This window comes from Patiria miniata, unplaced genomic scaffold, assembly GCF_015706575.1.
Source record: "Patiria miniata isolate m_02_andy unplaced genomic scaffold, ASM1570657v1 HiC_scaffold_10, whole genome shotgun sequence".
Lineage (NCBI taxonomy): Eukaryota > Metazoa > Echinodermata > Asteroidea > Valvatida > Asterinidae > Patiria > Patiria miniata.
In genome coordinates, this window is record NW_024037048.1 from 9,691,595 (window position 1) to 9,763,683 (window position 72,089).

The window sequence follows — 72,089 nt, forward strand, 5'->3', positions numbered from 1 at the left end:
CTATCCAACAAGCTATAGTTTGTCAAAATCCATCCATGTTAAGGTACCTTTAGACCCAGACACATGAGAGCCATGTCGGCTGGCGCTGACAGCCCTTGCTATGGGACTTACTGCACAAAAACGAAAACTGGGGCATCATGTACCTACTCTGGGGCTCACTCCAAAAGTTTCAAGTCTGAAGCCTTGCCGATTTGTCAGCTTGTTGGCCTTCATTCATCCGCTATCCAACAAGCTAATTTTGTCAAAATCCATCCATGTTAAGGTACCTTTAGACCCAGACACATGAGAGCCATGTCGGCTGGCGCTGACAGCCCTTGCTATGGGACTTACTGCACAAAAACGAAACTGGGGCATCATGTACCTACTTCTGGGGCTCACTCCAAAAGTTTCAAGTCTGAAGCCTTGCCGATTTGTCAGCTTGTTGGCCTATTCATCCGCTATCCAACAAGCTAAAGTTTGTCAAAATCCATCCATGTTAAGGTACCTTTAGACCGCGACACATGAGAGCCATGTCGGCTGGCGCTGACAGCCCTTGCTATGGGACTTACTGCACAAAAACGAAACTGGGGGCATCATGTACCTACTTCTGGAGCTCACTCCAAAAGTTTCAAGTCTGAAGCCTTGCCGATTTGTCAGCTTGTTGGCCTATTCATCCGCTATCCAACAAGCTAAAGTTTGTCAAAATCCATCCATGTTAAGGTACCTTTAGACCCAGACACATGAAGCCATGTCGGCTGGCGCTGACAGCCCTTGCTATGGGACTTACTGCACAAAAACGAAACTGGGGGCATCATGTACCTACTTCTGGGGCTCACTCCAAAGTTTCAAGTCTGAAGCCTTGCCGATTTTGTCAGCTTGTTGGCCTATTCATCCGCTATCCAACAAGCTAAGTTTGTCAAAATCCATCCATGTTAAGGTACCTTTAGACCCAGACACATGAGAGCCATGTCGGCTGGCGCTGACAGCCCTTGCTATGGGACTTACTGCACAAAAACGAAACTGGGGGCATCATGTACCTACTTCTGGGCTCACTCCAAAAGTTTCAAGTCTGAAGCCTTGCCGATTTGTCAGCTTGTTGGCCTATTCATCCGCTATCCAACAAGCTAAAGTTTGTCAAAATCCATCCATGTTAAGGTACCTTTAGACCCAGACACATGAGAGCCATGTCGGCTGGCGCTGACAGCCCTTGCTATGGGACTTACTGCACAAAAACGAAACTGGGGGCATCATGTACCTACTTCTGGGGCTCACTCCAAAAGTTTCAAGTCTGAAGCCTTGCCGATTTGTCAGCTTGTTGGCCTATTCATCCGCTATCCAACAAGCTAAAGTTTGTCAAAATCCATCCATGTTAAGGTACCTTTAGACCCAGACACATGAGAGCCATGTCGGCTGGCGCTGACAGCCCTTGCTATGGGACTTACTGCACAAAAACGAAACTGGGGGCATCATGTACCTACTTCTGGGCTCACTCCAAAAGTTTCAAGTCTGAAGCCTTGCCGATTTGTCAGCTTGTTGGCCTATTCATCCGCTATCCAACAAGCTAAAGTTTGTCAAAATCCATCCATGTTAAGGTACCTTTAGACCCAGACACATGAGAGCCATGTCGGCTGGCGCTGACAGCCCTTGCTATGGGACTTACTGCACAAAAACGAAACTGGGGGCATCATGTACCTACTTCTGGGCTCACTCCAAAGCAAGTCTGAAGCCTTGCCGATTTGTCAGCTTGTTGGCCTATTCATCCGCTATCCAACAAGCTAAGTTTGTCAAAATCCATCCATGTTAAGGTACCTTTAGACCCAGACACATGAGAGCCATGTCGGCTGGCGCTGACAGCCCTTGCTATGGGACTTACTGCACAAAAACGAAACTGGGGGCATCATGTACCTACTTCTGGAGCTCACTCCAAAAGTTTCAAGTCTGAAGCCTTGCCGATTTGTCAGCTTGTTGGCCTATTCATCCGCTATCCAACAAGCTAAAGTTTGTCAAAATCCATCCATGTTAAGGTACCTTTAGACCCAGACACATGAGAGCCATGTCGGCTGGCGCTGACAGCCCTTGCTATGGGACTTACTGCACAAAAACGAAACTGGGGGCATCATGTACCTACTTCTGGGGCTCACTCCAAAAGTTTCAAGTCTGAAGCCTTGCCGATTTGTCAGCTTGTTGGCCTATTCATCCGCTATCCAACAAGCTAAAGTTTGTCAAAATCCATCCATGTTAAGGTACCTTTAGACCCAGACACATGAGAGCCATGTCGGCTGGCGCTGACAGCCCTTGCTATGGGACTTACTGCACAAAACGAAACTGGGGGCATCATGTACCTACTTCTGGGGCTCACTCCAAAAGTTTCAAGTCTGAAGCCTTGCCGATTTGTCAGCTTGTTGGCCTATTCATCCGCTATCCAACAAGCTAAGTTTGTCAAAATCCATCCATGTTAAGGTACCTTTAGACCCAGACACATGAGAGCCATGTCGGCTGGCGCTGACAGCCCTTGCTATGGGACTTACTGCACAAAAACGAAACTGGGGGCATCATGTACCTACTTCTGGGGCTCACTCCAAAAGTTTCAAGTCTGAAGCCTTGCCGATTTGTCAGCTTGTTGGCCTATTCATCCGCTATCCAACAAGCTAAAGTTTGTCAAAATCCATCCATGTTAAGGTACCTTTAGACCCAGACACATGAGAGCCATGTCGGCTGGCGCTGACAGCCCTTGCTATGGGACTTACTGCACAAAAACGAAACTGGGGGCATCATGTACCTACTTCTGGAGCTCACTCCAAAAGTTTCAAGTCTGAAGCCTTGCCGATTTGTCAGCTTGTTGGCCTATTCATCCGCTATCCAACAAGCTAAGTTTGTCAAAATCCATCCATGTTAAGGTACCTTTAGACCCAGACACATGAGAGCCATGTCGGCTGGCGCTGACAGCCCTTGCTATGGGACTTACTGCACAAAAACGAAACTGGGGGCATCATGTACCTACTTCTGGGGCTCACTCCAAAAGTTTCAAGTCTGAAGCCTTGCCGATTTGTCAGCTTGTTGGCCTATTCATCCGCTATCCAACAAGCTAAAGTTTGTCAAAATCCATCCATGTTAAGGTACCTTTAGACCACACATGAGAGCCATGTCGGCTGGCGCTGACAGCCCTTGCTATGGGACTTACTGCACAAAAACGAAACTGGGGGCATCATGTACCTACTTCTGGGCTCACTCCAAAAGTTTCAAGTCTGAAGCCTTGCCGATTTTCAGCTTGTTGGCCTATTCATCCGCTATCCAACAAGCTAAAGTTTGTCAAAATCCATCCATGTTAAGGTACCTTTAGACCCAGACACATGAGAGCCATGTCGGCTGGCGCTGACAGCCCTTGCTATGGGACTTACTGCACAAAAACGAAACTGGGGCATCATGTACCTACTTCTGGGCTCACTCCAAAAGTTTCAAGTCTGAAGCCTTGCCGATTTGTCAGCTTGTTGGCCTATTCATCCGCTATCCAACAAGCTAAAGTTTGTCAAAATCCATCCATGTTAAGGTACCTTTAGACCGACACATGAGAGCCATGTCGGCTGGCGCTGACAGCCCTTGCTATGGACTTACTGCACAAAAACGAAACTGGGGGCATCATGTACCTACTTCTGGGGCTCACTCCAAAAGTTTCAAGTCTGAAGCCTTGCCGATTTGTCAGCTTGTTGGCCTATTCATCCGCTATCCAACAAGCTAAAGTTTGTCAAAATCCATCCATGTTAAGGTACCTTTAGACCCAGACACATGAGAGCCATGTCGGCTGGCGCTGACAGCCCTTGCTATGGGACTTACTGCACAAAAACGAAACTGGGGGCATCATGTACCTACTTCTGGGGCTCACTCCAAAAGTTTCAAGTCTGAAGCCTTGCCGATTTGTCAGCTTGTTGGCCTATTCATCCGCTATCCAACAAGCTATAGTTTGTCAAAATCCATCCATGTTAAGGTACCTTTAGACCCGACACATGAGAGCCATGTCGGCTGGCGCTGACAGCCCTTGCTATGGGACTTACTGCACAAAAACGAAACTGGGGGCATCATGTACCTACTTCTGGGGCTCACTCCAAAAGTTTCAAGTCTGAAGCCTTGCCGATTTGTCAGCTTGTTGGCCTATTCATCCGCTATCCAACAAGCTATAGTTTGTCAAAATCCATCCATGTTAAGGTACCTTTAGACCCACACATGAGAGCCATGTCGGCTGGCGCTGACAGCCCTTGCTATGGGACTTACTGCACAAAAACGAAACTGGGGGCATCATGTACCTACTTCTGGGGCTCACTCCAAAAGTTTCAAGTCTGAAGCCTTGCCGATTTGTCAGCTTGTTGGCCTATTCATCATCCGCTATCCAACAAGCTAAAGTTTGTCAAAATCCATCCATGTTAAGGTACCTTTAGACCCGACACATGAGAGCCATGTCGGCTGGCGCTGACAGCCCTTGCTATGGGACTTACTGCACAAAAACGAAACTGGGGGCATCATGTACCTACTTCTGGGGCTCACTCCAAAAGTTTCAAGTCTGAAGCCTTGCCGATTTGTCAGCTTGTTGGCCTATTCATCCGCTATCCAACAAGCTAAGTTTGTCAAAATCCATCCATGTTAAGGTACCTTTAGACCCGACACATGAGAGCCATGTCGGCTGGCGCTGACAGCCCTTGCTATGGGACTTACTGCACAAAAACGAAACTGGGGGCATCATGTACCTACTTCTGGGGCTCACTCCAAAAGTTTCAAGTCTGAAGCCTTGCCGATTTGTCAGCTTGTTGGCCTATTCATCCGCTATCCAACAAGCTAAAGTTTGTCAAAATCCATCCATGTTAAGGTACCTTTAGACCCGACACATGAGAGCCATGTCGGCTGGCGCTGACAGCCCTTGCTATGGGACTTACTGCACAAAAACGAAACTGGGGCATCATGTACCTACTTCTGGGGCTCACTCCAAAAGTTTCAAGTCTGAAGCCTTGCCGATTTGTCAGCTTGTTGGCCTATTCATCCGCTATCCAACAAGCTAAGTTTTGTCAAAATCCATCCATGTTAAGGTACCTTTAGACCCAGACACATGAGAGCCATGTCGGCTGGCGCTGACAGCCCTTGCTATGGGACTTACTGCACAAAAACGAAACTGGGGGCATCATGTACCTACTTCTGGGGCTCACTCCAAAAGTTTCAAGTCTGAAGCCTTGCCGATTTGTCAGCTTGTTGGCCTATTCATCCGCTATCCAACAAGCTAAAGTTTGTCAAAATCCATCCATGTTAAGGTACCTTTAGACCCAGACACATGAGAGCCATGTCGGCTGGCGCTGACAGCCCTTGCTATGGGACTTACTGCACAAAAACGAAACTGGGGGCATCATGTACCTACTTCTGGGGCTCACTCCAAAAGTTTCAAGTCTGAAGCCTTGCCGATTTGTCAGCTTGTTGGCCTATTCATCCGCTATCCAACAAGCTTAAGTTTGTCAAAATCCATCCATGTTAAGGTACCTTTAGACCCAGACACATGAGAGCCATGTCGGCTGGCGCTGACAGCCCTTGCTATGGGACTTACTTGCACAAAAACGAAACTGGGGGCATCATGTACCTACTCTGGGGCTCACTCCAAAAGTTTCAAGTCTGAAGCCTTGCCGATTTGTCAGCTTGTTGGCCTATTCATCCGCTATCCAACAAGCTTAAGTTTGTCAAAATCCATCCATGTTAAGGTACCTTTAGACCCAGACACATGAGAGCCATGTCGGCTGGCGCTGACAGCCCTTGCTATGGGACTTACTGCACAAAAACGAAACTGGGGCATCATGTACCTACTTCTGAGGCTCACTCCAAAAGTTTCAAGTCTGAAGCCTTGCCGATTTGTCAGCTTGTTGGCCTATTCATCCGCTATCCAACAAGCTAAAGTTTGTCAAAATCCATCCATGTTAAGGTACCTTTAGACCCGACACATGAGAGCCATGTCGGCTGGCGCTGACAGCCCTTGCTATGGGACTTACTGCACAAAAACGAAACTGGGGCATCATGTACCTACTTCTGGGGCTCACTCCAAAAGTTTCAAGTCTGAAGCCTTGCCGATTTGTCAGCTTGTTGGCCTATTCATCCGCTATCCAACAAGCTAAAGTTTGTCAAAATCCATCCATGTTAAGGTACCTTTAGACCCAGACACATGAGAGCCATGTCGGCTGGCGCTGACAGCCCTTGCTATGGGACTTACTGCACAAAAACGAAACTGGGGCATCATGTACCTACTTCTGGAGCTCACTCCAAAAGTTTCAAGTCTGAAGCCTTGCCGATTTGTCAGCTTGTTGGCCTATTCATCCGCTATCCAACAAGCTAAGTTTGTCAAAATCCATCCATGTTAAGGTACCTTTAGACCCACACATGAGAGCCATGTCGGCTGGCGCTGACAGCCCTTGCTATGGGACTTACTGCACAAAAACGAAACTGGGGGCATCATGTACCTACTTCTGGGGCTCACTCCAAAAGTTTCAAGTCTGAAGCCTTGCCGATTTGTCAGCTTGTTGGCCTATTCATCCGCTATCCAACAAGCTAAAGTTTGTCAAAATCCATCCATGTTAAGGTACCTTTAGACCCAGACACATGAGAGCCATGTCGGCTGGCGCTGACAGCCCTTGCTATGGGACTTACTGCACAAAAACGAAACTGGGGGCATCATGTACCTACTTCTGGGCTCACTCCAAAAGTTTCAAGTCTGAAGCCTTGCCGATTTGTCAGCTTGTTGGCCTATTCATCCGCTATCCAACAAGCTTAAGTTTGTCAAAATCCATCCATGTTAAGGTACCTTTAGACCCAGACACATGAGAGCCATGTCGGCTGGCGCTGACAGCCCTTGCTATGGGACTTACTGCACAAAAACGAATCTGGGGCATCATGTACCTACGTCTGGGGCTCACTCCAAAAGTTTCAAGTCTGAAGCCTTGCCGATTTGTCAGCTTGTTGGCCTATTCATCTGCTATCCAACAAGCTAAGTTTGTCAAAATCCATCAATGTTAAGGTACCTTTAGACCGCGACACATGAGAGCCATGTCGGCTGGCGCTGACAGCCCTTGCTATGGGACTTACTGCACAAAAACGAAACTGGGGGCATCATGTACCTACTTCTGGAGCTCACTCCAAAAGTTTCAAGTCTGAAGCCTTGCGATTTGTCAGCTTGTTGGCCTATTCATCCGCTATCCAACAAGCTAAAGTTTGTCAAAATCCATCCATGTTAAGGTACCTTTAGACCAGACACATGAGAGCCATGTCGGCTGGCGCTGACAGCCCTTGCTATGGGACTTACTGCACAAAAACGAAACTGGGGGCATCATGTACCTACTTCTGGGGCTCACTCCAAAAGTTTCAAGTCTGAAGCCTTGCCGATTTGTCAGCTTGTTGGCCTATTCATCCGCTATCCAACAAGCTAAAGTTTGTCAAAATCCATCCATGTTAAGGTACCTTTAGACCCAGACACATGAGAGCCATGTCGGCTGGCGCTGACAGCCCTTGCTATGGGACTTACTGCACAAAACGAAACTGGGGGCATCATGTACCTACTTCTGGGCTCACTCCAAAAGTTTCAAGTCTGAAGCCTTGCCGATTTGTCAGCTTGTTGGCCTATTCATCCGCTATCCAACAAGCTAAAGTTTGTCAAAATCCATCCATGTTAAGGTACCTTTAGACCCAGACACATGAGAGCCATGTCGGCTGGCGCTGACAGCCCTTGCTATGGGACTTACTGCACAAAAACGAAACTGGGGGCATCATGTACCTACTTCTGGGCTCACTCCAAAAGTTTCAAGTCTGAAGCCTTGCCGATTTGTCAGCTTGTTGGCCTATTCATCCGCTATCCAACAAGCTAAAGTTTGTCAAAATCCATCCATGTTAAGGTACCTTTAGACCCAGACACATGAGAGCCATGTCGGCTGGCGCTGACAGCCCTTGCTATGGGACTTACTGCACAAAAACGAAACTGGGGGCATCATGTACCTACTTCTGGGGCTCACTCCAAAAGTTTCAAGTCTGAAGCCTTGCCGATTTGTCAGCTTGTTGGCCTATTCATCCGCTATCCAACAAGCTTAAGTTTGTCAAAATCCATCCATGTTAAGGTACCTTTAGACCCAGACACATGAGAGCCATGTCGGCTGGCGCTGACAGCCCTTGCTATGGGACTTACTGCACAAAAACGAAACTGGGGGCATCATGTACCTACGTCTGGGGCTCACTCCAAAAGTTTCAAGTCTGAAGCCTTGCCGATTTGTCAGCTTGTTGGCCTATTCATCTGCTATCCAACAAGCTAAAGTTTGTCAAAATCCATCCATGTTAAGGTACCTTTAGACCGCGACACATGAGAGCCATGTCGGCTGGCGCTGACAGCCCTTGCTATGGGACTTACTGCACAAAAACGAATCTGGGGGCATCATGTACCTACTTCTGGGGCTCACTCCAAAAGTTTCAAGTCTGAAGCCTTGCCGATTTGTCAGCTTGTTGGCCAATTCATCCGCTATCCAACAAGCTAAGTTTTGTCAAAATCCATCCATGTTAAGGTACCTTTAGACCCAGACACATGAGAGCCATGTCGGCTGGCGCTGACAGCCCTTGCTATGGGACTTACTGCACAAAAACGAAACTGGGGGCATCATGTACCTACTTCTGGGGCTCACTCCAAAAGTTTCAAGTCTGAAGCCTTGCCGATTTGTCAGCTTGTTGGCCTATTCATCCGCTATCCAACAAGCTAAAGTTTGTCAAAATCCATCCATGTTAAGGTACCTTTAGACCCAGACACATGAGAGCCATGTCGGCTGGCGCTGACAGCCCTTGCTATGGGACTTACTGCACAAAAACGAAACTGGGGGCATCATGTACCTACTTCTGGAGCTCACTCCAAAAGTTTCAAGTCTGAAGCCTTGCCGATTTGTCAGCTTGTTGGCCTATTCATCCGCTATCCAACAAGCTAAGTTTGTCAAAATCCATCCATGTTAAGGTACCTTTAGACCCAGACACATGAGAGCCATGTCGGCTGGCGCTGACAGCCCTTGCTATGGGACTTACTGCACAAAAACGAAACTGGGGGCATCATGTACCTACTTCTGGGGCTCACTCCAAAAGTTTCAAGTCTGAAGCCTTGCCGATTTGTCAGCTTGTTGGCCTATTCATCCGCTATCCAACAAGCTTAAGTTTGTCAAAATCCATCCATGTTAAGGTACCTTTAGACCCAGACACATGAGAGCCATGTCGGCTGGCGCTGACAGCCCTTGCTATGGGACTTACTGCACAAAAACGAAACTGGGGGCATCATGTACCTACTTCTGAGGCTCACTCCAAAAGTTTCAAGTCTGAAGCCTTGCCGATTTGTCAGCTTGTTGGCCTATTCATCCGCTATCCAACAAGCTAAAGTTTGTCAAAATCCATCCATGTTAAGGTACCTTTAGACCCAGACACATGAGAGCCATGTCGGCTGGCGCTGACAGCCCTTGCTATGGGACTTACTGCACAAAAACGAAACTGGGGGCATCATGTACCTACTTCTGGAGCTCACTCCAAAGCAAGTCTGAAGCCTTGCCGATTTGTCAGCTTGTTGGCCTATTCATCCGCTATCCAACAAGCTAAAGTTTGTCAAAATCCATCCATGTTAAGGTACCTTTACTCCCAGACACATGAGAGCCATGTCGGCTGGCGCTGACAGCCCTTGCTATGGGACTTACTGCACAAAAACGAAACTGGGGGCATCATGTACCTACTTCTGGAGCTCACTCCAAAAGTTTCAAGTCTGAAGCCTTGCCGATTTGTCAGCTTGTTGGCCTATTCATCCGCTATCCAACAAGCTAAAGTTTGTCAAAATCCATCCATGTTAAGGTACCTTTAGACCCAGACACATGAGAGCCATGTCGGCTGGCGCTGACAGCCCTTGCTATGGGACTTACTGCACAAAAACGAAACTGGGGGCATCATGTACCTACTTCTGGGGCTCACTCCAAAAGTTTCAAGTCTGAAGCCTTGCCGATTTGTCAGCTTGTTGGCCTATTCATCCGCTATCCAACAAGCTAAGTTTGTCAAAATCCATCCATGTTAAGGTACCTTTAGACCCAGACACATGAGAGCCATGTCGGCTGGCGCTGACAGCCCTTGCTATGGGACTTACTGCACAAAAACGAAACTGGGGCATCATGTACCTACTTCTGGGGCTCACTCCAAAAGTTTCAAGTCTGAAGCCTTGCCGATTTGTCAGCTTGTTGGCCTATTCATCCGCTATCCAACAAGCTTAAGTTTGTCAAAATCCATCCATGTTAAGGTACCTTTAGACCCAGACACATGAGAGCCATGTCGGCTGGCGCTGACAGCCCTTGCTATGGGACTTACTGCACAAAAACGAAACTGGGGGCATCATGTACCTACGTCTGGGGCTCACTCCAAAAGTTTCAAGTCTGAAGCCTTGCCGATTTGTCAGCTTGTTGGCCTATTCATCCGCTATCCAACAAGCTAAAGTTTGTCAAAATCCATCAATGTTAAGGTACCTTTAGACCGCGACACATGAGAGCCATGTCGGCTGGCGCTGACAGCCCTTGCTATGGGACTTACTGCACAAAAACGAATCTGGGGGCATCATGTACCTACTTCTGGGGCTCACTCCAAAAGTTTCAAGTCTGAAGCCTTGCCGATTTGTCAGCTTGTTGGCCTATTCATCCGCTATCCAACAAGCTAAAGTTTGTCAAAATCCATCCATGTTAAGGTACCTTTAGACCCAGACACATGAGAGCCATGTCGGCTGGCGCTGACAGCCCTTGCTATGGGACTTACTGCACAAAAACGAAACTGGGGGCATCATGTACCTACTTCTGGGGCTCACTCCAAAAGTTTCAAGTCTGAAGCCTTGCCGATTTGTCAGCTTGTTGGCCTATTCATCCGCTATCCAACAAGCTAAAGTTTGTCAAAATCCATCCATGTTAAGGTACCTTTAGACCCAGACACATGAGAGCCATGTCGGCTGGCGCTGACAGCCCTTGCTATGGGACTTACTGCACAAAAACGAAACTGGGGGCATCATGTACCTACTTCTGGAGCTCACTCCAAAAGTTTCAAGTCTGAAGCCTTGCCGATTTGTCAGCTTGTTGGCCTATTCATCCGCTATCCAACAAGCTAAAGTTTGTCAAAATCCATCCATGTTAAGGTACCTTTAGACCCAGACACATGAGAGCCATGTCGGCTGGCGCTGACAGCCCTTGCTATGGGACTTACTGCACAAAAACGAAACTGGGGGCATCATGTACCTACTTCTGGGGCTCACTCCAAAAGTTTCAAGTCTGAAGCCTTGCCGATTTGTCAGCTTGTTGGCCTATTCATCCGCTATCCAACAAGCTAAAGTTTGTCAAAATCCATCCATGTTAAGGTACCTTTAGACCCAGACACATGAGAGCCATGTCGGCTGGCGCTGACAGCCCTTGCTATGGGACTTACTGCACAAAAACGAAACTGGGGGCATCATGTACCTACTTCTGGGCTCACTCCAAAAGTTTCAAGTCTGAAGCCTTGCCGATTTGTCAGCTTGTTGGCCTATTCATCCGCTATCCAACAAGCTTAAGTTTGTCAAAATCCATCCATGTTAAGGTACCTTTAGACCCAGACACATGAGAGCCATGTCGGCTGGCGCTGACAGCCCTTGCTATGGGACTTACTGCACAAAAACGAATCTGGGGGCATCATGTACCTACGTCTGGGGCTCACTCCAAAAGTTTCAAGTCTGAAGCCTTGCCGATTTGTCAGCTTGTTGGCCTATTCATCTGCTATCCAACAAGCTAAAGTTTGTCAAAATCCATCCATGTTAAGGTACCTTTAGACCGCGACACATGAGAGCCATGTCGGCTGGCGCTGACAGCCCTTGCTATGGGACTTACTGCACAAAAACGAAACTGGGGGCATCATGTACCTACTTCTGGAGCTCACTCCAAAAGTTTCAAGTCTGAAGCCTTGCCGATTTGTCAGCTTGTTGGCCTATTCATCCGCTATCCAACAAGCTAATTTTGTCAAAATCCATCCATGTTAAGGTACCTTTAGACCCAGACACATGAGAGCCATGTCGGCTGGCGCTGACAGCCCTTGCTATGGGACTTACTGCACAAAAACGAAACTGGGGGCATCATGTACCTACTTCTGGGGCTCACTCCAAAAGTTTCAAGTCTGAAGCCTTGCCGATTTGTCAGCTTGTTGGCCTATTCATCCGCTATCCAACAAGCTAAAGTTTGTCAAAATCCATCCATGTTAAGGTACCTTTAGACCCAGACACATGAGAGCCATGTCGGCTGGCGCTGACAGCCCTTGCTATGGGACTTACTGCACAAAAACGAAACTGGGGGCATCATGTACCTACGTCTGGGGCTCACTCCAAAAGTTTCAAGTCTGAAGCCTTGCCGATTTGTCAGCTTGTTGGCCTATTCATCCGCTATCCAACAAGCTAAAGTTTGTCAAAATCCATCCATGTTAAGGTACCTTTAGACCGCGACACATGAGAGCCATGTCGGCTGGCGCTGACAGCCCTTGCTATGGGACTTACTGCACAAAAACGAAACTGGGGGCATCATGTACCTACTTCTGGAGCTCACTCCAAAAGTTTCAAGTCTGAAGCCTTGCCGATTTGTCAGCTTGTTGGCCTATTCATCCGCTATCCAACAAGCTAAAGTTTGTCAAAATCCATCCATGTTAAGGTACCTTTAGACCCAGACACATGAGAGCCATGTCGGCTGGCGCTGACAGCCCTTGCTATGGGACTTACTGCACAAAAACGAAACTGGGGGCATCATGTACCTACTTCTGGGGCTCACTCCAAAAGTTTCAAGTCTGAAGCCTTGCCGATTTGTCAGCTTGTTGGCCTATTCATCCGCTATCCAACAAGCTAAAGTTTGTCAAAATCCATCCATGTTAAGGTACCTTTAGATCCAGACACATGAGAGCCATGTCGGCTGGCGCTGACAGCCCTTGCTATGGGACTTACTGCACAAAAACGAAACTGGGGGCATCATGTACCTACTTCTGGAGCTCACTCCAAAAGTTTCAAGTCTGAAGCCTTGCCGATTTGTCAGCTTGTTGGCCTATTCATCCGCTATCCAACAAGCTTAAGTTTGTCAAAATCCATCCATGTTAAGGTACCTTTAGACCCAGACACATGAGAGCCATGTCGGCTGGCGCTGACAGCCCTTGCTATGGGACTTACTGCACAAAAACGAAACTGGGGGCATCATGTACCTACTTCTGGGGCTCACTCCAAAAGTTTCAAGTCTGAAGCCTTGCCGATTTGTCAGCTTGTTGGCCTATTCATCCGCTATCCAACAAGCTAAGTTTGTCAAAATCCATCCATGTTAAGGTACCTTTAGACCCAGACACATGAGAGCCATGTCGGCTGGCGCTGACAGCCCTTGCTATGGGACTTACTGCACAAAAACGAAACTGGGGGCATCATGTACCTACTTCTGAGGCTCACTCCAAAAGTTTCAAGTCTGAAGCCTTGCCGATTTGTCAGCTTGTTGGCCTATTCATCCGCTATCCAACAAGCTAAAGTTTGTCAAAATCCATCCATGTTAAGGTACCTTTAGACCCAGACACATGAGAGCCATGTCGGCTGGCGCTGACAGCCCTTGCTATGGGACTTACTGCACAAAAACGAAACTGGGGGCATCATGTACCTACTTCTGGGGCTCACTCCAAAGTTTCAAGTCTGAAGCCTTGCCGATTTGTCAGCTTGTTGGCCTATTCATCCGCTATCCAACAAGCTAAAGTTTGTCAAAATCCATCCATGTTAAGGTACCTTTAGACCCAGACACATGAGAGCCATGTCGGCTGGCGCTGACAGCCCTTGCTATGGGACTTACTGCACAAAAACGAAACTGGGGGCATCATGTACCTACTTCTGGGGCTCACTCCAAAAGTTTCAAGTCTGAAGCCTTGCCGATTTGTCAGCTTGTTGGCCTATTCATCCGCTATCCAACAAGCTAAAGTTTGTCAAAATCCATCCATGTTAAGGTACCTTTAGACCCAGACACATGAGAGCCATGTCGGCTGGCGCTGACAGCCCTTGCTATGGGACTTACTGCACAAAAACGAAACTGGGGGCATCATGTACCTACTTCTGGGGCTCACTCCAAAAGTTTCAAGTCTGAAGCCTTGCCGATTTGTCAGCTTGTTGGCCTATTCATCCGCTATCCAACAAGCTAAAGTTTGTCAAAATCCATCCATGTTAAGGTACCTTTAGACCCAGACACATGAGAGCCATGTCGGCTGGCGCTGACAGCCCTTGCTATGGGACTTACTGCACAAAAACGAAACTGGGGGCATCATGTACCTACTTCTGGGGCTCACTCCAAAAGTTTCAAGTCTGAAGCCTTGCCAATTTGTCAGCTTGTTGGCCTATTCATCCGCTATCCAACAAGCTTAAGTTTGTCAAAATCCATCCATGTTAAGGTACCTTTAGACCCAGACACATGAGAGCCATGTCGGCTGGCGCTGACAGCCCTTGCTATGGGACTTACTGCACAAAAACGAAACTGGGGGCATCATGTACCTACGTCTGGGGCTCACTCCAAAAGTTTCAAGTCTGAAGCCTTGCCGATTTGTCAGCTTGTTGGCCTATTCATCCGCTATCCAACAAGCTAAAGTTTGTCAAAATCCATCCATGTTAAGGTACCTTTAGACCGCGACATATGAGAGCCATGTCGGCTGGCGCTGACAGCCCTTGCTATGGGACTTACTGCACAAAAACGAATCTGGGGGCATCATGTACCTACTTCTGGAGCTCACTCCAAAAGTTTCAAGTCTGAAGCCTTGCCGATCTGTCAGCTTGTTGGCCTATTCATCCGCTATCCAACAAGCTAAATTTTGTCAAAATCCATCCATGTTAAGGTACCTTTAGACCCAGACACATGAGAGCCATGTCGGCTGGCGCTGACAGCCCTTGCTATGGGACTTACTGCACAACAACGAAACTGGGGGCATCATGTACCTACTTCAGGGGCTCACTCCAAAAGTTTCAGGTCTGAAGCCTTGCCGATTTGTCAGCTTGTTGGCCTATTCATCCGCTATCCAACAAGCTAAAGTTTGTCAAAATCCATCCATGTTAAGGTACCTTTACTCCCAGACACATGAGAGCCATGTCGGCTGGCGCTGACAGCCCTTGCTATGGGACTTACTGCACAAAAACGAAACTGGGGGCATCATGTACCTACTTCTGGAGCTCACTCCAAAAGTTTCAAGTCTGAAGCCTTGCCGATTTGTCAGCTTGTTGGCCTATTCATCCGCTATCCAACAAGCTAAAGTTTGTCAAAATCCATCCATGTTAAGGTACCTTTAGACCCAGACACATGAGAGCCATGTCGGCTGGCGCTGACAGCCCTTGCTGTGGGACTTACTGCACAAAAACGAAACTGGGGGCATCATGTACCTACTTCTGGGGCTCACTCCAAAAGTTTCAAGTCTGAAGCCTTGCCGATTTGTCAGCTTGTTGGGCTATTCATCCGCTATCCAACAAGCTAAAGTTTGTCAAAATCCATCCATGTTAAGGTACCTTTAGACCCAGACACATGAGAGCCATGTCGGCTGGCGCTGACAGCCCTTGCTATGGGACTTACGGCACAGAAACGAAACTGGGGGCATCATGTACCTACTTCTGGGGCTCACTCCAAAAGTTTCAAGTCTGAAGCCTTGCCAATTTGTCAGCTTGTTGGCCTATTCATCTGCTATCCAACAAGCTTAAGTTTGTCAAAATCCATCCATGTTAAGGTACCTTTAGACCCAGACACATGAGAGCCATGTCGGCTGGCGCTTACAGCCCTTGCTATGGGACTTACTGCACAAAAACGAATCTGGGGGCATCATGTACCTACGTCTGGGGCTCACTCCAAAAGTTTCAAGTCTGAAGCCTTGCCGATTTGTCAGCTTGTTGGCCTATTCATCTGCTATCCAACAAGCTAAAGTTTGTCAAAATCCATCAATGTTAAGGTACCTTTAGACCGCGACATATGAGAGCCATGTCGGCTGGCGCTGACAGCCCTTGCTATGGGACTTACTGCACAAAAACGAATCTGGGGGCATCATGTACCTACTTCAGGAGCTCACTCCAAAAGTTTCAAGTCTGAAGCCTTGCTGATCTGTCAGCTTGTTGGCCAATTCATCCGCTATCCAACAAGCTAAATTTTGTCAAAATCCATCCATGTTAAGGTACCTTTAGACCCAGACACATGAGAGCCATGTCGGCTGGCGCTGACAGCCCTTGCTATGGTACTTACTGCACAACAACGAAACTGGGGGCATCATGTACCTACTTCAGGGGCTCACTCCAAAAGTTTCAGGTCTGAAGCCTTGCCGATTTGTCAGCTTGTTGGCCTATTCATCCGCTATCCAACAAGCTAAAGTTTGTCAAAATCCATCCATGTTAAGGTACCTTTACTCCCAGACACATGAGAGCCATGTCGGCTGGCGCTGACAGCCCTTGCTATGGGACTTACTGCACAAAAACGAAACTGGGGGCATCATGTACCTAATTCTGGGGCTCACTCCAAAAGTTTCAAGTCTGAAGCCTTGCCGATTTATCAGCTTGTTGGCCTATTCATCCGCTATCCAACAAGCTAAAGTTTGTCAAAATCCATCCATGTTAAGGTACCTTTAGACCCAGACACATGAGAGCCATGTCGGCTGGCGCTGACAGCCCTTGCTGTGGGACTTACTGCACAAAAACGAAACTGGGGGCATCATGTACCTACTTCTGGGGCTCACTCCAAAAGTTTCAAGTCTGAAGCCTTGCCGATTTGTCAGCTTGTTGGGCTATTCATCCGCTATCCAACAAGCTAAAGTTTGTCAAAATCCATCCATGTTAAGGTACCTTTAGACCCAGACACATGAGAGCCATGTCGGCTGGCGCTGACAGCCCTTGCTATGGGACTTACGGCACAGAAACGAAACTGGGGGCATCATGTACCTACTTCTGGGGCTCACTCCAAAAGTTTCAAGTCTGAAGCCTTGCCAATTTGTCAGCTTGTTGGCCTATTCATCTGCTATCCAACAAGCTTAAGTTTGTCAAAATCCATCCATGTTAAGGTACCTTTAGACCCAGACACATGAGAGCCATGTCGGCTGGCGCTTACAGCCCTTGCTATGGGACTTACTGCACAAAAACGAATCTGGGGGCATCATGTACCTACGTCTGGGGCTCACTCCAAAAGTTTCAAGTCTGAAGCCTTGCCGATTTGTCAGCTTGTTGGCCTATTCATCTGCTATCCAACAAGCTAAAGTTTGTCAAAATCCATCAATGTTAAGGTACCTTTAGACCGCGACATATGAGAGCCATGTCGGCTGGCGCTGACAGCCCTTGCTATGGGACTTACTGCACAAAAACGAATCTGGGGGCATCATGTACCTACTTCAGGAGCTCACTCCAAAAGTTTCAAGTCTGAAGCCTTGCTGATCTGTCAGCTTGTTGGCCAATTCATCCGCTATCCAACAAGCTAAATTTTGTCAAAATCCATCCATGTTAAGGTACCTTTAGACCCAGACACATGAGAGCCATGTCGGCTGGCGCTGACAGCCCTTGCTATGGTACTTACTGCACAACAACGAAACTGGGGGCATCATGTACCTACTTCAGGGGCTCACTCCAAAAGTTTCAGGTCTGAAGCCTTGCCGATTTGTCAGCTTGTTGGCCTATTCATCCGCTATCCAACAAGCTAAAGTTTGTCAAAATTCATCCATGTTAAGGTACCTTTAGATCCAGACACATGAGAGACATGTCGGCTGGCGCTGACAGCCCTTAGTATGGGACTTACTGCACAAAAACGAAACTGGGGGTATCATGTACCTACTTCTGGGGCTCACTCCAAAAGTTTCAAGTCTGAAGCCTTGCCGATCTGTCAGCTTGTTGGCCTATTCATCCGCTATCCAACAAGCTTAAGTTTGTCAAAATCCATCCATGTTAAGGTACCTTTAGACCCAGACACATGAGAGCCATGTCGGCTGGCGCTGACAGCCCTTGCTATGGGACTTACTGCACAACAACGAAACTGGGGGCATCATGTACCTACTTCAGAAGCTCACTCCAAAAGTTTCAAGTCTGAAGCCTTGCCGATTTGTCAGCTTGTTGGCCTATTCATCCGCTATCCAACAAGCTAAAGTTTGTCAAAATTCATCCATGTTAAGGTACCTTTAGATCCAGACACATGAGAGCCATGTCGGCTGGCGGTGACAGCCCTTGCTATGGGACTTACTGCACAAAAACGAAACTGGGGGCATCATGTACCTACTTCTGGGGCTCACTCCAAAAGTTTCAAGTCTGAAGCCTTGCCGATTTGTCAGCTTGTTGGCCTATTCATCCGCTATCCAACAAGCTAAAGTTTGTCAAAATCCATCCATGTTAAGGTACCTTTAGTCCCAGACACAGGAGAGCCATGTCAGCTGGCGCTAACAGCCCTTAGTATGGGACTTACTGCACAAAAACGAAACTGGGGGCATCATGTACCTACTTCTGGAGCTCACTCCAAAAGCTTCAGGTCTGAAGCCTTGCCGATTTGTCAGCTTGTTGGCCTATTCATCCGCTATCCAAAAAGCTATAGTATGTCAAAATCCATCTATGTTAAGGTACCTTTAGACTCTACACATGAGAGCCATGTCGGCTTGCGCTGACAGCCCTTGCTATGGGACTTACTGCACAAAAACGAAACTGGGGGCATCATGTACCTACGTCTGGGGCTCACTCCAAAAGTTTCAAGTCTGAATCCTTGCCGATTTGTCAGCTTGTTGGCCTATTCATCCGCTATCCAACAAGCTATAGTTTGTCAAAATCCATCCATGTTAAGGTACCTTTAGTCCGTGACACATGAGAGCCATGTCGGCTGGCGCTGACAGCCCTTGCTATGGGACTTACTGCACAAAAACGAATCTGGGGGCATCATGTACATACGTCTGGGGCTCACTCCAAATTTTTCAAGTCTGAAGCCTTGCCGATTTGTCAGCTTGTTGGCCTATTCATCCGCTATCCATCAAGCTATAGTTTGTTAAAATCCATTCATGTTAAGGTACCTTTAGACCGCGTCACATGAGAGCCATGTCGGCTGGCGCTGACAGCCCTTGCTATGGGACTTACTGCACAAAAACGAATCTGTGGGCATTATGTACCTACGTCTGGGGCTCACTCCAAAAGTTTCAAGTCTGAAGCCTTGCCGATTCGTTAGCTTGTCGGCCTATTCATCCGCTATCCAAAAAGCTATAGTATCTCAAAATCCATCCATGTTAAGGTGCCTTTAGACCGCAACACATGAGAGCCATGTCGGCTGGCGCTGACAGCCCTTGCTGTGGCACTTACTGCACAAAATCGAATCTGGGGGCATCATGTACCTACGTCTGGGGCTCACTCCAAAAGTTTCAAGTCTGAAGCCTTGCCGATTTGTCAGCTTGTGTGCCTATTCATCCGCTATCCAACAAGTTATAGTTTGTCAAAATCCATCCATGTTAAGGTACCTTTAGACCGCGGCACATGAGAGCCATGTCGGCTGGCGCTGACAGCCCTTGCTATGGGACTTACTGCACAAAAACGAAACTGGGGGCATCATGTACCTACATCTGACGCTTACTCCAAAAGTTTCAAGTCTGAAGCCTTGCCGATTTGTCAGATTGTTGGCCTATTCATCCGCTATCCAACAAGCTATAGTTTGTTCAAATCCATCCATGTCAAGGATACATGAGAGCCATGTCGGCTGGCACTGACAGGCCCCGCTATGGGACTTACTGCACAAAAACGAAACTGACCACTGCTGACTCCAAACTTATAAGAGAATGTAGCCATCCGTGTCAAAATAGTTGGATGATGAAGTTTTTGATGAAGAGGGCACTTAAAGTCGAGATATAGTAAGTCACGTCATTGCTGTTTGAGCGCCAAAGTTAGGCAGTCAAATGGAAAACCGCAAAGAAATAAACTTGGCCAAAACATAGTTGCGTCAACTCCAAACTTGTGGAAGAATGTAGCCACTCTTACTAGCTCCATATTCAAATTTCAAAATATTCTGAGATTTCTGAAGAAGGGTACTAAATGTCGAGATATTGCAAGTCATGTCATAGCTGATGGAGCACCAACTAATAGGCAGTCAAAATGCAAAACCGCACAGAAATAACCTCAGCCAAAACATAGTTGCATATCCCTAATTTTCTCCAGTTATATTTGGTCAGCCATACTTGTGGGAGAATGTAGCCACATTACCTAGCTCCACATCCATGTCAAAATATTTCGAGATTTCTGATGACAACGCCACTGCCATATTCATGTCATAGCTGGCAGAGGGCCAACAGACTGATCGGCAGGCAAATGGAGAATACTGCACAGAAATATAGTCGGCCGAAACATCGATACGTATCTTTAATTGTCTACAGGTATCTGCTGAATTCAAACGTGTTGTATAATGTAGTCACACTAGCAAGGTCCCTATCCATGTCAAAATATTCCAGAATTACTGATGGCAAGGGCACTAAAAAATGAGATATTGCTAGTCACATCTTAGCTGGCAGAGCACCAACTGATAGGCAGTCAAATGGAATATATTGTACATATATAACCTTGGCCAAAATATGGATGCGCATGTCAAATTATCTTCAACTTTGTATTTGATCTGCGGACTTTAAATTTGTTGGGAACTGTAGCCACAATATCCAGCTCCCTATCCATGTCAAAAATCCGAGAATTTCTTTCTAAAAAGGGACTCATACTCGAGATTTAGCATAAGTCATATCATAGCTGGCCCAGGGTTCGCTGACAGGCAGTCAAATAGTGCACAGAATGTCTCAAACTAAACGCATATGGATATGTCAAATTATCTCAACAAAAGCAAATCATCCTATTGCCATTATTGTCGTATGGCTTGGAATATACATTGAGGTAAGAGCCGTTATACAGGGTGAGTCAGAAAAAGCGGAACCCAAATCCCATAAAATATATTTCATATTTAAAAGAATAATTAGCACCGACAACAATAATGACTGAAAAGCCAATTTGATAAGCTACTTTTTTATTTTAAAAAAATATACAAATTGCTCAATCCGATCAAAGAACATCACCATTTAAACACAATGACCCTAAAACCCGTCTCGTCCAAAAAAGCCATTCATTGTGTGTTTTGACTGTTTGAACAACAAAGAAAATGACACAGAATACATATATCAACAATTGCTACCAACTGTAGCATATCTTTATTAACAAACCTGGCAAACAATTTAATTAATAAAATATACTTTTTTAAAGGACGGGCCTTCGAAGGGATTCTGTTGAATATGTTTATTGTTTATACTGAGATTTAATCGCTGGTGATGTTTGAAGAAAGATGCGACGACGATTCTTGAAATCGCATTGGGGGGGGGGGGACGAGACAGGTTTTAGGGTTATTGTGTGTAAATGATGATATTTTCTAAACGGATTGACTAATTTCAGTAAATTTTTTTCATCAAACAGTACCTTGTAAAATTGGCTTTCCAGTCATTGTTATTTTGGGTGCTGCATATTTGTTCAAAATATGACATATAATGTTTTGGGGTTTGGTTCCGCATTTTTTTTACTCACCCTGTAACATTATTAAAAACAATAATTCAGTAACATAAGAAGTGCAAACACTTACCAGACTCAGCAGTGTTGAAGAATTCCTTGAGTAGCTGCGACGTTGAACCACATCAGCTTTATCAGCCTGCCATGCATGATAGCGTCCGAGGGTTACAGGAAAATTGATGAACGGATGCCCGTGAAAACCCTATAGCTAGCAAAAGGCAAAACGATCAAACGGTCTTTTTAAAAGGTGTTGTTTAAACAATTTTTAACAATGTTCATTGCTTCCTTATTCAAGGCCACTATCCTATATCACTTCTCCAATAAAGGGCCATACAGAAGGTTAACACCTTGAGGCCATTTCTTTTTACAATTAGCATGTTGTTTACAAGGAAGAAAGTGAGCATTATCATGTCTAAAACAACATCGGAAAGTCGAAAGACGCCAGTATACAAATATAACAATTAACATGTTTAATTTGAGGATGGACAGTCGATATTAGCTCCAACAAGTTTTGGAAGATGATAAAATAGTTCCTAAGGCGAAATTAAAGGGGCACTGCGTCCTGAAAACCACGAAATGTGCATGTTTCTGGTTTTGGTTGAGTCAGTAAAATTCACTCAGGAATATCACACTAACTTCTGACCTTATGTGTAGATGACCTTAGTAAATAGCCTTACATGTAGTTGTCCATGTAGTGCTTGGATGCCCTTTCCTTGAATGCAAGTAGTGTCCTAGAGTTGACGACGTTTGCTGGTGTGGCAGGGCCAAATTGAACTTGTAGTTTTTACTGTATTGCTTTTAGTGTTTAAGTATAGGTGTAGCTCCCCTGCATAAATCACCCCTTTTTATTAGATGTCCCCTACCCTTTCATAGAAGTGTGTACCCCTGATTAACTTTTCCCTTTTCCCCAGTAACATGACCCCTTAGAACAATAGCCCCTTTAATAAGACCATGTGCTCTGCCACCCTGTAAGTCCACAGCCCCTCACTTAGCAGACCGGCGGCACAGAAGAGAGTTGTGTTTTATTGGCGAGTTATTTCCTCTCTTTCCCCTTTTCTTGGGAGCGCCTGCCCTGTGTGTTTTGGAGCTGCTATAGTCACCTGGTTTCGGTCAAATTGCATTTAAGGTCCATTACTTTGACGCTCTGTGTTGGTTTTTTAAGTTGTTTTTTAAGTTGGTTTTACTGTTAATTTTGGTTTTGGTTGTAGTTTTTATCATTGTTTTTTTTTTTGGTTTTAAAGGGTTTTTTCTGCTTTGGTCTCAAGTTTGTTTCATTTTAAAATCCTTTTCTTAATAGAATAGTTCGCGACTTGTTCTTAGATCCTATGGTCTTGTATTAAATTATTTGTGTCGAGTTGAATCCCCATGTCAAGAGTGTCAATTTTCCAGGTTACACTGGCAACTTCTTCCATCCTGTAATTGTTCTCGGGAAGAAAGAGTTCCAGTAGGCTTCCTTAGTTGCATGTCGTTTGTAGGATTTGTGTTGGTGCCCCCTGGTATTTCTTGTGTTGCAGTTGAGGTGATCTGCTCGTGAGATGTAAACCAGCTCATGATTGATTTTGTAGAGCACTGATAGCCTTTGTATCTTCCTTTGCTCTTCCATGTCTCCCCACTTGATGTGCTCCAGGATTCCAGTGACTGTTCCCTCTTCCTATACTATAATTTTTGTGTGCAGAATCTTGTTGCATAATTTTGGACTATGTCTAGTGTTACGGTATATTACACTCAGTGTGTGTCCCACACAGTCACTGCATACTCCAAAGATAGGGTGTGCCATGCATTTCACTTCTTCTGGGCAGCTCCACATATTCCGCCTGATGACTCCGAGAAATGTCGGGGTTTTGGCTGCAGCAAGCTGTGTTCGATGTGAGTTGCTCCCCACAAAAGGTGTAGGATCTCTTTGGAGGATTCCGGTAAGCAAATGTGATAGTACAGCACTTCGATGAATTAAAGTTCATGAGCCATTCATTCTGCCATGATTCGAGCAACTTGAAATTGTTTTGTAGAGTTGAGGTGTCCTTGTCAGGTGATATTTGTTGGTATACTAGGCAATCGTCAGCAAATAGTCTCACTTGTGAAGTCAACTTGCTCGGCAGGTAAAGTCAGCAGTATAGTGGTCCGAGCACTGCTCCTTGCGGAACTCTTGATTTTTAAAGAAGTCCGATAGCCCATTGAGGTTTAATTAGAATATCGCGCACAAAAGGTTTGATGGTGGCAGCGAGTAGGTGGGGGTGTCCAACCGTCAAAACCGTCACTCTTAAGTGACACACCCCGTGCGTTTCGGAGGGGGCACCACCTAAAGACACCCCCCCCCCCCCCCCCCAGTGACTTTTAATTAGAATATCGCGCACAAGCACGGTGAAAAGCGAAAAGATAGTTTTCGAAAAATTTATCAATAACCAATAACTTAAGGATGAGAAATCCCGTGTGCATGAATGTTTAAGAACGGCCTAATTAGCACTAATTATTTACTGTTAATTGAACTTTTGAGCACAAGAGCGAAACCTTCACTATAAGCTGCTTGTGACTATAATGCAAGATCCACAACTTAAGAATAGCTTTTCCCGTTCATTTTGTGTTTAAGAACGAGTTAAAGTTCAATAATTAGCCGCCTTCTAAGGTGCTTTTTGTTTTATGTGTTTAAACATTGAGCACAACGATCATTCCAACACCAAACGGTAGTGTACGAGTCAGCGTTTGCAGAATGTCAAGTTAAGAATAAAAAACTCGTGCAAAATCTGCGAACGGCTTTATTTACCGCGAAATAACGCAAAACCGTAAAGCCCGGTTCATACTTCATGCGAAAGCGAATGCGAAGCGAATTTGACGTCATAAAACATTCGCTGCGAAATTCGCCCGAGTTGAAATATGTTCATCTTTTACGAATTCGCAGCGCGAATACTTGCCACGACGTCACAAGTCGCGTTCGCTCTCGCTTTCGCGCAGAGTATGAACCGGGCTTAACTCTTTTTTGTGTGAAATGACGTAATAGCATTGAGGCATACGTATCAGTTTGCAAAACAGCCCCCAAGAATCGCGAAATACCATGACAGTAATTTTAAAAATGAACACGTACCGTACACATGTACTGTAAAATAACAGAGTGTTACACAGTCTTGGAATTACAACGCATTATTTGTGAATTATTCATTCTTTTTCAAAAACTTTTAAACCCCCAGAAACACTCCCACTTCCTGATCTCACGGTATTGTAGAGGTTCCGATTTATGCATAATTATGTATAGGCCTCATTAGTACTTTTTTGGTATCAATCATTTAATTCATAAACAAATAATTATACATATATAGGTTTTCCCCTTCCTCCACTTAAAAGTACACATTCATAACAGTCCCATGGTCTATTTCGATCAAAATCAAAGAATGTCTTGAATCAAGAATCACTCTATAGGCCCTATATGAACCATTATACACATGAATGTATTGATCTGATAATATATGAAATATTGCGGTGGGTTTTTTTCTTTCTTTTTTTAAGAAACTGTGCGCCTTTGGTGGAAAAGTTTAACACTCCATAAACAGCTGTAAAAATTGTGTTACTTTAATTAACCATGCGTATGACTTCCGTTAGTTGGGATCTATGTTTGTGTTGGGATCTATGTTGGGATCTATGTTTGTGTGCATTGCGTAATACTTTTTAAGCCGTGCAGAAATCGGCAATTAACTTGCCGCTCTTAAGTGAATTTTGCACGGGATTTTTTATTCGTAAGTTGAAATTCTGCAAAAGCAGACTCATTCATGACTGTTTGGTGTTGGAATGATCGTTCTAATGAACTTAGACATAAAAAAAATTTAGGCGGTGTCCCCTCCCAGACGCACGGGTATGACACTTAAGAATTGCGGTTTTGAAGCTTGGACACCCCACCTACTCGCTGCCGCCATTAAACCTTTTGTGAGAGACCTCAATGGGCTCTCGGATTATATGGGTAAAATACGAACAAGGAAATATTTGAGAGGATTTCCGACCAAGAGGATAACACAGAAACGGCCACCATTAAGAGCAGGAATTTGAAATCCCCTAACAGACGCAAAATGCTTTGAATGTTGTAATTCCAGGCCATTATAGCAAAAGGGATTTGATTTCGCATCAACGCTGTTTCTTTCAACGGCCTCATAATGTACAATCTCCGTAAAAGTGGGATGCAGAACAATGACTGAAGTGTATAATGCCAACTTTTGGAAATTGCCCAACTATAGGCCTATTGGATTAAAAAAAAATATTGCCTGTTGCAGCCGATTTTTTGTTTGTTTACGCCATTTGCCCCTTACTGTTTAAAAATATGGCCAACTCCCAGCAATGGCGAAATTCTTGAATTATTTTTATTTTCACTTGGGTGAGCAGCTCTATGGGTGAGCTGGCCAAATGCAGAAAAGAAAAGAAAAGGTGAAATTATCGGAATCGTTCTTTTGCCGGCGCAGCCCCCCACTTTTTAGCGTCATGACCCGCCCCTAAAAGGGTCAGACAAAATGGCATTAAATGGTTTTGAACTTGTTGAAGTACCGCCTAGGCTATATGTGTTGGGAGAGAGTGTACCCAAAAATGCATATAGAGTCCGCCCCACTAGAGCACATAGGAAAGGGCGCGCAGTGACGGTTGTTGCAACTATAGGCTTAGTACTAGTACCTTTTTTTCCCGGTCGTCAGAGAGCATTGCCATAAAAAAAATGATAATATTTACCCAACTGCATGAAGACCATGATTTTGGAAATTTCGGAGTTGTGAAGTGAAGCTTGAGGAAACTAAAGATCGGAGGCCTGCGTCTCCATCTTGTCTCTCAACATTTCTGACATCTTCATGATTTCCTTCCAACGCGGATACAGCCAAAGGTGTTGTATTTACACCGAAGCGGCGGGTAAGAAATTTGAGAGCGTCTGCCACGTGCTTCTGGAAAAGATGTAAACGAGCCGACCGTCGCATCAGCAGGGCTGCACCACCATTCCTTGCAATTGGCATAAAATAATCATATGGCCATTGCAAATTGACATGAATTGGATATTTGTACATTCCACACGCACAAAGATGGAAATGTGGTCCACATTGTAATGTTTTGTAAAAGTGGATACACACAACAAAACGTATGAACCGCGGCCCGCTGGTCTCGTCAAAAGCGCCTTTGAACTGAAACTTAAATAATTTGGGGCGCCTCACGCGGATAGAACGCCCCCAAGAGTCTACCAACATGCAAGAGTTTTTGTGTAAAGACCGAAGACCGCGTCGTACCTTGTTCTTCTAGTTGCTATAAACATTCAAGATGGCGGAGGGCGGCGGAGCTGCCGCCGCTACCCCGAAGTTCAACAAGAAATCCTTCGAATTCAAGATGTGCAAGAAGGTGGCAGAACTCACTCAAGTAGTCCACATGCTCTTCGTGAAGAACCATGAGAAGGAAGTCGAGCTGGAGGCCGTCAGGGTCGCTTATGAGGAGGAAATTTCCAATGTTATTGCAGACGCACGGAGCAAAATCAAAAAGTTGCAACACTGCTTGGCCGCGGAACAGAGGAGGGGCGAGGAGGCAAAGAAAGGTTTCGAGCAAGATTTTGAAGAGAGGGAGAAGCTGCTAACGCAGAAGCTCGCTGAGAACGAAGTCAGAGTGATTGAACTTAGGAAGGACAATGATTTCATGAAAGACCAAGTTGTCAGACTTCAGAGAATCGTGGACGACTCAAAGTCAAAGGAGCTTGTGACAGGCTTGGGCGAAGATGAAGTCAAGCAATTCCAAAAGCAACTCGATCTTGCCCAAGCCGAGCTGGAAGCGAAGACCGTGGAATTTGAGAGACTCCGGGAAACAATCAGCAAAGAAAACGACAAGCGGAGAGAAAATGACGCAGTCGTCCACCGGCTCCGATCTGAAATGGAACAAGTGCAATCAGAGTTGAGCTTACAAATGGAAGACTTGAAAAACGAACTACTGGAGACCAGTAATGGAAAGGAAAGACTCCAGCAGAGGAATAAGAATCTGGAGTCGGACCTCCGGAATCTTAAGAAAGAGTTGGAGAGTCGTCGACAGTCTGAGTTTACCGTGCAACCTGCGCCAAGGTCTTCAAAATCACCAGGAGAAGGCATGGTTAGAAAGTTGTGCAGAAAAAAATGTAGAGCCACTAGCCCTAGAACTATGGGTATTACACGTGTAATACCCATAGTTCTAGGGGTATAGTGCCACTTGGTGGTTAAGGCATAGACCTGCGAACGTGGCATGTAAATAACGCCACGTTCCGGTGTCACTTTGAAACTAGTGAAATCGTCCCTCCATGACACAAACTATTCATACCATGTTTGTGATAGGCCTAAGTAACATGAAACAGCACTGAAATTGATTAAGGCAAGGAACTTGGTCACAGTATTCAAAAGTGTCGTTGTGATCAATTGACAATTGTGCAGTGATGCCTGACTGAAATTAAATGAAACTCATCGGGGTTGAGGCCAAGGCTTAGGAGCATCTACACAACCAAAACAATTTCAAAATTGACCTCATTGTTTTGTAATGATTTTAAAAACAGTCCGTCAGGCACATTTTTGGGACATACTGTAGAGCATTTTGAGATGCATGTTGTGTGGGAGTATAAGTTAGCCAAATGGTGAGTAAAAAACCCTCAGTACCGTAGTTAGTATGCAGTTACAGTCCCAGTTAGAACTTGACCCTGGGTTCGCCATTTTGACATCTGCAGGAATTCAGCGAAGAATTGGAACGCCTTCGCCGTGAGGTCCGCATGTACCGCATGGAGCTCAGCAACCGGGAAGGCAACTTCAATCGCATGTTTACCGACAGCTCACCAGTACGCGTTGACCACCGGGCCGGGGGCCTGGCCGTAACGCGAACGACAGGCCGACCGCAGATGGTTAGTATATTCGGAAAGATTTCCATATAAGAAGTTCACTCAACACCCTGTGTACAAACCCTATAGATGAGAGTGGACTGAAAAATTCTAAGTGTTTTCTAAGAAAATGCTTGTTTTTTCTCACTGCTCAAATTGACTTTGATGACATGAAATTGCTATCTGGGGGCTTGTTAGTCAATACAGAGGAAAATTAGCGAACTTCTTATATGTAATATTCAATTGGACTCTGTTAACAAACACTAGAGGGCGCTTTTCTCACCATTTTTGTTGCCCACACGCAGTATCCCAGAGAAACAGGCAAAACCAAATCGGCAAACTTTGCTCACCTCTTTCGCAGAAAAAATTCACAAAAAGTGTCGAGGCACAGACAGGGTCCTCAGTATTTCATGAGCCGAGTCTCAATTCAGTTTTTAAAGGAGACTTTGTTTCAATTTTTGTTTTCACCTGAGAGTGAAGCCAAGTGATTTCATTTAAAAAGCTCGATATTTAGGAGGCAAAGCCACTGTGTATATCAAATACATGGAGAAAAATCAATAATTGAATTGTAGGCCTATCGTTGAATGTATTTTTTGGGTGCCTATTACAATCGAATCTCGTTAGTACAAACTCTGTTAATACAAAATTCTGGTTATAACAAACTTAAAGCCTTAGTCCCGACTGTGTATTTATGTGCACAATGAATGGGACTGATGTTCCTCTTAATACAAAATTCTGATATAACAAACAATTTGGCTAGGTCCGAACGAGTTTGTATTAACGAGACTCGACTATTTATTTTTGGATTGGTTTTCATTTTGTCTCCTTGAAATGCATGCATTCCTAAAGGATTCTGCCTTAACAGTAAGTTGATCTATAATTTCAATTAACCCTAACTCCCTAGGCCTTTTTGCTAGGATGTAGCCTCAATCCTGCAAAATCCTCCAATTGGCCTCATGGAAAAATAGCATATAGCCTCAATCCTGCAAATTCCTCCGTTGTTTCTTGAATATGGTCCATGGAGGGGTGACCACTGCCTGAATCCTGCAAAATCCTCCGGCTATGACTGTCAATAGGCAGAGGCAGAGGCAGTGACATCCTGGAGCAGTGCGGAGGTTGTCAAGTATAATCAAGGACTAAATTTATGCACGGCTGAGCATAAACAACACAAGGTCCGGCCCAAGACCTTGACACAGTGCGTACTCCGAAATCAGCAACGCACTTTGGCCATGTAACCTCAATCCTGCAAATTCCTCCAATTTGCAAAAAGGATTTTTGGAGGATTCAGGGTGGTTAGGGATTAAAGTCATTACTTTGAATTGAAAGCAAGCCCCCCCCCCCCTTCTCCGGATGCGCCCCATTTGAAATCTTGAATTGCACACAAACAATGTATATTTTACTGGATTCAGTGCCCCCCTTGAAAAATTGGTGCACCCCCATGTGCTCTCTAGAACCTAAACCATTTTTACGCCGCTGCATTGAGCGCACTAGATTGAGCTATGTCATTTAAATAATTGCATTACATTCATAAATACCTAAGACAGTTTACCCATTCCGATTGGTCGAGAGCCCACATGGCCGGTCTTAAACAGATGATAAAGACATGGCTGGCTGGTATTAAACATTTTTCAAGTGTCGCATGAAATGTGGACTCCTACGAAATCCATTATATAGCTAGAGGGGTGTTTCGAGAAACAGAAAGTAAAATTGTTGAACAAAGTCGTTGGAAATGTTCAATTTTTGACTGGTTTTGACTTTTTTTTTTGACTGAAAAGGTATTTATGAATGGGAATAAATATGTGCTTGGTCGGTATTAAACACTGAGTTTAAGACTGGTTGGAGTCTGGAATGCTGATAATTACCCTCGGCTTCGCCTAGTTATCAGCATTCCAGACTCCAACCAGTCTTAACCATAAGGTTCACTATCTTCCAAGCACACATTTATTCCCTTAATAATGTCACAGTCGTGTTTCTTCACTTGGTAGAGCACCGGAACGGCAATCTGGAGGTCCCAGGTTCGAGCCCTGCTTTAGTCAATTTCTTTGTTCAGCTTTCAAGAATTGTTGACATCTTTTTAAATTTTGTTCAAGGTGGGTAACCGCACTCCGCGGGACACAAACGACAACCTGCAGCCACAGTACCGCCCGGGGTTGAACCGGCTCCCGACCCTGTCCATGGACAGCCGTCAGAGGGCGACAAACAGCCACAGCAGCGGGAGAACCCACCGACTGGTCGGAACGCCAAGAGAGCGGCAGACAGCTGGCTATCCAATGCCTGGATTTCACTGACGAGAATTTAGGAATTCGGACATCACTGGTCTCTTTGACGAACAAGACAAGGCGCATACCTAATAATGAAGAGAGCGGGGCAGTGCTATCATATAGGATTACCCATATAACGCCGATGAATGGACGAAATCCAGCACCCAGCGAATAGGCATTCTGAATCAAAACAGGCAGTTCCCAATACAGTCAGCCACCTGGGGTGCATTCGAGCGTGCTACTCGTGCTAACATGAGTATACTCCTGAGCGCCCGAACGGCAGGAGTACGACCCGCGGGTGAGCAAGAGTATACTCTCCGTCATACCCGGAGTATACTCCTGCACCGGGAGTAATGCGCACGCAACATTTTCCTGCACTCGGGAGTAGCAAGAGTAACACGCTTGAACGCACCCCTGAGGTCACTACGGAGAGTCAATGTTTAGCAATGCAGTGTGCAAGACGGTCAACAAATTTACCATGGCACGGTACACTTAAAATTGTTAGTTTGTCCGATCAGTAGGTTCGTAAGCGTATACATGAATCAAGTGAGTATCTTTTTACGTTTTATTTCCACGGCGGTGTGAAACACGCCATTGGCTTGAGCTGCTTATGTTGGTTGGTTGGTGAGTTGGCTGGTGGGTAATTGGTTGGTGGACACTTTACTCGGCCCATTATACTGTTTCCATGCATGCCACGCATGTATCACAGCTTTGGCAGTGAGTTTCTGTGGAATACCTGCAGTTTTGTGACACTGATACGCGCGCATGCATCTGATTTGCATATTAGATCACGCCCCATTGCAAAGCCAAATTCGCGGTTTAAAGTTTGTGGAACCGCCGTGGGTTGTACCACTTGGTACTTGTTTATCTAGATATGGTGTTTTGTGCTAGGCCAAAGAATGCTTTGCCTTGATCTATCAACAATTCCTGAGGTTGTCTACTGACATTCGTTTATATCGCGGCATGTCGGCCATGCTTTTGTCGACCGAAAAATTAACTCTCTGTGGAACCTCTTGGTGGCTCACTGGATTGGGAATCACTGGTATTGATTCAGAAATGGCTATTCACTGGAAGTCTTATCATGCATCTGGTCTACACAATGGGCCGGATTTCGCCCATTCGTTGGCGTTATATGGTGTATCCTATATGATCAATCAATCAAGTCGAGGCGCTTTGGCAGCTCGAGCCCTCCCATTGATCTGGGTCCAGATGTTGGTTCAGCATGCAGGAGCGCAGCTCCTCGGCAGTGGTCAAGCCGGTGTCCTGTTTCAGCATGTCCACGAGGGAGAGACTTCAGAGAGGCAGTGGCAGAGAGGCAGAGGGAGAGGCAGTGCCCTTGTGGGCTCCCAGAGAATGATCGGGCTAGCGGCCAGCTCCAGGTGACAGACGCAATGCCCTGCAAGCTTGAGACAACGTTCCCGGATCTTTTTCGTCACCTTCGGCATGCCAGCGTAGAGGCCTACATTCCTTATGTGATCCTGCCACTCTGTAATAGCACTGCCCCACTCTCTTCGTTAGTCAGCAACCAGGGCAAAAGTGACAGTCGGGGAGTCGGTCAGTCAGATAGGTACTTAAAGGACACTAGGTATTTTCTCCAAGCAAACTTGTATCCTTGATCCTGATTGGTGGTATCCATGGCAACAATGGTGATATGAGGCTGTATTGCATGGTCCATATCGCACCCTGCGTGTTGCGCTCTTCCAAGATGCGAGCGACATTCCAGCTGCATGCGCTAAATCACTAAAAGTTCATGTAGAGCATACTAGTTCCACCTTTACTGCGCGTCAAGATTGCTTAAAGATAAATTCGTTAAATTTCCCTAAACTTTATTTCACCAGCTTTTAGATTCCAAGCACAAGAAATTCCTAATTGGCGAACAAATCTAAATATTTCTCTTGATTTTAGAGTGCTAATTTACATAATGTCAGAGTATTGGAGTAAACAGATTCAGCTTTAGCACTTTTACTAGAAAGTATCCCGAATCCGCCAAAATCCACCAATTTTGTCACGCAAACCATGTTGGTGTCCCGAGTCCATCAGAATCCACCAGTGTAAATACTGAAGGCACCCTGAATCGGTCAAAGAAGAAATAAAATCTGGGGTAAATTTAGTGCTTCTGTTGCTCAATTCTAGTTTTTGTGTCGCTTAAACGAAGGTTTGGGAGAAACTAACCAATCCTAAATTCTGTATTACTTGCACTTGCACTACAAATGATTTCATGGATTTTGATGAAACTTTGATGCAGCGATGGGAAGACCCAATTCTTCATCAGATCACTGAGGTCAAAGGTCATGCAGCGGTCATTAGAGGTCACTGTTCAAATATGCTTCAAATGTTTCTTTGTCTGCAGAATTGGATGGATTTTAATGTAACTTGGATGAAGTGATCCTTGGGTGGGGGTTCATCACAAGTCTTCCAAAATTGGAGGTCAAAGGTCATCTAGGGGTTGTTTGACTTTTTTAAAGAACACATAGAGATCAGCTGCGCTGCAGGAAAAAGGCGTCGCATGCGGTCCGCAGACAACTTGTCTGTGATATTTGTTTGATGGCTTGGAAAAATCCATTCAGTGACATTTTTGTTGTAAGAGTATTGGCTCAATGCCCCAACACAAGATGGCGCTTTTTACCACGTTTGAGGGCCCTCGGGATGGGACGGGATGCGTATTTTTTATTCCTAGGAGGGTTAGGGGCAATGTCATGAATAATTCATGTTTATCCATGAGAACGGACAATGACATCAACAGCATTGTTGTTAGTTACCCAACTAGTTACAATACATTAAAGCATTTTAAAGAACGGTTGTCGTCGAGCTACCACACAGTAGCCTAGTGGATAGCGAGATGAGCTATGGATACAAAGATCCCTGGTTCGAATCCACGTCGTCGCTGCTCATTTTCATTAGCTATTTTCTTCTCCACATTTATCACTGAGATAATTTAAATTAAGGGGAAAATAGAACGAGAACCTAAGTCTTGCAATGATTCAAAGGAAAAACTGAATTATTCATGACATTGCCCCTAACCCTCCTAGGAAAAAAAATTACGCGGACGGGACACACCACATGCATGCTCTGGATCGCGTGCATTAATTTTTTTCTGCAGGTTTTTCTGTAAATGTCGCAGTGGATAGTTGTAACTGCTTTAGGTGCAGTGTATATTTGTTAGAAACGTTTGCAGCGCTGTACAATGTTCAATGACTGTAGCAAACATTTCACAAAGTAATTACATTCCATTTTAAATTGATGTACATGCATTTTTCAAAGATAATGGATTTTAATATGATAATAACCTTAAAAAGTATATATTTTTTGGTATGATGAATGGAAATAAATTCCACGGGACGCACATTTACAAAAAAGTTCTAATATGACTGTTTTGAAGTGTGTAATATTGGTGTTAAACCCCTCCCGCCCCAAAAATAAATAAGTAAATAAAATATAACATAAATAAAATCGAAATCTTTGTACTAACTTATATTAATAACTTTAATAAGGCAATGTAATTTGTAGATTTAATTAAATCCCTAAAACATATCTGAGTCTTTTTGCATATTCGTTACCAGTCAGTTTATGCTCATTTTAATTTCCATATTCATGAGCAAAACTGACGTCACCAAGGCAGAAGCTCCAGTCATAACGTTTTGCCGCGCCCTTCAGGTACGTCACTGCCTGAGAACAACCAATCAGGACTGGCTGTGGAAGATAGAATGTACCAAGACTGAAATGGGCGGAACAGGAGTGGATAAAAAAAACCACAAAAAAAGACTATCGTAGACTAGCGGCCAGCTTCATCTCACAAACGAAGTTTACGCATTATTAAAGTTGGTATATGACGTGCTTTTTCAAAATATTGATTTTCTTTTCCGAACGAATCGAAATTTAAAGGGAAATAATGTCTAACAACAAAATACAGTTTCTTGTTTGTTTTTGCAGGTCTTTATACAGTTTTAACAAGTGGTTTGAAATGGCGCGCTCCAGTTCAGAAATTGCGCACACTATTCAGAACGAATTCGAAATCAGTTGAAATAAGTTAATCGATTACTTGTCCTCGGCCGATTTTTTTCGTGCAATGTCTCATTGAAAAGCTCTTAGCTAAGGTAATGCTAGTAAATCATCCATTCAGTCAATTTGAAAATCTATTTTGCAAGGTGCTACCCCTAAAAACGCATATACACCAACTGTAATTTGCATTAATCAATAACCCATAAAGTAACCTACCGAATAGTGTACGCTTATACTTGGATTAGAGATCGTACTGGTACTAAACACCACGTGAAATTAAAACTCAAGAAATTTTAGACCTTGGTGATTTCTTTCCAACGATCAGTCACCAATCGATTTTTGGAAATAAAGAATTATATATGAAGTCCAAATCGTTCGTAATAAAAAAAGTTTTTTAAGTTTTCAATGTGTACTCAACAATTTTAATATCGACTCGGCCGACATTTCAACACGTCGGGCATTGATCATTCTCGTTGGATTTTGGGTGGTAATATAATCAGGAAAGGAATGAAAATGAGAAAAAAGCAACTGATCCTCCAGCTTTAAATACGCTCTAAAAATGTGCCAAACGACCACAACGTCTTGATTGCAGTCCCCGAACCCCTAGCTTTAAACGTCGAACTCAAGTTTCAGGGCTCATGAAAGGCATTTTTTCTTAGGAACATATTTTTGTGCAACTTTGTGCTCCTCTCGCGACCCGAGCTGTTCTGACTTTTTAGCCTCTAGCCTTGCGCATCCGTTTTGACACCAAAAACATAAAACATTCGTACCACTGGTTTCCGCGCAGCGAAACATTAGCCCCCCCCCCCCCCCCCCCCGCACCGGCTGAGAGATGGTCAAAATACCCCGGCCCTTTTAGGATTAAGTAAAAACTATTTGATATCCCTTTTTGGGTTTATTTGTTGTTGAAAAGTGCACTTCTTCAATTAATAATTTTAACATTTGCCATGCTCTTCCGGACAACTGAGGGCGCTGTTGCTGTGATGTCATTTCAAGAAGACACTGTTTTGTTTTCAAATTGTGAACCCAAAAATTTGCTCATTGAAAAAAGCTGAGGAAACAACGAATCACCAAAGAAAAGAAAGTTACGACAGCAAAATATCCAAAGTTTGGGCAATTTTGGTGCTGAATTAAATTGTAACATTCAAGGTTCGCATGCCTAAAATGACATCACAGATTTGCTTTTGAATATGGAAATTTAAATTAGCATAAAAACCAAAACGGCACCAAAATACTCTTGAAACTGCACAAACAAAATATTAAAAATAAGGTTAAATGGGACAGGAAGGTCATTTTCAAGGATTGCATTAAAACAATTATGCATGAGCTCATGAAGTTATCCAGTTCATTCAATCTTGGGAACAATTCGACTCTGCTACACGACACCCGTATTAGTTAACATAACCAATCATTGGTTGAAGTAACCAACTATAGCGGTTAATATTATGTGTCCAACCAATCGCTTGGCTATATGAGACACATATTAACCACTTATTGTTAGTTATTTCAACTAAAGATTGGTTATGTAAACCAATATTTAGAGTGTAAAAACGGAAGGAACAGTCTAGGCACTTATACCAGGAAAATGTTTTCCATTCAATTGATTCAGTCAATCTAGCAACCAATATTTAACGTAAATTTGTTGAAAAACAATTCGTTTAAAGTTGGCATATTCGTGCTTTTTCGATTTTCTTTTCCGAACAAAATTTAAAGGAATAAAATGTCCTGTAATAAATACATTTGCCTTTATACAGTTTGAAAAAGCGGTTTTAAATGGCGCGCTCCAGTTCAGAAATTGCACACAATTCATTTGCACACACAACGAATAGGAGCGTCCCTCTCAAAAGTTGAGATATTAAAGGGAATATACATCATTTGCTTTTGCTATAATTTTCAGAAATGGATGGAATTGGGGGGTTGGAAATATATAGCAAATATAGTTAAACTGACTTTTTTGAGGTTTTGGTTTCGAAAATGCTATAGAAACCAAGAAAAACAATCATTTTCCTGTAGTCTGGTTCCCTGACTCCATTTAAGAAGAAACAAAGCAGTTTATACACATTGGGGAATTGTAAGGTCAGGGAACCAGTCTAGCTGGCTTGTACCCGTTCATAGGTGTGTAATCGATTGCAAACAAATGCGATGATTTTGGGGCCAGTATTTGAAAAAAAGCCAGTTTTTTCCAACGCTGGTCGGCCGATCAGTGTTGGAAATTGATACAAAAATACCACTTTTCTTGAAAATGACAGTATACCAGGTGTGATGATTTTACAGGATGCTTTACACTGTCATTCACTAACAGTCCAGCAAGGTATTTCAAAATGATTTGGTAGTTTTATTTTTTGATGTTTGCAAATGTTGTATTTTCCCTTTAACTTGTCGTGCGCCGATTCTTTCGTGCGACGTCTTCAATGATCTGATACACCGTACCCTCTGGAGACGTGTGTTCAATAGGGAACAAAAGATTGTATACGTCTCCACAGGGCAATTTCTATAGATGAATACGTCTCCACAAGGTTTTCACGAAAAATATATATGGATTTTACTCAAAAACTAGTAATTTCCAAGCTATGTTGATTGGTCGCAAATGGAAGAGTTTTAGAAAAGGGATATTAAGTCCAAGTTTCAGCCAAGAAAATTAATTCTGGTTAAAACAAGAGTATTTTTAAGCTACACTTTCAAACTCGTAACTTTAGTGGCGAGAACAAAGGAATGTTTCCACAATGATACAAATTCCAGTATGTATGTATTGCTAGAAAAAATATCAATTAAATTTGAAAATCTATTTTTCAAGTTGCCCAACACCCGAAAAGTACGTTTACACCAACTTTAACATCAAACTTTTTTTCTCTTGAGTTTATGAAAAACTCTTTTATTCAATGTCAAATTCAATAATTCCAAAGAACACAAATGCAATATCTCATAAGGAAACTAACTAATTCCACAAATTGACTTGCAGAATTACACATTTGGCCTCATTTCAAAGGTTTTTTTTTTTGCCACAACTAAATTAAAGAACCCACCCGTGAAATCACTAAGAACAACAGCATTGAAATCGGGTGAGCAAGTTGTTTCGGAAAAGCAATGCCAAGTAGAATTCTTTTATTTGACATGAATAAATCCTCACGTTATCACAAGAGATATATTTTTACTGAGATATATTTTTTTTACAAAGTGACCAATATTCTTTTGTCCGTTGCAGCCTAGCATGCGTGTTCTGTCCGCCGACTGCCAAAAACTGTATAAAAACGGATATGAACAAAGATTTGCACGTACACGGAAGCGCGGTTTTCTGTCAGTGACCGACAATAAAAGAATTTGTCAACAAGAAGAAAAAAGGAACTATTTTGACCTCAGAGGTCGCGCAGTGCAGCTGAGTCAGTGAAATGAACCCGCGAAGTTTTGTCGATCGAGCAACAAAACTAAAACGTGGGCCTCATGAAACTGGTTCGCGAAATCACGGCTTCGTCGCAGCATAAGGCTACGTTCATGTTACTTTTATGTTTAACCCTAACAAAAATACACCAATCGTTAGCCTTGAGTGGAATATTTTGGCATCTCCTAATCAGAAACTGGACTAATATTGCATTGGAGTCTGGCAAGTGAGGGGATGATAATCATGAAGCTGGCATCTGATCCGAAACATAATCGAAGTCACAATATCGTAAACCTGTTAGATCAAAGGTTACGATTAGCATATTGATCAGCGGACCAATCAGAACCGCGCTGACGATGGTTATTTACAGCACCCCGCCCCCACCACACACACACACGAGGTTAGATACGTCACACGTATACGACGTACATGCAGAAGGGTCGTTTCTTTGTGCCTTCGTAACAATAGAAACCGCGGGAGAAAACACATAGCACACACCTCCCCCCATGCATCGTCAACATAACCATTCGAGGCAGCAAACCATGAGGAAAGTCCCCTCAAATGGTCCCAGCTTTGATCACAATTTCAACGGAGATTTCACCACCGATTGGAGATAAATCCTGCTTTTTTCCTTCACTCTGTGCTACTTCGTGAGTGTATTTACGTGTACGCGGGTTTATTTCTAACTGCGCCACACCGCCTCTACGCATTATAATTTGACAGCTGGACGAGTTGAATTGTACATGCACTCGCAATGGATACTACGACCATCCTGCCGAACCAACAGACAAGTTTCGACTACGGACAGACAGACATGGACGTCACCTCAGCTGCTGAGTGTCTCCTAGCGATTGCTAAGTCCAGGCCCCCTTGGAAATCACCGGTGATCGCCCCAACACCCTTACCGGCGGAGCTGGGCTACACCACCCCACCGTACGACGATGGTATGACGCAGGACTCTGAACTGGCCGCGCTGCCTAATCCTTTGTTCATGGTGGCACGGATCCTGGCCGACTTGGAGACGTACAAGAACAGAGATCTTGCCCCCTCCCCCATCAGTGACTGCTCCAGTTCCCTGGAGCTCAGCCAGGACCCTTTTGCCAGTATTCCCCCTCCCGGGGTGAAATCGAAAGGGGGCAAGAAACGACGGGCCAGGAAGTCAAGCACGTGCGATGGGACACTCGCAACGGGACAAAGAAGCAAACGCGGGGGTAGCAAGAGGTCTGATCGCGGGCCGGACGGCCAGCCAGTCAAAAAGCACAAGTGTCACTACATCGGCTGCGACAAAATGTACGGGAAATCATCACATCTGAAGGCCCATCTAAGAACACACACAGGTAAGACCACGTGCGGGGACATTTTCTTTGTTAGGAGTTTCACAGATACGTGGTTTGTGCATACGTACATGTACATGCCCACTTCACAACAATGTACATGTACATGTACATGTACACAAACACAACACGTGCACGCATAACACCTGTGTTCAAACTATTTCGCAATGCTTCGTATTAACAAAGACCACATGTCCATATGCGATCTCTTCACTACAGAGCATGTGTATTTTCGTGTATTTTTTTTCTCCATGTAGGTGTATTAGTGTCGCGAATTTCCCTATAGAAGGTTGTACTTGTTGCTTTTTTGAGGTGGGGGGTGGGGAGAGGGGGACAATTAAACCGTCTAACTCTCTCGAGTCTTTCAGAACTCTCTTAATACCTCGTGTCAAAGCAACAGCTGGTATGGCTGGCCGGTTGGGGTGCTTTTTATTCTATCGACCAAAACACTCCTGCTGATGAAAGATCTTTTGAAAGTTAACAGCAAACTTGATGCTGGAATTACTGTGACACTTGTTAATCCCTCACGGCTAATCTCTTAACACTAATCCGATTAAGTCTTCAATTTGTCGAAGTATAGTGTGTTGGCTGGGGGGTGGCCTAACATTTAAGCCCCTTTTGTCAAGCTAATTAGAACACGAGCTTCGAGTGTATAGTAGTGATAGTACATGATCTACAGACAAAAGTTGTAGCATCTAAATGCATGTATACATGTACATGTACTTGAATGAATACAGCTGTAGTTTTCTCAATGATGAACGAACTACATGTAAAGTCATTATATGTAAAACACTTGCTACTTCCAAACAAACCCAAGAAAGAACAACTTCTAAATTTCTTTGAATGTGTAGGCTAATTAATCACAGTGACGTTGTTAGTTTTGACAACAGTAAATTCAGTGTAAGGTTGAAACGAAAACGCACTTCCGAGAAGGGGGCGTTAACTTTTTTAGGGCAACAGAAATTCTTTTTTTTTACATTTGTTTCCCCATTCTTTTAAAATGACCACCTAATATCGTCACCGAATAATGATTCATCTTTACTTAATTTTGAGTAATGTTGTTCTCACGTACATCGAAAAATTACGGTCGTTCTCAATTTGGCCTGTTTTTCTTTTGTGCAATTTCCCAACACCGTATTGAGGTAATGGGCGGTGCACAATTGCGGGATTCCATTGTGTTATTGTCTGGTTGTAAACTTTAGTGAACTGCACTGTATTATGACAGATCATGTGTACAAAGTACATGTAAACACACCGCGTCATACATTATCAACTTCCAACCTTTCACACTCATTGATATTTATAGGTATCGAACGCTCCAGAAGTCTTGTGCAATATGTTGTTTTCTTTGTATAATAGACGTCATGTATATTTTTGTACTGATCAAATATTATTCAAATAGGCACGCGCAGATGTAATATCGTTCATTCGTTGGTAGAATGAATTGAATTCAAGAACACCTGCTTATTTCATGAACAACACTGGCATCACTGGCGTGTTTATAACAACTCTTCCACTTTTGTTCTCATGTTTTGCCTTTTACTTTTGCTGTCAAATTAAATGGAGAACAAAAATTTCTTTGTCGCATAAATAAATATTGAAGTACAAGCCCTCTATAGCTAGAGATAGTATTTTTTAATATACTTTTGTTAATTTGGGAAGTTTAAGACGAGCAGTTTAGCTGTAAGATTGTAAAGGAATGTTCAAGACAATTTAAAGACCCTGCCCATTATCGACCCGCTCTTACGGCAATGCAAAACATGCCCAGATATTCTAAAGAAACATTCTTTTGTCCGCTTTTAACAATCCCAGTAATATAGATTTTCGCGAGGCGTAGCTCACTAGAATATTTATACCTAGGCCTAATCGCACGACCAATGAAGCGAATTCCCTTCCTTTGCAATGCCCCTTGTTTTAAAGATCGATACATTTACGTAATACCTCACAATGTACCGGGGTATATTTTTTACTATACTCGACCCATTAACAAAGGACCAAATTGACCCACATGGTAAACAATGCTTTGTTTGCTCTCTACATGTACATGTACACTATACACGGCATATATTATGTTGTACAGAGGTATTGTACCGATCGCAAAGTGGGTGTGTGCTGTTTACCGGCGAACCGGCCCCATTTCCAGCTGATGTCGCCCCGCCCTCTTTGTTGTGTTTATCACATCATGTCACGTACGTGTCGTGTACGTTGACAAAAGTAGTATCTATATAGTTGAGTGACTACGCGGTCATTGAAATAGCTTTAAAGGAAATCTGTTTAGCAGTTGAACTTGAATGAAAGGGGTAGGTTTGATTGTCTATATGTTGATCGTTGGTTATATTTTCAATAAAGGACATTCTCATAAACCCATCCGTGTGAGAGTTCGAGGGTGATTGAGGATTGTTATCGCAGAAAAGAAATGTCTCGCTTTTGAGGGGGGGGGGGGGGCAGGGGTGGTAGACCACCATGCATTCAATCCCAACTTTTCATTCAGGCCTAAACGGGCCACGCTAAGCGCAAAGACAAATGAAAAGGTTTGTTTTGTTAAAAGGATGGCACCTTTTTTGTTGTGTTTGCCTGCTATTGTTAAACGTGTTTGATGAACCGTACTCTGCAAGGGCCCCACACGAATGGGTCATGGCTAAACACAAACAACACGCAGTAAACAAATAAACAACTATAGAAACCATGTCTTTGTACTAACGAACATGTCCCAACACGTAAAACTTGAAGACGGGTCACCCAAAGTTTGGGCTTTGTTTTCGGAGCGAGTTTCATTATCGTGCACTCTAAAAAAAAATGTGTTGAGCAAATTAAACACAATCTCGCCATCACTTTGTAAACATGTTGAGAAGCTAAAATAACGTGTCCAATTCCCAAACATTAAATATCCAATTGCTAAATACTATCCATCCTTACTATAATTTATAAACATGTTTAGTATTTAAGCATGTTCACAAACTAATAGCAAGAAAGTGATTTGAAAAGTGTTTAATTGCTAAACACATTTTTTGCAGTGTAGCTGACTGGTCAATGTTTAATCATTTTTACCACAAGCACAAGGGTGATTTTACTCCTCAGGGAATCTTTCGCAACCATCTAACGATATTGCGCAACTCATGCCCAAAAAAATTAGTTAAACGTGAACATAAACGCCATACCGAAATAAATTTCAGCCGGTTGTGAAATAACGGGTACGGTCCCGATAAAAGCATGGCGAAAATCCGTAGGCGGAGCAGATGGCGAGAAGATTTGTACCCATTATTATTTTGTGTATATAGTGACTCTTCCATTCAATGTAAGTCTTCGCAAATTTAACCACGCAATTATGAAAAAAAGATTTCTAGTTGAATCCAAATTGAGTTTTGTACCGATTTTGTTTTTCATGAGTCACTTTTGACGAATGTTTGTCTGAGCAAAAGTGACATGCGAATGATTTATTTGTTCGTGTGACAACAATTCTGTTATGCACCCGAACACAAACCAAAGGTCAATTTTGATAAATAAAACTCAACAAAGGCATATTACGATAGCTACAATAAATCGTAAAATAAGCGTTGCCGATATACTAGATGATATATTATGATAGTACTTGAATAATAATAGTGCTTTACTCAAGGTCACGGAGGATCAAGTAATTGTCGTGGACGTATTCATATCTGACAAGTTTTCTTAAATTTAGTTCTCCAGTTTCTTTAGTTTCTTCCTTTTCTTTGTAGTTGCCTGGAACCCAGACCCGCTGAGCACAAAAATATGCTGTTAAAATTCAGTAAATGTTTGCTTAGCCAGAGCAGTTACCAGGCAAAAACCCAATGGGATATATGCCGGACTTCCGGTTGTAACTGGTTCTTGGCTTATGTGTGCTTAGCACGTACTAAGCGCTTATTGCTTATACACTGCAATCTTGGTAAGTCAAACCTCAAGGGAACAGGTTCAAAATTTGACTTAAGCAGAGTTTTGAGTTAAGCAGGGTTGTATATCATTGTTATACTACTGTAGGGAATGGATTCTTTGATTGACTTAACAGTTGTTTTTAGCTATCAGAGTTTGACTTATCGAGATTTGAAAAAGATATCAGTAAGCACATGTTACATCCTGAGCCAAATTCGGCAGATGTTGCCCTGTATACGGGAACAAAGAACTGCCGGCTAAGTCGTGCTCGCTACACACCTGCTGGCTTGACCGCGACTTGCCCCCGCGCATATCGGCAGACGTTTCGTGACCTGGTCTGTATTTTAACACGCCCACCCGCTTCCAAAAATAGTCACAAAGAACTTGCACAAAGGCCGGCTGCGTTGTGGGGCTCCACACGACCCTGCCGAACACGATTGTAGGATTGTACGTAAATGTATTCATTGTGCGAAGTGACCTTCACTTCAAGTTCAGTGGCACGGGTGAAGTCGGCAAGCTTCGCCCCGCCCACTAGACTTTGCCTGTAGAGCGCCCTCACCGTTGAAACGTCTTTCTTTCACCGATACGCATGCGTAGACACGTTGTCATATAATCAGTCTTGGATAAAATGCAACACCTTCAAAGAATAACGATGTTATCAGCCTGTTTGCTGTCCTGTGAAATTTGGACTGACTTTTCTTTTTACTATTTGGAATCTCGTATTCCCATGAACTCATATTCTCTTGTTGTGACATTTGCCAAGACATGTGTACTGGGAGTCCGGTGTTTTTTTTTCAGGGAGTGCAATGTTCTCATCACACCTGATGGTCAAATTGGGAATGTGTAAGTGGTGGCGGTGCGAAACAATCCCATTTATGGGAATATGGTACCCTCTTGAAACACGCCCCTTACTCTTCGCAACGATCACAGGTCACGTGTCAGTAGGTCACATCGCACGTGCCTCAATTTGCATAAAAAGAAATATCAAATCTTGCCCAAAAAAAAGTTCTCCAAAAAATCTCACACAGTACAGGTGAACAAAGAAAGTACGGATATGCCCCATGCCTTTGTCGTGTGCCAAAATCTTAGTTGCGAGCCGGTGACCTTTCTTTTATCTCGCGGTTGTGAAAACACGATCCGGTTGGAGGCCCTCCTGAACAAAGCCCCTTTGGGCCCTTTCGCATGACATACTGCGGTTTTTCGAAAGACAACAACAGTCGCGTGGCATGCACCTGTCGTTAAATGGGTGATATAACAAGCGACTGATAAAAACATTTGTGGACTATTTGGAGAGTGATAAGTAAGATTTGGTCACAGAGTTGATGGTCTTTTGTGATTGGCGCACCTTCTTTATCGAAACTTTACTGGAAAATGTTGTAGTCATAACTCTCCAAACACTGTATTAAAAACCCTATCCTTGGCTTGAATTTGAAAAGCGTAAATCGCAGTCCATGTATTAATTACGGTACGAAATGTTTTTGGGAGGGGTAGTGTGTATTGCATTTGCGAAATAAAACCGATCCTTGTCTAATTTGATGGCAGTGCACGTAAAAGAATGAGGCAATTCTGACTGACGCTATACGTCTCTCGCAATAGCTCTGTCGGCTTGCGTCATGATTTTAAACATAATTTCATCGTCAACATGCTGGTAACTTTTGGCTTTGTTTGCATCATCACAAGCAGAATCAATGCACAATCCAGATGAAGTCGCAGAACTCTGTATACATGCCAATGCATTGTGAGTGAATGCAACATCTTTGCTCTGAACACCGTGCGTTTAGAATGGACCGATCCAGTAAGCACCGCCCAATGGTGTACTGACCAATCACAGCCGTGATTTGTGTCCGACGTGCGTGCACAGAAGTCCGACATGCGTGCACGCGCGTATGATGCGCGCGGCCGGAAATGGAGCGTGGCATTGGAGAGGAGCACGTGGTAATTTGCCCACGTGCGCAGTGGGCGGGGCTTATTAGATCGGTCCATTGAATCCAGCCGTGTGTGTCTTCTGTTTATTTTGTGCCCGCGAAAAACAAAACATCATTTGTCTTCTAAGACGACAGCTATGGACGAATTTCAGCTGATTGGAGTTGAAACTGAGGCTCTTAGTGCTAAGCCATTGCAGGGCATCGAAGACCTTTTCTTTTTATATCATCTCAAACAATAGCCAACGTTCATGCCCTCGTTATGCGTTTTAAGTTTTGCAAAATGGAGGGGTTTGCACGATTGAGGCTATATGGCAAAATAATGTGTCCGGGTCTTATAAGGCCGGACCTTGTGTCGTTTATGCTCAGCCGTGCATAATTGAGGCATAGACTTTACTTTAAACCCTCCGCACTGCTCTAGGATGTCACTGGCTCTGCCTCAACATATTGACAGTGATTGCCGGATGAGTTTGCAGGATTGAGGCTTTATGTCATTTTTAAATGGAGGCATTTGGAGGATTTTGTATATATAGGATTGAGGTTACATCCTAGCAAAAATGCCCAGGGTGTTACGGTTACTCTTTTTGAGATGCAGTTGACAAAGTGAGTTACCCCAGTTATTTTCAGGACCACACAAAATCACAGACGAAATTGTTCGTCTATGCTGCAGCATCAAATTACCTTTATAAATTCAGAAGTTTTAGATTTCATATCTCAAAAAGGCCAATGCATATTGGTCTTCACCTCATTGTTAGTCTGTGAAAGAACCACGTGTAAACTCAATTTCCACGGGTTATCCCATTTTGACCTTGGGGCAACCTTTCAAAATGGAGCATTCCAAATTCTTAATGGGCGCGAACAGGTGCTCTGGTCGCGTGTCATGGGGACCCTACAATTGGGCCACGTTCCGCTATAGAGTCCGTTCTTTGTTACCCACTTCAACTCGCACACCTGTCGCGCGAGGCGCCACGGGGCCATTTCCCCCCATATCTCAATACAATCTTTTATTACAACAATAATTACCTTCGGAAGGTCTGTCCAAAGTACCATTTTTATTCGACCTTCTAAAAAGCTTTCATGTACAACTTTTTGTGCGGGCTTGGTCATAATTGTCGATGGTTGAATGAAGCGTGCTGAGTCCTTTTTTGGCTGTATAAAGCGGTTCGCGTGCGAGTAGTTAAAACGTATTTTTATATGCAAGGCATTGTTACAATAGCGGGAAAACCCATAGGGATTTCCAATTACTGGCAGAAGTAAGGTGAATTCTTTTTAAGAGATGGAGCACTTAAAGCGAGTGTGAGGCCTTGAAAGCTTAGCCTTCAGCCAAGCGAAGATATTCGATACAAAAAACAAAGAAATTAGGTAAAATGCCCTATAAATTCAGGACATTGTGCATTGTTAACAAAACATTGTGCCACTACGCGGATGAAACATCCCCCAGAAATACAGTTCATTTATCTCCTATATAAGGAATTGGTGAAAAAAACTTGTAAAACAAACTACACTGCAAAAACTGTAGTGTTAATTTAACACCATTCGGTATCTATATAGGACAACACCAGTAAAATGTAACGCCAGATGGTCCTATATATACCAATGGTGTAAATTTAACAGTGCAGTTTTTGCAGTGTAAGAGAACAAAATCATCTACTTTTACATTATTAAAAACAAAAATGCACCTTAAAGGGCCCATTTCATGGACTTTTCTTTCTAAATGCAATCCTTGAAATGAGTCTGTGTAGGCCTATTCCATTCTACTTTGCCATTTTAAGGGTTTATTGTTCGTTTTTTATGCTAATGAAACATTCCATATTCATGAGCAAAATTGTGATGTCATTAAAAGCGGAAACGTCAGTTTCACATACAATAAAAAGTCGCCAGAATGTTAAGGGTTTTGGAGGATTCGTTTTTTGCTTTCATTGGTTCATGTTCCAGTATATATATACAACAAGAAGACAATGAGAAAGCTTATGCGTAGATATTTTCAATAAGCAGAATTTTGGGGTTAACACAAAGAGAAAAACTTTAAGTTGGTGTAGGCCTATACGTGATTTTGGGGTGTGGCACCTTACACATTTTCCAATAGTTTTGAGTTGAACTGATAATTTTCTAGCATTATATATTAGTAAACTGCTTTCCAATGAGGCATCGCACTAGAAAAAAATTGACCCACGACAATTAAGTTCAACTTGTGAATTAAGAGTGGGACGCTTCTAATTCGTTGTAAATATAGTTGGCGCAATTTCTGAACTATGGAGCGCGCAATTTTAAACCAATTTTTAAAACTGTATAAAGGCCTGCAAAATACAAACAAGCTTGTTACAGGACATTCCTTTAAATTTCGTTCGGAAAAGAAAATCGAAATTAAAAAAAAAACCGCGTATATACCAACTTTAATCTGAAGGGTGTGTTGCTTAAGTGACATCACAGCATCAGCGCCCTCACTTGTTATGAAAAGCGTGAAACATTTCAAATTAAAAATTGGCACTTTGCAAAAAAATTACCAGAAAGAGATGTCTCATACACACAGCTTTTATACAGAGGAATGGCTTCAAATCTCAAAAAAATGCACTGTAAAATTCATTTTATGTAACCTTTAAAAGTCCGAAGAGCGTTCCATACTTGTATTCTTATGGTTAATTAAAAAGCCTTAAAATATTCAAAAAAATTAAAAGCTAAAAGCTTCTAAAACAATTGGATAACTGTATATCATCGCAAAATCACGCAACTTGCAATCCTTCTCTGTGAATAGGGATATCCTAGTATGTCGTGTATAGACGCTATCGGTATCTCCGATCTAATTGGCTCTAATAATGACTTCCTCCCTGCGGTAAATGGGCCCGCCTGTAAAAGGGTGTAGCACCCTTCCTGAACTAGACTTGACCTCAAGTCGGTATTAGCTTGTCATTGGACACATGATAATCACCATTGCATATTGAAGCAGCACCGTTTGGCTGATCAGACTTGAAATCAAGCCTTTTCCTGGAATGTATGCGTAACAGGAATGGGCACAGCATAACCGCTAATTGTAGAACGTAATAGCGGTTCCTATTGGGTTTGAAACGTTGTTATTACTCAATTGTTGATTTCAAGTTGTGATAAAGAGGCGTTTACTCTACTCTTTCCTCTTATTACGGCACCACACCTTTTCTCCAACAGATCTGAACTGATATTTTCTCTGCATTTTGTGTTTATTGTTGACGAACTTGGTTTGATGGATTCTGAAAGTTTGAGAAAACTTCCACTTCAAAATTTGTGTTTAACAATGAAACACTTTTCTAAACACTTTCTTGCTATCAGTTTGTAAACATGTTTTAATACTTAACATGTTTAGAGTAAGCATGGATATTGTTTATGGAACATTGATGTTAAGGAATTGAAGTTAAACACATTAATGTTTAGCTTCTAAACATGTTTACAATGTAATCGCAAGATTGTGTTTAATTGCCAAACACAGTTTTTAGAGTGTAGGGTTTGAATCTGGCTACATGGCACTGTTAGGAAAATACAGGACATGGCTTCAGGAAAAGAAAACTCTGGTTTCAGTCAAAGATGGCTTATTATTCAATGAAATTATTTTATGTCAATCTTTTAGTCTTCTCTTTGTCGCGGTCACGTTCAAAGGTCAAAGTCAGGGTCAAAGGTCACTGTCGGGGTAGTTAGCTTAGAAACATAATGAAGATTGAAAACTCTGTCTTACGGAAATCTTTTCTTTGTTTTTCTGTCTGTGTTTGTAGGTGAGCGACCGTTCCCCTGCACGTGGCCGGACTGCAACAAGCGGTTTGCGCGTTCCGACGAGCTGGCCCGTCACTACCGCACCCACACCGGGGAGAAGCGGTTCTGCTGCCCGCTGTGCGAGAAGCGCTTCATGCGCAGCGACCACCTGATGAAGCACGCCCGGCGGCACGCCAACTTCCACCCGAGCCTGCTGAAGCGGCCCCGCAGCCTGGCCGACTCCCTCAGCGACCGGTCGGCTAATTCTAGCCCCGTCAACTCCCCTTGAACGTGTTCTGTAACTCAACCTGGGCATAGAGATAATTCCATAGCGAACATGATCACTGAATACCTCATTTTCTGGAAGAAAACAAGACTTCCTTTTTTTATGTAAAATCGTTTTATGTGCTGCACTGAGATTTTTTTGTATTCTCCAAAACAAATTCAAGTTTGTATTCAGTATATTCCAGTTGTTTGAGAAAGTAAAAGACTACCAGGCAAAACACGTGCAGTAAAGGAATATATGTAGTGTGCAGGAACCAGCTAAGGCTATGAAATAAAAATAGTGACCAATTTGGTAAGTTTTGAAATCTAGAATTCATGTTTAAGTGTGTGTGGCGTGATTTTTCTAATGTCATTGTTAAAATTCGGCATAATGGAGTTTTGAAAGTATACAGTTTGAAGTTGTGGAGTTGATTTTAGTATTATTACTATTATGATAATTGTGTTGTTTTCACAGTGTATTCTCCCTATTAATTTATAATGTGTGTTGTGTGTTTTGAAGAGTAAGGCTGAATAGCGAAAGTGTAATCAAAAATGGACCGATCCATTAGGACCCGCCCCCATGGTGTTTTGACCAATCACAGCCGTGATTCGTGTCCAACAAAGCGCAAGTGCGTATACGACGCGCACGTTTTTAAACATGCAGTATTGCATTGGTCTGGTTCACGTGGTGTTGCCCACGTGTGTGGGCGGGGCTTACAGGACCGCTCCATTGATAAAATAGGTTGGGTTGTTTTTCGTATTTATGAATATTGACATTTTAACTCGTAAGTTTGCTCCAGTGATACATGCAGTAATCTTGATTCCAACGTGTATATATTTAAGTCAAGAAAATGGGTTTTTATCTTAACTGTACACAAAACAGAGGACAAAATACTTTATACACCAAACTCGTTTGTTGTAATTTCACCACCCGACCAAGAACAAGAAAACCACGGTGAAGCTATACATAATAAGTGCACTTTCTAGATTTGTAAATAATGTTGTAATATTTAAACCATATATAATCTATATTTTAGAGTGGGTTAAAGTAATGCTGGTGTAGGGGTTAGTGATTTTATTAAGTATTTTGAGTTTTGATGTCGACTTCCGACAAACGACAGGCTGGTTTTCTGTCTTGTAGGAAAGTTTTAATGGAATTTTGAAAACATCGTACGTAGGCGTTTTACGCACCCCACTGCTTTATCCAAGGGCATCGGTAATGGCAGAACACTTAATGCAAAATTGTGAATGAAACGCAAAGCATTGTGGGTAGCTAACCCTCATGCTTATTCATGACGGTTTGACCTAGGTCAAAATAGTCCAATGGGAGCTCACAAACAAATTAACTGTCGGCGCCTTTGAATAAGACGTTGAGTATACCAGAGAATACGTTGTTGAAAGTTTGCTTTGAACACTTGTGTATTTTGAACGGGGATAAAGGAACAAAAATGGTTTTGAATTATGCATAATCATTATGAAAAATGAATATATGCATGCAATTAACATAAATTGGGTTCGCATGTTTTCTCAAAAGAGGAAATTTGGATCATGCAGGCTTTGCATTTTGAATATTCCAATTGTTTTAAGAACTACTACAAAATTTATTCCTATGCACAACTTGTTTTTGAATCAATATGAATTTTTTGTCTGGCCGGGCAGTTCAGCATGCTACGGTCAGAATTTGAAACAAATCGGGTATACGTTTTGGACGTTTTTCAGGAACGAAACTGGGTGTTTCTCTCGTTCTGGAACAAAATGGAGAGTGTTAAAACGGATTGATTAAAAGATTTGTTTGACTAAAAACTCTTAACTTATTTATCTCTTCCTCAGTAGTTAAATTAAATATATATTTATTAAAAGAAACAATTGTAGATAAAAGGCATTCTGTAGATAAATATTAATCCTTGATATTTGTTTATAAACCTGTATTTTTAATTATATTTTGAAAAGAAATAAGGAACGGACTATTTTTGTGAAGGAATTTTTTATTCAGGTGGCGCACACTTGAAACGGTGCCAATACGAATGTGAGAATGGGGGACTTTTGAGACGTTGGTGGCAGCATTCATGCTCAATGTGACTCAACGCAAACAATAAAAAAGTACCGGTGCGTTTGCTGCCACCACCGTCTCAAAAGTCTCCCATTGCTGGAAAAGTTGGAGGAACAACGAATGAGTATGCAAACAAGAAAATAAAAGGATAATAAATATTTAAAAAATTCGAAACTGCCTGTGCTTGTTCAGTTGGAATTTGTTCCTATTTTTATGTGTGTTGACAGCCCCGCCCCCCCCACAAAAAAAATAAATTTAAAAAACTTAAACAAAATAAATACAACATATATATTTTTTATCATTGGACGTAAAAAAACCTTGTTATTCTGTTTCAAAATTAATTGCATTGCTCGTTTTGAAACGAATCATACCTTTGATCTTTCGAATATGACGAAAACAATGTTAACCCCTCCCCCCCCCCCCCGGCAACAAAAAAAGTCGGTACGAACAGTCAAAAATAGTCATTTAGATTCCTCTTCCTTTTAATAACTCAAAAGACACTTCCTTGGCAAGCAGGACATTTCAGATTTTTTTTGTGGGCGGGGGGGGGGGGGGGGGTGCACCGGGGCACTGAAAAGTTTGGGGAGGGGCACGCCCCCCGGGGCCCCTTGGCTACGCAGGGGGTAAGAATTTTATGGTAAAGATTTTTTATGAAGTACAAAGATTTGTTCCAACTTAGTCATTCAACGTTTGAGCATCATTTTCAGCAGCACGATGCGAAAGGCTTAATCGCCCTCATTATTTTCTTGTTCCGCCCCCCCCCCCCCCCCCCCCATTTTCCCATTAAAAAGGTCTTGAAGTTTGATTTTAAAACTCATTATTTTGTGAATGCTCCCACCTCACTACACAGTGCAGTGGGCCAACATATGTATACTTTCTGCAAGTTGCTGGCCGCGCCACCAAAAGCGAGTTTACTCACGGTGAATTGAAATAGCGCCACCATTAGTCTGTCACTGTCGCCGCCATTTTTAGAAATGTACAAAGCACGGCAGCGGTAGAACTTCGCAAGGGAGTTTTTGTTGAAGCTGGAATCCTTTTTTTAGAAGTAAAGACTGTAAAAGGTAACAGCATGTTTGCAACATTAACACAGTATTTGTCCAGTGGATAGGAAGATAGGACTACTACTGTGTTTTTTTTAAACATGTCGAAAGAGCCGCACGAATCGTTGGGACAAGTTGGACATGTTGGAAACCATGGAAACATTGTCGAAGATGTGGAGAAGGCGGTTTGCGAGGCCGTTGCTAGCCAGCAGAGGGTGTTAAATTTGAGCCACAGGGGCATATCCATACTTCCAGCAAGTGCCCAGAGGTTGACCCATGTTCGGAGACTCTTGCTGAACAACAACAACCTCATCATGCCCCCGTCGGAGCTGGTGGCATTGGAAAACCTGGAAGAGTTGATTCTGGACGAGAACAAGTTGACGCTTTTGCCGTCCGGTTTCGGCCGTCTGACCAATTTAACATATCTTAGTCTTAGCCATAATCAGTTAGGTTGCCTGCCGGCAGAAATCGGCGACCTGCGGAACTTGCAACAGCTCTGGGTCGTGGGGACGCAGTTGGTATCCCTACCGACCTCGATTGGGTTGCTGGGCGCGTTGGAGAAACTCGGAGCTCGGGATAATGTTATAACGTCCCTGCCCAACGAGTTCTGCCAACTCCGGCGATTAAGATGGTTGAGCCTAGCGAAGAACAATCTCAGGGATCTTCCCGCCCACTTTGGCCGGCTCGCGGAGCTGGCGTTCTGCGACCTGAGCGAGAACAATTTCAGCGAGGTTTCGCAATCTATTACAGAACTGCCGAAACTCTCATCGTTGATTCTTCAAGGAAATCAGATCACCGAGCTCCCCGATGATCGCCTGCTAGGTTTGTCTCGGCTTACTAAACTGGACTTGAGGACAAATCCCTTGAAAAACAGACCCAACCACTGGAAGGTAAACTAATGTTTTGTTTCTTATTCCAAACATTTATTTTAAATTGGTTGTCAAATAATGCTTTTGTTTACACAGTCTGAATTTAGGACTTTTGGTACATTTACATGATGTATAGGCCCTATGTTAGGCCCCCAAAAATAGTTCTGCTTCCGGTTTCCCTACCTACCCTATTCTGACAGCCCCTACCCCTAATTTTTTATGGGAAAAATTAGAAGAAAAAAGAAAAACAACAACATCAATTTCTATGTTTTACCCTTGACTACACGCAGACACCTCCATATGATTGTTCACAAAAAATTGCATTCCCTATCTACCTACCTACCCTTCTTTCAAATGCCATGTACATGATCATGGTAATCAGAAGCAGAACTTTTTTTTTGTTTTTTTGCCTAACGTTTTTGTGACAACTCTGAATTTGGTAGATGTATTAGACTAGACCCGTAAACGTGGCTATAAATTAATACGTAGCCAGGGATAACATTGTCTGGACTTTTGACGTGTTCAAAATCCCAGTTGGAACCCAGTCGCGAAATTTAACTGTATGTTCAGTACTTACAATAAGAGCTTATCCCAGAACTTAATAATAATAATAATAATAAAGAAATTTATAAAGCGCAGACAATCGCAGAAAAATCCACCTCAAGGCGCTTAAACAAAAAATAAACATACAAACTGTGATAACTTCCAGTGCCTGGTATAGGATCTGTCAAATGTTGCAAAGAAATTTCGAGGCCAAAAATTGAGCCCAACATGAACGTGTACATATACGTGAAACATTTCGAAAGTCCAGAGATGAACGGAACGTGGCTATGTAGCTACATGGTATGGAAATTACAGGTCTAGTATTAGACCTACCTGGTTTATTTTGTTCTGTGAACTGCTAATATTGTTTATCCTATCGTTTCGGTTTGCGTTAACACCATGTGGTAATAACTACAGCTTAGAAGATGATATTAGTTCTCAAAAGAACTTATCCTGCTTATTATCAACTCTGCTAAGTAGTTTTTTGTTCTAAGCGAACTTGGCTTTGGAGACCAAAGACAAGTTAGTTTAGAACTTACAGCAGGACTGTTCTTATCAGAACAAAAACTACTTAGCAAAGTTGATAATAAGCATGATAAGCAGGACAAGTTCTTTTCAGAACTAATATCTTCTAAGCAGTAGTTATTACCACACGGTGTTACCGCAAACCGAAACGATACCGATACCCCACCATGCAAAGCCTCAAATCTTATATCGTTTATCCTGTTCCCTTTGCATAACATGACCCCAATTTTTGTATGCTGAGGGTTAAAATAAAGGAAAGAATGTAGTATCCAGATGCCACTTCTTCTGAGAGTCCAACAAAATTGGAAATGTTTCTCAGTCCTAGATGCACATCTTTTCAACATTTTTGTAATGACCGACCTCCATTGAGATAAAATTTGATGAAAAAAAGTATCGTCAGGATGCGACATTCTTTCCAAAATATGAACAGGCGTACCCAGTAAACATGTTAAAGCTAATCTCCAGAGAGAAAGATGATCAGAGGCTTGTTAAATTCCTTCAGGGTCTCGATTTTATCCTGCTCGGGTCTGTACCGACAAGTACAAGCATAAATGAGGGTGGAGCCAATGCCAGCAGTGAAGAGGAGGAAGAAGATGCAACAGACGGCGACGATGAGGAAGATTCTGAGGAACGGAACGGTGGACTTGACAATGAGTCGAAGTCAGTGTGATGCACACAGCCATCGCTAGAGGATGGGTGAGGGGGTCAGACAAGTCGACTGTTGAGACAAATCGACTCGGGACAAGTCGACTGTTGAGACAACTCGACCGTTGAGACCACTCGACCGTATGTGCGATAAATGGAAAGACAAGTCGACCGTTGAGACAAGTCGCCTCGCATGATTTTGGGCCTAGTTTTGGGGATAGTACCGGGGATTTTGACGGCGGCTGATCGCCGTTTGGGAGTTATGACACATGACTTTGTTTTGTTGCATAGAGCAGAGCTGAGCCGATATAGCGCAGCGTGATTGTCCGTGCATGCACATTGTTCGTTTTTGCCGGGCCTGTGCGCGTGGCCGTACCGTGCACGTGCCGTGCACGTTAGCTGTCTCAACGGTCGAGTTGTCCCGAGTCGAGTTGTCTTAACGGTCGACTTGTCTCAACGGTCGAGTTGTCTCAATGGTCGACTTGTCCCAAGTCGAGTTGTCTCAACGGTCGACTTGTCTGACATTCATGGGTGAGACACCTCGCCCCCCCCCCCCCCAGATCGATGTTGTCGGCAAAATCGTGCATCTATCTGCAGATGTGCCTGGATGAAGAGCTGCACCCATTGTTTGATTGTCCTATTGCTCACGGTTGTCTGCTTTAAGCCTGGTTCATACTCGGCGCGAAAGCGAACGCGAATTTGTGACGTCGTGTCAAGTATTCGCGCTGCGAATTCGTAAAGTTGAGCACATTGCAACTCGGGCGAATTTTGCAGCGAACGTGCCGTGACGTCAAATTCGCTTCGCATTCGCATTCGCGTGGAGTATGAACCGGGCTTAAAACAGCGCATGGCGCATGCTATAGAAAGATGGAATGGTGTCAAGCCCCCTCCCCCTTCCCCTTTCAAGGCCACGTGACCGAGAAAATACTCCTGTCAAACTTTTAGCACGAATGGTCCGTTGGAAATCTGTTGTCTTTTTTAAATTGAATGTTATTGGCTAAATGTTGTGCCTTTTGTCAATATTTCTGTTCTTTCTTGTAAAATTATGCATGATTTGTGTTCTTGACTGTGTGCAATTGCAATGATTTGATCTGTTGTAGGAATATTTGTTCAGGGCACCAAAAAAGCATTTCAAAAAATGTGAAGTTTTCAAAGTATATATGTATGTAATATTTTTGCTTATTCTTGCTCTGTGCAGTTTTGTAAAAAAAAAACACAAATATTTGGCCAAATAAAAAAATAACAACGTTTCTCATCCGGGCTTTTAAAAGGGGGACTTTCCGAGATGGTGGTGGACAATTTTGCTGATGCAAAATTGTGTCCAATTAAGCCATAGCCTTTTCTACATGGCTACAATTTTGTCATATTTGTTGGAAACAAGTTAAATGACTTGGTCTATATTTTGACAGCATGTTTGCAGAATAAACTGCAAATGTGTGATTTAGAAAATAAAAAAAATAGAGATGGGAAGAAAAAAGGAAGCGGGCAGGCACAAGAAACTTGTTTATTTTTTTACTTGTCCAGATACAGTATACAGGGTGAGTAAAAAAAGGGAAACCCATATGGTGCCACCATCTTTTCTGTTGAAAATGACCTCTTTTTGTTAGCTATGGTATCCTACATTAAAGGGAAAATACAACATTTGCAAACATCAAAAAATAAAACTACCAAATCATTTTGAAATACCTTGCTGGACTGTTAGTGAATGACAGTGTAAAGCATCCTGTAAAATCATGGCACCTGGTATACTGTCATTTTCAAGAAAAGTGGTATTTTTGTATCAATTTCCAACGCTGGTCGGCCGACCAGCGTTGGAAAACACTGGCTTTTTTTCAAATACTGGCCCCAATTGACCATTGCACTTGTTTGCAATCGCCTATGAACGGGTATACAAGCCAGCTAGACTGGTTCCCTGACCTTACAAATACAATTCCCCAATGTATGTAATTGCTCTGTTTCTTCTTATATGGAGTCAGGGAACCAGACTACAGGAAAATGATTGTTTTTCTTGGTTTTTATAGCATTTTCGAACCCAAAACCTCAAAAAAGTCAGTGTAACTATATTTGCTATATATTTCCAACCCCCCAATTCCATCCATTTTTGAAAATTACAGCAAAAGCAAATGATGTACATTCCCTAAACAGTGTTCTATAGATACTATGTATTTCTCCCAACTTATGCATGTTTTATGCATGAAAAAGTAGCTTTTCGAGGCGAGAAAAACAATAAAAAATAAAAGTATGCAGCTTCAAAAAATGATGCAGGCGAGAATGATCAACTGGTATCTTTTTTTTTTTTTGGCCTTAGTTATATCTGTATCAGACGTTGGACAATGGCTCTGCGCACGTGTGTGTCTGATATTCAGGCTAGGATTTTCCAAGATGGCGGATGGGTTCTTCTATTTTCTCAAATCCTTTTTTGATACAAAATTGTATCCAAAGGAGCTGTTACCCTTTCTAAATAGCTGTACAACTTTGTTGGAAAAAAATTGCAAATGTATGAATTGAAAAAAAAGGCTGGTAGCCATTGTGCTAAGCCAGTGTGAGTGTAACGGCCCAACTATCGCATCGGTCCCAACTATAGTTGGGAATGTCCCAACTATAGTGCGGCAGTTGGGTCGGCCCAACTATAGTTAGGACTGGAGTTGCGCTGGACGCTTCATGCTTGATAGATCTTGTTGGATTAAATGTTCCGCGGCGCTGGCACCGTGTATTCGTCGTGCATGCATGCCGCAAGCATGGCAAGGCTGGCCGGTCATGTGGTACTGCCTAGTTGGATGAGTTGTCCAGCTGCTGGGTTTTATTATCCAGCAACATTTTGCAAAATTCAAAGATTGCCATGGCCGGCCAACTATAGATGGGCCCCACCCATAGCTAATGTCAAAGGTCCCAAGTAAAGTCGGACAGGTAACAGAGCTGTAGGGAATGTTTTATAGTCGTACATCAATGTAAACTATAGTTGGGACCGCCAAATAAAAATATTGCGGTGGACCAACTACAGATGGTCCCCACCCATAGATAATTTCATTGGTCCCTAGTAAAGTCAGATGTGTATTAGAGTTGTAGGGAATGTTTTATAATCGTACAACAATGTACACTATAGTTGGGACCGCAAAATAAAAGATTGGGGTGGCCCAACTATAGATTGGCCCCATCATGCCCATCAATAGCTAATTTCAGTGGTCCCCAGTAAAGTCAGACGTGTATCAGAGCTGTAGGGAACGTTTTATAGTTGTACATCAATGTAAACTATAATTGGGACACTGCAAAATAAAAGGATTGGAGTGGCCCAACTATAGATGGGCCATCCCAACAGTCAGACAGTGGAACTTACAGTTGGGACCGTCCCAACTATAGTTGTGACAGGCCCAACTATAGTTGGGCCAGCCCAACTGTGGAACTACAGTTGGGACAGGCCCAACTATAGTTGGGACAGGCCCAACTATAGTTGGGACCAATGCGATAGTTGGGGCGTAACATGAGTCTCTTAGCAGCTTTGTGAATTACAATGTAGGAAAAGTTCCCATGGAATTTCTGGTGACATTTGTTTTACCTAACTTTTTTGTCTAAAGTTTGCAATAAACATAGATTTTATTCACGAATGCAGAAATCCTTGAGTTTTATGCCTAGTTATTTATCTGTGTGACATCATGTGTAACCTTTGGATGGAACCTTTGAAGCCTGCAGTCAACAAAGGAGGACCAGTATTTTGCAATAGCGCCCTCTTGTGGTGAGTTCCATCTTAAAATCATTCTTGTACTCTGCAGTTTGACTTGATAAATTGCCTTTGTGTGTAACATTTCCTTATTTTCGAGACACATCAGTTTTCATTGAAATGAACAGGGGAAAGGTTAAATTTTCTGTTAATAATAATATGATAATGTGTATTTGTATCCACCAGTATTGGTGCTCAAGGCGCTACATCATTATTAGTATTACCCTGCACATTGGGCCAATGAAACATTCCGAAGACAATCTCAGCTCCCTGGGGAGTATACAGCTCCATGCTGCCATTTCGGCGCAAAGCAGCTAAAATCAATCACAACCATCTCTGCCCTCACAGGTACCCATTTACTCCTGGGTGGGGAGAAGCAATGAGTGACAAAGTGCCTCCCTCAAGGGCACACGCACCGTGACCCCAGGCTGGACTCGAACCCACAACCTGCAGAATTACCCGCAGACCACGAATTCAGTGCCCCAGACCACGAATCCAAGGCAGTCCACAGCACTTTTTGGGTAAAAAGTACTATTAGAATGCCACCATTTTGGCGCACTTGCATATATTCTTAAAGCGCTTTCCAAACCGTACCTACAATGTATTGGATTGATGTTATTTTGTCAAGGATCTCTGATATTTAGATACAAGTTATTTGTGAATTTACATTTGAATAAGGAATTGAAGGTTCTTCCTTGGATTAGGGTCAGATCTGGTTACTAAAAAGGGGAGGAGCAATAGTAGAATGCCTTTACAAGAAAGGGGAGGGGGAAAATTTGAAACCGTTTCCCATTGGACACCAACAGACATTAATTATGTGGTGCTTTTCATGATAGAAACTGTGTAGATTAATTTGTGTCGCATGTTCGTCTCTGTTTACATGACCCGGGGGAGGGGGGGGGTGTTCGATACATTTTTGAGATTTTGCAAACGTAGTAATTTGAATCCTAGTTCCCTTGATGTGGGGGGGGGGGGAGGGTTCTTATAGGATCTATTTTAAATGCTGCCTTGAGTTTAGATGTAAAATTGAACATTTGTGATGCGATCAAGCTAAATGAGTCATTTGTCGGAAATTTTAATTTGGAGATACAGGACAAACTAGGGCCACTTCATCGCATCACTTCATCACATCGTTTCGTGTTCCGACTTCCATAATTTTTGAACTAAAGATGGTATCAGCATGCAGTTTTCACAGCAGTAATGCCGAGGTTGTACTTTTTTCAAATCTGTAATAAAAAAATTTTTGACCAGGGTCGACAAACGACTCATGTAGCTTGATCACATTACATTTGATCCTTCTTTGTGTGTGCTGTAGAGGACACTGTAGCAATCTTGATAATTGTACTGTGAGGAAAAGGCATCCAAATGCGGGCTGTTTATGGGTAAGTACAAAACGAATTGAAGCATTTAATTCTCTGAGTGTTCACACAGTATGTGTACAAAAAATGTACGTAATAAACCCTGATTCATGTTGAAGAAGTTGTGCATTATTTGACACAGATACTTTTCCCATATGTTTCATAGATCGGGTTGGAGTGACATCATCCGATGAAAACATCTATTTATTTGCACACCAGTTTTCATCGGTTGCCATGTGATACCATTCAGCACTCCAGACTCAAGAACCATGGAGTTTTAAGAACGTAAGTCTGGGAGCTAGATAAGCCAATGTAAAAAAAAATCCTGGATGTCCACGCCCACCGATTGTATGCCTAGGTGAGTTGCACCCGGAAGTCTCAGTGTAGTACATGTACATAACTTTGGCCACTGTCTCAGTCAGTGTCTCAGTCAGTCAGTGGCTATGGGGAGTTAGTTTGGGGGGGTCAGTCGGGGAGTCAGTTGGGGAGTCGGGGAGGCAGCCAGTGACTCAGTCAGTCCATCAGGGAGTCGGGGAGCCAGGCAGTCAGTGGGGGGGGGGGGGGGGGGGGGGGAGTCGGTCAGTCAGTCAGTCCATCGGAAGGAGAGTCGGGGGGGGGGGGGGTCAGCCAGCCAGTCAGTCGGGGAGGGGGGGGTGGGGGAGTCAGGGAGTCGGTGGGGGCCGGAGTCAGTCAGTCGGTGACTCGGTCAGTCAGTCAGTGACTCAGTCAGTCCGTCGGTCGGGGGGCTAGTCGGCTAGTGACTCAGTCAGTCAGTCTGTGACTCGGACGGGGTGTCAGTCAGTCAATCAATCAGTCAGTGACTCAAAAGTGTCTAGCAAAACAAAACCACCGGCTGCTTTGCCAATGAACATCAGTCCATCTAATTTGAAAATCATAGGCGTGTGGAAAAATGCACACCTTGATTTTTCTAGGCGTGTGATTTTTCTAGGCGTGTGATTTTTCTAGGCGTGTTTTTTTTTTTAGGCGTGTGATTTTTCTAGGCGTGTGATTTTTCTGGGCGTGTGATTTTTCTGGGCGTTTGATGTCGGGTCCAAACTGGGACTGAACAGTCTGTTATTTTTTTATAATATTCATCTTGGTTTACAGTAAAGCCATTTCAAGAGCTCACAGAAGTATAATTATGCCATAAATGTATGCCGAGGTGTGCGGTACACAGGGATTCAGGCGTGTGATTATTCGCACTTCTCGGGAAGCTTTTAGGCGTGCGATGGCGTGGGGGTGCGATCGCGCGCCTCAAATCAGAAGGACTGGGACATCTCTTTGAACATTACATTTCATCCTCTCCAGTCCCAGAAATAGCAATGCAACAAGCCTACCGCTGATTGCTTCCAACACAACATCTGTGCACGACATGAACGGACCACCTGGGTAAACAACATCGCCCTCTGTAGGTGAGTTCTGGCCAACCTTTCTTTTCAACCAGCCCTTAGGGCCAAAAGTTAATCAATTCTGTAATTGTTAGCATCGACCGACTGCTCAAGAGAAGGGCTGCATATTTGGATTATTGATCTGCAAAGGACTGGGAAGAAAAGACGATATAGATTGACACTGAATTATTTATAACGTGAGCAGCGTTATCGGAAAAATGTCGAAGGAGTGAAAAAAGAGGCTTCGCTACTCTTACGAAATGCTTCTTTGAGTTGGAAGTAAGTCTGCTTTACTTGTATTTTCGGGGGTTCTTCTCAGATAACAATGAGAGTACAGGGTTTATCTTGTAAGTTCTATTTTGTACGGATGTGTCTCAAATAAGGGGTGGGGCAAAGATGATTTGAGGGGGGGGGGGTCTTGTCCATTTCATACCGGCATTCCAGAGGTATGCCGAACCAGAAAGTGTTAAGAGCCATTCTAGGCACCGCAAGCAGATTTTGGTTCGGTATGGGCCAAAGTAATTTGTGAATTGTTTGGTCATCTAGACTTTAGAGTTGTTGAAGACATAAAGGAATTTGCTTTTCAATCATTTTGTTCCTTTCCAATAATAACACCCCTAAAAAAATCCCAAGAACTTCAAGAAGCATGCTCCAAACCTAACCTGTTGAAGTTTCAGCTCAGTGGATATTACACTTTTGGCGAAAGCGGTGAAAAATCATGCACAACCTTTTGATCACGGAACACCTTTTCATTATTAGCACACTTTATTTCAAGAAATCAGTCAATTGACATTGTTGGGAAGTCACCTACATTTATTGAAATCTTCTAAATGACAGCAAGTCAGACGGAATAATTTCACAGGGTGTTTAGCACCAGTATGATCTTTAATCCAAGTCAGCTTTTTGATAATAAGTTGGTAGGATACTTTTGGGATAAATGCAAAATGATCCTATGTGCCTTTAAGAACAACTGTAACTGTTCATCTTTGGACAGCTATTTTTTGTAAAGTCACTCCCAATGTTAAAGGGAATGTACATCATTGTCTTCTGCTGTAATTTTCAGAAATGAACTGTTTGAGGGGTTAGTATAATACATCAAATATTGTTTAACTGACATGTTTGAAGTTTTGTGTTCGAAAATGCTGGAAAAAACCAAGAAAAACAAAAATGTTTAGGTAGTCTGGTTCCCTGACTCCACTAAAGATAAAATGGATCAATTTCTAGATATCAGAAAATTGTAAGGTAAGGGAACTAGTCTAGCTGGCCTGCACCGGTTCATGAACATGTAACCAATAGCAAACAAAATTTGGACTGAAAAACAGGTAAATTTGGAGCAGAAGTTGAAAAATAGTTAGGTTTTTCCAATGGTGGTCGGCCGACCACTGTTGGAAATTATAAAATTATAAAAATACCATTTTCTTGAAAATGACTACACACCAGGTGCCATAATTTTATGGGATGCTTTAGACTGTCATTTACCAACATCCTAGTAAGGTATTTCGCAAAAACTTGGTAGTTTTATTTTTCGATGTTTGCAAATGTTGTATATTCCCTTTAAAGGGAATATACATCATTTGCTTTTGCTGTAATTTTCAGAAGTGGATGGAATTGGGGGGTTGGAAATATATAGCAAATATAGTTACACTGACTTTTTTGAGGTTTTGGGTTCGAAAATGCTATAAAAACCAAGAAAAACGATCATTTTCCTGTAGTCTGGTTCCCTGACCCCATATAAGAAGAAACAGAGCAGTTTACATACATTGGGGAATTGTAAGGTCAGGGAACCAGTCTAGCTGGCTCGTACCCGTTCATAGGTTTGTAATCGATTGCCAACAAGTGCGATGGTCAATTGGGGCCAGTATTTGAAAAAAAGCCAGTTGTTTCCAACGCTGATCGGCCGATCAGCGTTGGAAATTGATACAAAAATACCACTTTTCTTGAAAATGACAGTATACCAGGTGCCATGATTTTACAGGATGCTTTACACTGTCATTCACTAACAGTCCAGCAAGGTATTTCAAAATGATTTGGTAGTTTTATTTTTTGATGTTTGCAAATGTTGTATTTTCCCTTTAAACTTTCTTCATAAATACCTGAGACAGTTTACCCATCGCTATTGGTCGAGAGCCCGTCACGTAGGTGGTTTTAAACTGCTGATAAAACACCAGCTGGTTTTAAACACAATTCCTTCATTCTGTGCCACATCACGCAGTACGCGCCGCACGCGGGCCAATTTCCATATAAGGAGATTTTTAGCTCTAAGCATATGTGAGGCACATATCATAGCATGGCCAGAGGGGTGTTTCACAAAACACAAAACGTAAAGTAAATTGTTGAACAAAATCGATTGAAATTCGTGGCGTTTTGACTTGTTTTGACATTTTTTGACCGAAAGGTACCGGTATTTATGAATGGGAATAAATATGTGCTTGGCTTTTAAACGTACTAGGGGCCTGGTCGCCGATAATGACCGAAGACGACGGCCATTATCCGCGTCCACATATGTATTCCCTTATTGAAAAGGAATCATTTGGTTTTAACTTGACTCTGGAATGCCAATGCTAAACCAGTGCCAATGTCAGATTTCTCTTTGTATTTTGATTACATACTTTAAATATTCGGATTAACCCTTTGGTCACTGTGTGCCCTAAACCGCCCTGACTATAACTGTATCTTAGTAGCTTTACTGGACCTACTCTTGATTTCTAAGCAACCTCGTTCAAGTGAAACTATTTTTCACAGATTTTTAGAATATTTGTAGGGAAATATCGAGGGAAAACTCAGGAACTGTTGTTGTCATAACGTGCTGTGAACCCTACATAGTGGGGCAGATAGGGGGAAATATTAAGGGAATTGTGCCTTTGATATACAAGCATTGCATTTGGCACCCAGTCAGAGAATATCTTAAGAAAGATATTTGGCTATAGGGACATCGCAGATTTGTCCTTTGAAAAAAATATAGGTAGAATAACAAGCAATTTTCAAAGTGGCCGCCATTGCTTTATATTCTACCTATATAAGGACAAATCTGGGATGGCCCTATAGCCAAATGTCTTTCTCATGACATACTCCGACTGTGTGGCAAATGCCATGCTTGTATCATCAAAGGCACAATCCTATCACCTATCTGTCGTCCTAGCGTCCGTGATCACAGCAACAAGCAAGTAACACCTCGTGTGCTGTACAGAAAATTACAAGTAAACACTTGACGATTTGTAAACGACAGTTGAAATCTTGGCCCGATCTCTTTCAAGACCCGAGCCCTCTCCACAGGGTTGTTTATCACTGTCCTATACTCCTCATCAAAGTAAACAGTCGAAATCCCTCTTCAGCTGTCTGAAAGGCATCAGCTTACAACACTCTCATCCGAGCGGTCTTAAGACCTTTCGAGATCTAGAGTGCCAGTGGTTTCCCCGCGGCGCTTTGGCTAGAACGCCGTCTCTTCTTGTTTGTAGGCAACGACCTGATGATCCGAAACATTGGATAGGCTTTCTCTGAACGGCTGAAACATCTCTCTTGACAACACTGCTCGAATCTCTGCTGCTTCGTAGAAATAGGCATCCAGTTATCAATTTCACTTTCATGAACATTTATTTCGAATTCCTACAAACACTGAGACATATAAAGGAAAGATTCCCATATCTGGCCATCACTTGTCACCCTGTGCACAAACCCTACAGTATGAGGCTGGTCTGAACATTTCTAATTTTCTCAGTAAATACTTCCAAAAAAATTCCTGCTAAATTTAACTTTTTAGGACATATTTTCACTTTCTGATGGCTGATAGGTCACTGAAGGGAAAATAAGTGATGGCCAGATATGGGAATCTTTCCAATACAGGGTGAGTAAAAAAAAACCGAAACCAAAATGTTGGGACCATATTTTTAGTGAAGTTCTGTGTGTAGCACTGTCAAAATCTAGGATATGAAAGCCCAATTCATAAGCTTTCTTTTAGAACAAGAATCATTCAAATCACTTATGTACTTTTCAAGTTACGGAATTTTAAACACAACCACCGTTTTAAGGTTCTGTCCACGGATCACAAAAAAAGTTCAGTGTTCTTTCAGCAAAACAGAACAAGTCGCATAGGGATGTGTGTGAATTGTTTTCGTTTTTATAAAAGAACGCACGCTTTTTTTGTGATCCATGGACAGAACTTTAAAACAATGGTTGTGTTTAAAACTCGGTAACTTGAAAAGTACGTGAGTGATTTGAATGATTCTTACACTATAAGAAAGCTTATGAATTGGGCTTTTATAGCCTAGATTTTGAAAGTGCTACATGCAGAACTTCACTAAAACAATGGTCCCGACATTTGGGTTTCGGGTTTTTTTTTACTCACCCTGTATATTAAATTTGGAGGCACAGCCATCCCCCATCATGATTGAGGCCATTGATCTTAACTCTGTTGGTTAAGTTTTGAACATTTTCAGTTTGCTTTGCTGCAGTATGGAGGACGAAAAGTGGCCATCTGCTTTTCTGCTATCAGAATAGCAGAAAAGCAGATTTTACGTTGTTGTAACATGCATTTTTTCACTTTTCTTCTTTTCTGCTACCTGAAATGCAGATTAAACGTTTTCTGAAAATGCATTTTCCTACTTTTTAGCTTTTCTGCTACCAGAAAAGCAGATTGTACTTTTCCTCCGTATGCTGGTGGCCGAAAAGTGGCCATCTGCTTTTCTCCTTTCTGAAAAGCAGAATAGTGGATCGAACGTTTGGCAACAACTGTGCATTCTACTTTTCTGCTTTTTGGACACCGGAAAAGCAGATTCTACTTAGGTGGCTGAAAAGTTGTCATCTGCTTTTCTCCTTTTGAAAAAGCAGAATGGAAAAAGCAGATGGCCACTTTTCGGCCGCCAGCATACAGGGGAAAAGTACAATCTGCTTTTCTGGTAGCGGAAAAGCAAAAAAGTAGAAAAATGCATATAAAAAAACGTTCAATCTGCGTTTCAGTTAGCAGAAAAGTAGAAAAGTGAAAAAATGCATGTTACAACAATGTAAAATCTGCTTTTCTGCTACTCTGATAGCAGAAAAGCAGATGACCACTTTTCATCCTCCATTGCTGCAGATGATGTTCTGATGTTTGTACTTGAGACTTCTTAGACACTCCTCAGTTTCTGTTGATATTTCCTACATCTTGTCTGCTCATTCTCCTGTCCTCTAAAATTGGTGTGGATCTTTTCCTAGTTACTTATTAAGGTTGAATGAGTCACATCAGTAGGACAGCTGACCCCCACAAGCTCGGTGGTCGAGTGGACGTCTGCACTAGTAAGCAGGAGGTTGTGGGTTCGAGTCCCGCCCGAGTAAACTTGTTAATTTTTCTCGCAAACCCCTCGCACAACACCGAATATAGAATGCTTATGACATTTATACAATCATTGAACGACTGACACCAATATGGAATTCACATTGGCCATATTTTGACAGTTATTTAAACAGTCACAGACAGTCAACAATTCCACCACTTCCCCTGCCATGCATTTTACACAGGCTAGTCATCAACCGTCAGATCATATTCAAAGCAAGCACTCTGACTAGTCAAATTCAGTCAGCAGACCAACGCAGGAAACTGAGTGAACAGCTAGTCTTTTCAATCGCCTACAATCAAAGCATAGATGTATCAAGTTGCATAAACAGTCACAGCCAGTCAATCCTGCTTTAGGCTGGGAGCTCTTAACTGTTGAAAACTGTCACCTGATTGATTTTGACTGAAAGGACAACTTGGCATAGTATGAGTGTTTGCATAGGTTTAGACTGTTTGCCAGCTGGCTGATTATTGCATGATGATAAGACTTTGAAAAACGGTATTGAAATGAATTTACTTCAAAACCAACCAGGATTGTCTGACGGATTTTGTTTGTTAGTTTGTTTTTGATTGGCTTGGACCAATCTGTCAGTTCGCCCGTACATCTATCAATCGTTGCCACTTCAAGTATTTATAAGTGAGAGATAAGTTACAATGTCCATCTTCCCTCATTAACAACCACCCACCTCCGGTTCCCCCCCCCCCCCCCAATGCACTCTTCAGCCTAACAACCCTCTTGTCCAAACAAACAGAAAACCCTGCCTCCCCCTCCCCTCCTAACCCCACATCGAGGACCCTTCCCAAACCCATCTAACAAAGAACGAAGGGTGTTGCTTTTGTAACAAGCTGGAAACATCCCAAACACAATTTATTGCTCATAAATGGCAGGAGATCCTTCTTAAGCCTGTTGGATCCCAAGCCCTCTGGACCCCTTTCAGAGAGCTAATCCGGCCCTCAAGGTTCTTCTTGAAGGACTAGACGCCTTCCCATTTCAATTGACCCGAGAAGTTAATTGAAGGGGGTAGTTATAAGCCGCACACTATTGTGTACAACTTTGCATAAGCACGGTGATTAAAGTAACGGTACTTGTGTTGTACATCGTTAACCATGCATCTGTACAGCACATGTACTTGCCGTTTATGTAATTTTAATGTAACGGCACCAACTTGCTGTTCTGGGATCAGATATTCACGTGCGCAGCCACACTATCGATACTAATTAACGTCTGATATATCCCAGCATGCACATTTTATACGACCCCGCGTGCCAGCCAATTGGAATCGACTTTATAAACTGTGACGTCATTGCTATCAGAAATGTGGACTTAGTTATGATTGGTCAATATGGCTGCCATGGGTTTTTGGTAAAACTGCAACGGGTTACGGAAGACCCGATAGAAGGCGCCCGCTGAATGGTCAGAATCTCGAGGTCAAGACGCAGTCTTGTTTTGCATAATTAATCGTCAAATCTGCTCGCAGATCATAGACCCTTGCTAGGGGATATTCCATTGACTACTAACTTGCATAACCCTGTTAATAATTCGTCTGGAAAGTTCCAGTCGCGAACAAGCTGATTTTTATTACATTAAACCCACAGAGTTTTAATAATGTAGACCCGCAAGATATCTGCAATCAATTTTAAGCTAAAACGTATTCCCTTCACAATATGGCGTTTAAACATGCGACGTTAAGATATAGGGCCTAAAATATGTTATTAAGATCAAACTAACAATAAGGTTGTTCATAAGAGGCCCATATTTGTAAGGCCCAGTTAGTCTCCTTAACAAAATGCACCGATATTAAGTTCGGATCTATAGTTGTATTGGCCACCCATCACGTGCAGCCTATAGCCAGCGCTGATACACACCAACTCTTAAAAAAAAATCAATAAAATTGACTCGGAGCATCTCCCGCCAAAAGCGTCGCCTGGCAACCATCGAACATAAGGAGCGCGGGCATTGATTGGTTGATACCTTTTCCCCCTTCGCCACAATGCATTGTTTGGTGTAAGAGTGCTCATAAAAGGAACGCTACATTTCTGCTTAGAGGATAGTCGTAACAAGAAATGGTGTTTTGCTGCCCGCGGCTCGTCGCGAAGAAAAGAAATCTTCTGGGAAGAACCGGGCAGACATGACACTTTGTAGCGCAGGGGCTTTTGTGTAACTTTTCAGGGGTACCAAGAGAGCGTGTATAGCAATTAGCGAGGAGTAACAAAACTGTTTTGCATTGTGCGGCCAGTGTCAACACCCATTGATCGAACTACAGTGGGGCGCCATTGAAACTAACCCATTTCTTGTGTTTGCTGTCGGGATCATGCGCGTCTTTTTACCCGACTGTACACGGACTGCCGGAATTCCTCGCGCGGTTTCGAGTTCGATATCGTAAAAACGGGAAAATTTTCTAGATGTTTCAAACATACAAAACCTGAAATTGTGAAAATTTACCTCCATTTGCGGCAGTGTACTCTGTCAACGTCAAATCCAATTCAAATTAAACAGTTTCTTGAGTATTATCAAGAAAAGGTCGATATGAAAGTTTTATCTCAAAAACAACAAAAAGAAACACAAAGGGGGGGGGGGGTGGAGGTGGGGGTGGTTGCCTCGCGTTCGAACTCGGTGAATTGCCTTGCACGCTTTTCTATTCCCTGGTACTTAACATGCCTGGTTACCAACAGCTCAGTTGCACAGCTGAGGCGGCGTCCAAAGTACCTGTCTATCACTCTACAAACTAAGTAAGATTTGAGGCTTTGCATGGTGGAGATACTAAATAATGAAAGGTTTGCGGAAACGCCATGTGCGAATAATTTCTCAACTAAGAGAATGGTTCTGAAAAGAACCAGAGGTATAAACTCGACGTTCCGGTCAGTATGCACTGACCGTCTTCAGGTATGCTCTGACCGTCTCTCTCCTGAAGACGGTCAAAGCATACTGACCGGAACGTCGAGTTTATACCTCTGGTTCTTTTCAGAACCATTCTCTTAGTTGAGAAATTATTCGCACATGGTGTTTCCGCAAACCTTTGATTCCTCTACAAACCGAAGTGTTGAATCCAACACTTGTTTCGGTCAGTGAGTACTCTTTCAAAGTGTTCATTCCGGGTTTTCAAATGTTAAATCCAACTCTTACCTGTCTACTGTTAATTCAACAATTTTCAAATTTGACCGAACCTATACGTTAGTGTTGGTTTCAACACTTCAGTTTCATGGACTTAAAGGGAAAATACAACATTTGCAAACATCAAAAAATAAAACTACCAAATCATTTTGAAATACCTTGCTGGACTGTTAGTGAATGACAGTCTAAAGCATCCTGTAAAATCATGGCACCTGGTATACTGTCATTTTCAAGAAAAGTGGTATTTTTGTATCAATTTCCAACGCTGATCGGCCGACCTGCGTTGGAAAAAAACTGGCTTTTTCTTCAAATACTGGCCCCAATTGACCATCGCACTTGTTTGCAATCGATTACACACCTATGAACGGGTACAAGCCAGCTAGACTGGTTCCCTGACCTTACTATTCCCCAATGTATGTAAACTGCTCTGTTTCTCCTTAAATGGAGTCAGGGAACCAGACTACAGGAAAATGATTGTTTTTCTTGGTTTTTTATAGCATTTTTGAACCCAAAACCTCAAAAAGTCAGTGTAACCATATTTGCTATATATTTCCAACCCCCCAATTCCATCCATTTCTGAAAATTACAGCAAAAGCAAATGATGTATATTCCCTTTAAGTTTTAGAGGGTGAATATCTATGGAGGGAAATTACCCATGTGTCATCGGTCAACACGCGAATTTGAAAAGGAAAGTAAAACCGGGTAAATCAAGCTATTTGATCTCTTGAATGTTTTGGATGCTTGATATTTTCCCCAATTTTCTGAAGCGAAGAAATTTGATTCTTTTAACTCATTTGTTTGTTTGTTTTTGTCGATGGGACTTTACTGCTCTGTATCCTATAAATGCAAATGACGATAGCTCCATGAAACTGAAGTGTTGAAACCAACACTTACATAAGTTCGGTCAACTCTTTGAAAATGTTGAACCCAGCATTTTAAATGTTAAATCCAACACTTAAACTGTTAATTCAACGTTTTAAATGTTAATCATGTTGATTCAACACAATTCCAAAGTGTTTAAGGGTCGAGAGCCCGTCACATGGCTGGTCTTAAACGATTGAAATAACACCGGCTGGCTGGTCTTAAACACTTTTTCAGTGTCACATGAAATTCTGACTCCTATGAAATCCCTTCCCCTTTACAATTTATCGGTTTAACGTTCACAATCCTCGGTTAGGCATGCGCAGTACTACAGTTAGTCAATATTTCTTAGTCCTATTTTAACACAACATCGGCGCAGCTGCGTTCTGCGCCACATGGCGCAGTATACGCGCAACGCGAGCGCCAGTCTCCATATAAGGAGTCGTTTATGACTCACTCGCGAGAGAAACATATACCACAACATGGCTAGAGGGGTGTTTAAAAAAAACATGAAGTGAACTTGTTGAACAAAATCGTTGGAAATAAATTATTCAGTTTGACTTGTTTTGACTGTCCGACCGAAAAGGTATTTATTAATAGGAATAAATATGTGCTTGGCCGGTATTAAACACTATGTTTAAGACTGGTTTGAAGTCTGGACGCTGTTCGGCTCGTGTCATACCATACTAAGCATTAATGATGTTCTGCATTCTTATTTGCTGGCCTTCAGTCTGGCAAGCACGCCAAACCATGAACCCATTAAGTGCGGTCATGTGTCTCAATCTTCCAATTTATTTACCAATTTTCCCGTCAAAAGGGTAATTTTTCTCGAAGGCCGCGCGACCGTTCACACTGTATGCTTCAATAAGTGAATACCCATTATCCGGTGAATAGCCATCAAATGAAGAGCCGTTGTGTAAAGTATGGAACTTCAAGCTCGATCGGCCAAACAATTGGCTATAAAAACAATTACCCGATTACAAAAAAAAATCATACGATGGCAGACAAGACAAAAAATATATAAGTATTTTCATGCAACGTATAATGTCTGCACAACCGATGCCATTGAACAGGTGGGGTTTTTTTTTTTGGGGGGGGGGGAGAGTGTTTTTACCTCCGCCAAGGGGTTATGTTTTCATCGGATTTGGTTGGTTACTTGGTTGGTTGGTTGGTTAGTCTGTTAACAAGATAACTCCAAAGTTATGGACGGATTTGCATGAAATTATTTTTAGGGGTGGTCCTTGGTACAAGTACAAATCGATTAGATTTTGGAAGTGATCCGGCTCTGGGTCTGAATCCAGGATTTGCTTTAAGGATTCTCCACCATTTATGCGAGTATTTCTTTTGGAGTACTGACAATATGGCGGAGAATTGTTCAGCCTTGGCGGGGGTTTGCGCTCTCTGAGTGCTGTCTGGTTAAGAAATATATAAGAATGTTCAAAAATTATAATTGAGTTAATTTTCTTGCGTGCTTCCAGTTATTTATAAACGTGCATGGTTTTACAATTGTGGGTCAAAGGTCACGCAACTCAACTCAATATTCA

At 42.9% G+C, this 72,089-nt stretch overlaps 3 protein-coding genes across 4 annotated transcripts; all 3 read left to right on the forward strand.

Moving 5' to 3' along the window:
- The first annotated feature begins 26,778 nt into the window (after positions 1-26,778).
- On the forward strand, positions 26,779-32,747 carry LOC119737479 (protein FAM184A-like). Of its 2 annotated transcripts, XM_038211879.1 has the most exons (4): positions 26,779-27,628; positions 28,230-28,400; positions 29,226-29,240; positions 30,467-32,747. In XM_038211879.1, the coding sequence occupies exons 1-4, from the start codon at positions 26,819-26,821 to the stop codon at positions 30,662-30,664; spliced, it is 1,194 nt and encodes a 397-aa protein (XP_038067807.1). In that variant the 5' UTR covers positions 26,779-26,818; the 3' UTR covers positions 30,665-32,747. The 2 variants fall into 2 exon arrangements, with proteins under 2 accessions (XP_038067807.1, XP_038067814.1); XM_038211886.1 differs by lacking the exon at positions 29,226-29,240 and having other exon boundaries at positions 30,467-30,767.
- Positions 32,748-38,417: 5,670 nt separating this feature from the next.
- LOC119737493 (Krueppel-like factor 13) lies at positions 38,418-51,358 on the forward strand. Its single transcript, XM_038211899.1, has 2 exons — positions 38,418-39,349; positions 48,894-51,358. The coding sequence occupies exons 1-2, from the start codon at positions 38,767-38,769 to the stop codon at positions 49,157-49,159; spliced, it is 849 nt and encodes a 282-aa protein (XP_038067827.1). The 5' UTR covers positions 38,418-38,766; the 3' UTR covers positions 49,160-51,358.
- A 783-nt stretch (positions 51,359-52,141) lies between these two features.
- Positions 52,142-55,226, forward strand: LOC119737499 (plant intracellular Ras-group-related LRR protein 1-like). The gene is made up of 2 exons (XM_038211912.1): positions 52,142-53,114; positions 54,664-55,226. Exons 1-2 carry the CDS (start codon positions 52,326-52,328, stop codon positions 54,829-54,831), a joined length of 957 nt encoding a protein of 318 aa, XP_038067840.1. The 5' UTR covers positions 52,142-52,325; the 3' UTR covers positions 54,832-55,226.
- The last annotated feature ends 16,863 nt before the right edge of the window (positions 55,227-72,089 follow it).

Coding starts and splice junctions, on each gene's coding strand:
- LOC119737479 (XM_038211879.1), top strand. CDS start 26,819: ATGGCGGAGGGCGGCGGAGCTGCCGCCGCTACCCCGAAGTTCAACAAG. Junction 27,629..28,229: donor AATCACCAGGAGAAGGCATG/GTTAGAAAGTTG, acceptor TGACATCTGCAG/GAATTCAGCGAAGAATTGGA.
- LOC119737493 (XM_038211899.1), top strand. CDS start 38,767: ATGGATACTACGACCATCCTGCCGAACCAACAGACAAGTTTCGACTAC. Junction 39,350..48,893: donor CCATCTAAGAACACACACAG/GTAAGACCACGT, acceptor CTGTGTTTGTAG/GTGAGCGACCGTTCCCCTGC.
- LOC119737499 (XM_038211912.1), top strand. CDS start 52,326: ATGTCGAAAGAGCCGCACGAATCGTTGGGACAAGTTGGACATGTTGGA. Junction 53,115..54,663: donor ACAGACCCAACCACTGGAAG/GTAAACTAATGT, acceptor AAATTCCTTCAG/GGTCTCGATTTTATCCTGCT.